Source organism: Schistocerca serialis, chromosome 6 (genome assembly GCF_023864345.2).
Source record: "Schistocerca serialis cubense isolate TAMUIC-IGC-003099 chromosome 6, iqSchSeri2.2, whole genome shotgun sequence".
Taxonomy (NCBI): Eukaryota; Metazoa; Arthropoda; class Insecta; order Orthoptera; family Acrididae; genus Schistocerca; species Schistocerca serialis.
The window spans coordinates 442,787,790-442,859,878 of NC_064643.1; the positions used below are offsets into that span (position 1 = coordinate 442,787,790).

At 40.3% G+C, this 72,089-nt stretch overlaps 2 protein-coding genes across 3 annotated transcripts; one reads left to right on the plus strand and one right to left on the minus strand.

Moving 5' to 3' along the window:
- Window positions 1–8,503: 8,503 nt before the first annotated feature.
- Window positions 8,504–14,259, minus strand: LOC126485171 (60S ribosomal protein L35). Of its 2 annotated transcripts, none has more exons than XM_050108851.1 (4): window positions 14,201–14,259; window positions 13,849–13,985; window positions 8,771–8,852; window positions 8,504–8,693 (listed from the first exon to the last, which is right to left on the minus strand). In XM_050108851.1, the coding sequence occupies exons 1-4, from the start codon at window positions 14,201–14,203 to the stop codon at window positions 8,544–8,546; spliced, it is 372 nt and encodes a 123-aa protein (XP_049964808.1). In that variant the 5' UTR covers window positions 14,204–14,259; the 3' UTR covers window positions 8,504–8,543. The 2 variants fall into 2 exon arrangements, with proteins under 2 accessions (XP_049964808.1, XP_049964809.1); XM_050108852.1 differs by having other exon boundaries at window positions 14,099–14,233.
- Window positions 14,260–14,452: 193 nt separating this feature from the next.
- Window positions 14,453–32,119, plus strand: LOC126485170 (actin-related protein 2/3 complex subunit 5-B). The gene is made up of 3 exons (XM_050108850.1): window positions 14,453–14,708; window positions 20,599–20,671; window positions 31,380–32,119. The coding sequence occupies exons 1-3, from the start codon at window positions 14,563–14,565 to the stop codon at window positions 31,617–31,619; spliced, it is 459 nt and encodes a 152-aa protein (XP_049964807.1). The 5' UTR covers window positions 14,453–14,562; the 3' UTR covers window positions 31,620–32,119.
- Window positions 32,120–72,089: the final 39,970 nt, after the last annotated feature.

Here is a 72,089-nt window from a genome sequence, read left to right on the forward strand (position 1 = left end):
TACCCCTGTAATAGTCCTAGATGCTAGACCTGTCCCATGCATCCTCCTCCATCACCACCTACTCCAGTCCGGTCACTAACATCACCTATCCCATCAAAGGCAGGGCTACCTGTCAAACTACTCTTATGGTCTACAAGCTAAGCTCGAGGCACTGTGCTGCATTCTATGTAGGCATGATAACTAACAAGTTGTGTGGCCACACGAACGGCCACCGACAAACTGTGGCCAAGAAACAAGTGGACAACCCTGTTGCTTAACACACTGCCAAACATGATATCCTCCATTTCAATGACTGCTTCACAGCCTGTGCCATACGGATCCTTCCCACAAACACCAGCATTTCTGAACTGTGCAGGTGGGAACTTTCGCTGCAATACATCCTAAACTGTCCTGGCCTCAGCCTCCGTTAGTCACTGTCCTCACCCATCCAGCCCCTTCCCTGCTCCCTTTCCAGCACTACAAAGCCATCATTTCACCACCATGTCCAGTCCTTTTTTTATTTATTTCTTTCCTTTTCTGCTACTCCCCACCTTCCCCCTGCCCACCGCCCAACCTGCAGCACTGCACAGCCCGCCATACTATCTCTTCCTCACCCAGTCACCACTCCCATCATGCACTGGTGCTGGTGCTTGCAGTGTGGTTTCAGTTGGCTGAGACTGCAGTCATGTGTGTGAGTTGTGTTTGCATGAGTGTGTCTGCGTGCGTATGTGGGTCTACTGTTGGCAAAATCCATTGGCCAAAAGCTCTAAGTGTGAAAATCTTTTTGTTGTGGTTGTCTGCAACTCAGCATCTCCACTATATGGTGAGTAGCAACTTCCCTTCTCATAATATAGTCACATTCCATTCTGCATTTTCCATTGTTTAAAATTTCTAGATATGGTGGTGAATTGCACTTGCTCTAAACACAGGAAAATGTTAGTATGTGGATGATTAGAAAAAAAAAAAAAAAACAATTTTGTTTTGTTTGAATACAGGATTAGTAGTGTGCTGGTTTACACAGCCATATTGAGTAAATATACTGGCATAACATTGCAAAGTGACATGAAATGTAACTAATATTTTGGGTTGGTAGTAAGGAACGCAAATGGTCGACTGTCTTATTGGGAGAATTTTGGGAAAGTATAGCTATTCTATAAAGACTGCATATGTAACACAAGTAACTCATTCCTGAGCGATGCTAGTGTGGTTGTGATCCACAACAGGGCAGATTAACCAAATATATCCCATCGTATGCTTTATCATATGCTTCCTCTTCTCAGGCATATTTGTTTTCAGAAGCTCTTTATCAACAACTTAAATATTTCTTTCATGTTTTATTATTAGTTTGAAAGTCCATTGTTGAAACTAACAGTATCAGTGGAGATCAGGATTGTTTATTTCCTGGTGGAAAGCATTTGTTCTAGTGCTGTTGACTCTGCTGCCACCCGTCGTGGACAGGCGGTAATAATAAAATCATAATTTTCAGGTTCATAATTTTTGCACCTATTATTATGGATTAGTAATCTGAATACCTAAATGCAATATACAAGCACAAATTGGAAGAGAGTACTTTGTTTGCTTTGTTGTGGTTCTGGCTTATATCTTTACAAATTAAATATACGGTGGGCAGTAAGGGGTCCTATTTTTTGCAGATGTAATTTGGAAAAAGAGGGATTTAGAAGAGGTTCTAAGTATGCCGTTCTTCACACAAGATGATGATGACACTGTGTGACATACTTGATTCATGTCAGGTGCCTGAATTTGTACTTGTTCCACCAAACGATGGCGAGGACACTGACAAAGATGATGCAGGTAGTGATGCAGGACAACCCACCACTGTTGCTTGTTTAGTGAAGGTGGTTCTGGGACAAATTGCAGATATAAGGTCAGTAAATACTGACGGCTTTGTTGAAAATGTTACATCTTTATTCACTTAAGGCAAAAACCCCTGCTGTTCCAAATCACCAAGCGAAAATGCCTGCTGTTCCAAATCACGATTGCTTTACAGAGTCAGGAAAACAAGACTCTGAATAACAGAAAGACTAGACTCTTCACAAAAATTTGGGATATCTCGTGATCTTACACTTGACATTATAGAACATCTCCACACATCAAACTCAACTCCAACAAATCTTTTTCGTACAGTTTCTGATGCTTATTTGGTTGAGATTCTGATGTGAGAGACTGTAAAACATACTGCTCAAAGGGGTACAGAACATACAAATATGTCATGATGACCTCTACAAATATATCACTATTTTGCTGTTATCTAAATATTTTAAGGTCATGCATAGATATACGTATTGGGAGACCAGACCTGACGAACAATGTCCTCCTTTTGAGTTCTATCTCCAGAAATACTTTTGACAAAATTTATAGATTCTTCCATGGCAATGATAATGACATCATTGAAAACAAAGAAAGTTTATAAGGCTCAGCCATAATTTCACATCTAAATAAGAAATTTCAAGACATCATAGAGCCTCTAGGGTCAAACTTCTCCTTGGATGAAGCCATGGAGCCTTATTATGGACACCACTTTATGAAACAGTTTAAAAGAGACAAACCAATTCATTATGGTTTCAAATGGTGGTGCTTAGCTAGCTCTAACATATCTCACCAAATTTGAGCCATATGTTGGGGAAAGTCAAAGAGATCCCCATAAGCCACTGGGACATTCTGTAGTTGAAAAGTTCTGTGTGGGCTACATCCCTCAGAATAGTACAGTGTACATCAATAATTACTTTAACTCTTTGCCCCTACTTGAATCTCTTACTTCAAATGAAACCAAATGCATAGGAATCCTGAGGAATAAGTGCTTGGAGAAGGCACCCATGCCAGATATAAAGCAGGCACCATGAGGTACTAGTCTTGTTACACGATACAGAGAATCCTATCACACTTGTAAGATGGAATGACAATAGTCAATTGACACTGGAGATAAATCTATTAGATGAAGGTGTATTAGGTGAAAGTACAGGCTTAAGGTGGAACAGAGAATCAAGAAAGGTTTCCATACCACAACCTTCACTTGTACAGAAATTTAATCGCCACATGGGAGGTGTAGATCTTTTTGACAATCTACGATGTCTATACCACACTTTAATAAGATCAAAGAAATGGTACTGGCCAATGAGCAGGTTCTGCGTAAGTGGTGCTGTTGTGAATCCTATACCAGCAGCTAAACAACAGTTTAAGCTTATTGGAATTGTATTGTACTTTCAGTTCTGACTTCGCCCAACACGGAAAAGCCTAGAGGTTTGAGGCCATGGTTTCTGTCACAGGTGCAAGAAGACAGATTTGATAATGCTGGACACATGATTGATGCGCAGAGCACACAAAGAATATGTGGACATTGTGGTACATGCATAAAATTTCACTGTGTAAAATACAGTGTGGGACTCCATCCAAAGGGATGTTTCATTTTGTATCTGCAGCGCTAAGACTAAGTTGTCTAATAAACTATTATTTTTGTCATTTGTTCTTTATTATTGCAATGTCTTACTTTATTCATGTAATGCAGTAGTTATTTTGTTGGTTCTACTATACGAATTTACCATGTATAAATAATGTAACCTTAAAATGTAAATAAAACGAACATCACAGTACATGTTTATTATTATTGTTGTTGTTATGAATGATGACAAAAAATTCAACATATTACTTGTGATAAAATGGTGCAAGGAATTCTACCCCTTACTGCCCATCGTAATTTAAGGCCACCATCATAATGTGATTATTAACCCATGCAGGTAGAGCATCCGAAATTTTATCAAAATCTAAAAAAATATCCTGGGATATAATGGGTTAAAGTCATCAAAGCAATTCTGAAGCATCCTCCAAGATTTGTTACTATAAGGTTTGATCATTGTGCAATTATTATGGAGATGTTCTGTGAACTCAAATAGAAATCCCTGGAGACAAGACTACATTCTTTTAGTGTGGTACTGTCGAGGAAATTTAGAGAACCAGAATTTGAGCAAGAGTGAAATGATTCTACTGCAACAAATGTAGATTTCACTTAAGGATCAAGAAGATAAGCTGAAGACTAATTAGGGTTCATGTGAAGGCTTAGAGTGTCCTTCCCTCAGCACTTAGGCGTGGAACAGAAGAGGATGGGAGGTAGATGTTGCTAGGGAGTATCTTTCACAATGCGGATGATAGTACCTTTTGTAATTTAATTTTTGCACTTTTGCAGGTTTATATTTCATATTTAAATAAACCATATTGTTCTGACAAGTTGATGCATGGAAAAGCCTTTGTAATGGACAAATTTTACTGACTCCCTCATGTGACTATGGAGATCAGCAGCCTCAATTCATACAATATCCCAATTTATTATTTAGCCACTTGCATGTGAACAGTAACATGGCATCTTTGGGGGCAAGTTGGAGGTAATTACTTCCTACTTTTCCTCCATACTAGGGATGAGGGAAATTCATTGGCTTTTTTCAAACTTGACCAGCAGAAGTGAGCTACAAAGGCAACAACACACATTCCTGCTGTTTTCAAAACCCGGTCTTTCGAATGGTGTGGGGGTGACATCACATGCAGAAGCTTCCGGAAGTCCCCCATTCACTCAGCTTTGAGGCTGTTTGCATCTTGCACAGTCACTGATTGGCACAGATGGGCATGTGTAGTGGACATTTGAGATTGGCTGAGACCACCCCTCTATAATATTTTTGTTAGGGACTCTGCATCCAGAAGAGGATGTTAGCCTCTAAGACCAGGCACTACTTATCCCAGGCTTCACATAGTATGTGGGTTCTTAGAGTAAATTCGTGTTGAAATTTACAAGTTAGATTGGGTTCAAACCTGATGGCAACAGTAACTTCATTTTGTGCATTTCAACAATTTCATGAAGTTGCAGATCGAGAACATGCTTCTTGTGTCAATGGCATAACAATCGTGCAGTCATGTCAAGAAGTCATGCAGTGTCTGATACTGACTCCCTTAGTTTCACATTCAATTAGGGAGTACAGCGCATTTCACAATATTTCTGGAATTAAAATAGAGTGAGTCTACATTCATTGTAAGATGGGAATGATCATTACATGCATGCAGGACACTATCATATCAACCATAGTTTGTGCTGCTACAGTGTACCATCTGTTGCCAGTTTAAAGAATGCCAATTTTGCCTACATCAGTTTTTCAAGATTACAAATAGACCTCAAAAATAGTAACTCCTGTAGACACTTACTGCTTACAAAGAGTACTTACACAGTAGCAATACAGTGCTTAGGATAATACAGTGTAAGGACTATCTTAAAATTCCCTGCACATTTTAAAAATAAGCCATTTTTTCAAATATTTTTGTATGTTGATACTGTCACAGAAAATCAAATCTACAAGCTTGGTAGGGTTAATTTAGAAGAACACTGGGACAGAGATGGAACAGGTTTGGAATTTTTCTACTCTACAATGACCCTACAGGTATTCAGGTTTCTGGCACAGATTTGACGGTCAATGAGGTCCGACAGGCGAAAAGAGGATAAATTGGCTTCTATACGAAATGTTTTTGAATTGCTTAACAAAAACTGCATAGCACAATATTCTCTTGGAGAATATGTCACTGTTGATGAAATGCTTCTCAAATTTCAAGCACGATGTTTTCGAATGTACATTCTTTACAAACCTGGCAAATATGGAATAAAAGTGTTCAATCTAGCCAATGCAAGAATGGTGTACACATCAAATTTGGAAGTTTATTTAGGTGAGCAGCCAGACGGACCGTATAAGCTGATGTCGACAAAAGGTAGTGTAATCATATTTCCAAAACATCAAGGAACATAACAATGGATAACTGATTTATGAGCTATGAACTGGCCCTGGCCCGGTCACTTCTGAAAGACTATAAATTAACACCTTTGGGAACAGTAGGAAAACAAGACAAATACCCCAAAATTCATGAACACAAGAGCTAGAAATGATTTTACAAGTATCTTTGGCTTTCAGAAGACATGCACATTAGTGAGTTACATACCAACGAAAAACAGGTGCCTACTTCTGATGTGTACTATACACCATGACAACAAAATAGGTGCAACAACTGGCGAAGAAATGAAGCCAGAGATGATAACTCTGTATAAGGCTACTAAGGGTGGGGTAGATTTAGTAGATCACATGTGTACTACCTATGATGTAGCAAGAACTATAAGGTGGCTGTTGGCCTTATTCTTTTGCTTACTGAATGCAGAAGGCATAAATAGTCTTGTCATCTTCAGAACTAACAACCAGGGGGAGACCATAAGGAGAGACTTTCTGAAATCGCTTGGGAAGGCTCTTGTCAGAGGCCAATTACTACACAGGGCTGGCAGTACGCATTTCACCCGACCTCTCAAAAGATCTGTCAACAGACTGGCGGAGGTCAAACAGCAAGACGATGGGATTGTGAATCAGAGTATGGTGCCTAAGAGGACAGTCCTATAGGTGTGAAGATGGCACACACAGTTTATTTGTTACAAATGCTCTAAGTTTGTGTTCTCAAAAAACACTCAAGTTTAATTTCTTAAGTCTGCATGTAGTGGACTGGTGTGGTAGAACGACATGTAGAAACAGTACGTTCAAAACACATTGTGGAGACTCTCCGTCTCCTTACAATGTCTTTGTACATGTTTTCTATTCATCTGTTCATACCTGGGGTTGTTTTTCGTAGCTTTCATTGTTCCATTGTGTGTGCTGTGACACACAACAGTCACATTGTGCAACCATTTTTGTCCTTTACAGTATATAAATGTTAGAATCACTATCCAATTTGCTTGCATAGTAATAAAAGGACAACAATTTACTCAAACCCAAAGCAAACTGTATTTGTTTACTTCATCTAGGCAACATACACGAATGTTAAGCCCTTTTGTGCTCCCTATCCTTAACAAATCAGACTGATGCGCAGGTCAAGTCTGAGAGACCCCTCGTAACAATGGCAGTACTAACACAGTAGCAACACACGGTTAAGGGACTCCCCCTTCCAACAGACTTTACTTGTGAAATGACTACTATTATTTAATAACAGGTGCCAGTAGACTCACAAATAGTGAGTGAGTGTGTGTGTGTGTGTGTGTGTGTGTGTGTGTGTGTGTGTGTGTGTGTGTGTGTGTGTGTACGCGTGCGCTGAAATTCAAAATCTCTCTACCCATTGTCATGACTGTACATTGCATGTATTCAATTAGTACTGTAAGGGATGATTTGCATATTAAATCAGATTTCCAGAAGTAAATACATAAGTATTTAATATCAACACAAAGATGCCAACTAAAAAGTAAATTAGCACTTTGCAGAAAGGGCTTTCCGCAACCTTTATTAGTGACAAGGTCAATAGCTTAGCAAACAAGCACAAACCATAAATGCTGTTACTTTACCTGGGATCATTCCACATGCCAAATTGTTCATAAAGATAAGCAGATTTAAAAGAATCCTTGATCACTCCATTACATTACTCAACTCTACCAATCTGCAATAATTCTACCAGAACAAAATAAGTACCACACCATGAAAGTGCAACTGTTGCAAGATCTGTGTCCATTAGCAGCAAGGAAAAGCCTTGTAGCTTCACACGAGAAATATTTAGATTGCTTGCAGAGGTTTCATTTGAAACAACCCTACTACTGAAGCTTGCCACTGCTATTTTACCCAGAATGACATTTTATATTACAAATATTGGCTTAAAATAATAATAATAATAATATGAAATTATAGGTGCGGTACTTTACAAATCCACTTAACTATATTGTTCCAATGATATTAAGGTAAGTTAAACAGCCAATACATCACACATGGAGCTCCGAAATAATTATTGGGGCTAGTCTCTAAAACTTTTTGAAGTCTCCAAGTCTCAGTTATGAAGTTGTGTCCACCCCACCAGATCTTTTAGATTACAGAACCCTTCATGTTGTATTCTGAGCAATTTCCACTATGGTAGCATTACAACTGTTACTGATCAGTTTCAACCAACTCTATCTCATTTGTTAAAATGCTTAGATCTTCAAAAGTTTCACCGAATAATCAATTTCCCCTGAACTTTTTGCAGGCCCAAGTTGGAAAGAGGTTAGCCATTCAGTTTTTCTCAACATTTTCAAGAAATTCATAACTAAGTCCTAATTTTAATTTTATAATGGTAGCAAAGGAACAAAAAGCAGAAGAGGCTTTTAACATCACATGGTACCAGAAACCCTTTTTCTTTATTAAAAGATAACCACTGTGAAAAAATGGACATCAAAACCTTCAAGCTTATCTACAGTATTAATATTTTATCATATGACTTCCTATAACTCATCTGACCTCTTTGACCTAATTACCACTTCACTGTAACGAAGCAAGCTTACTTCTGTAGGTACACTTTAATCTGCAATGGTACTCACTAGATGTTCAATGGGACTACTAATATCTAAGCAAAAACAAATCTCTAATTGCATTGTGCCTCCACTTTCAGTAAAGCTGACATAATGTTGAGAAAATTCTTTATGGAAAATTGACAAAAATTTATCAAAAGGAAGCAAAAAATTTTGAGTAACTGCAACAAAAAGTTTCTTTTTACTTTTAATGCATTCAGTAAAGTACAAAAATTTATGCTTTTACAGCAAACTTTCTTGGGGGGAAAACACGCTTTCTCCAGATTTCTTTCCTTGTCTTCAGTTTTGCCTCATGTTTTGTTAATGCACGGCGCATAGCACGAGTCTTCTTTGGCCTCAGATCAAGGGGCTTGTATTTCTTATCCTAAAAAATAAAATACATATTAATTTGTTGCCAGATTGCCTGTTTTCCATACTAGATATATGAACACTGTCACTCACCTTGAAAAAATTTCTTAAATTTTCCTTCTGTTTCTGATGCATTACAATGTATACTCTAGCAATAGCTTTGCGAACAACACGTCTGAAAAAAAAATTCCAAATTGTTAAGAACAGCCAAGAATACAAAGAAAATATTACAATTTCACATTACCACCTTTTTACACAAAAAAGGCCATGTCACTGACAGGAATTAAAAAATTCAGTACCTTCCAAACCAAAACAATCACATACTTAAAAACCATAAACATAAAACTGCTAATTCTTCTAAAACCAGTGGTACCTTATGATCACCAAAAGCATTAGCACAACAAACTCAGTAAAGCGATAAGAATATGAAAGGGAAAGTAGCTACAAAAATACAGTTTTAAGTAACAAGGAGAAAGCAACTGCCACAATCATGCAAGCACTTTCATAAATGATGCAAGAAACAAAGCAGTAATTATATTGATATCTGCATACATTCTTCCTCACCAACGGCCTTGCCGCAGTGGTAACACTGGTTCCCATCAGATCACCAAAGTTAAGCGTTATCTGGCTGGGCTAGCATTTGGATGAGTGACCATCCGACCTGCCAAGCACTGTTGACACGCGAGGTGCACTCACTCAGTCCTTGTGAGGTAAACTGAGGAGCTAATTGATTGAGAAGTAGCGGCCCCCGTCTCTGAAACTGTCATACAGTCAGGAGAGCAGTGCTCTGACCACATAACCCTCCATATCTGCATCCAGTGACACTTATGGGCAGAGGATGCTGTAGCAGCCAGTCAGTACCATTGGGCCTTCAAAGCCTGTTTGAGAGGAGTTTTTAATATTTATACATTCTTCCTCTGTTCAAGGGTGTTTACCTTGCACATCAGAAAAGCCATTGCCATATCTAGAAGTGACACAGCACGAGAGCTGTAAGTCACCTACATAGAAAGTAGTATGAGGCTGCTGCAACAAAATTTACTAATTAAATGGTCAAATCTATCTCTTCCATCCACAAATCAAACAATAATTAGAAGGCAGCATGGTCATCAAGAACTTACAACTCCGTGGGTTTTCCTTCTAACTATTCTCCGGTGTTTTTTAAAATCCTGGTCTCATCCCCTCTCCCCCACACAAATTGGCAGTTCCCATTATACCTCACAGCAAGCACTGACAACATTCCTGCACAGTGACAACATTCCTGCACAGAACACAGAAGTGCGCAAATGGCCCTATTCTACATTTTTACTGCCCGATTGAAATGACCTATTTCTGTTACCCTCATTTTATTTTGCTGCTATTCATCTTTCAAACTGTACGACTGCTCAAACTTCAGTATGCAAAAGGATTTTTGCAATCAGCAAACCCAAGTTTTTATTTGTTCCACCTGAACTTTACTCTTTTCCCAAATTTCTACTTTATTCCCTTCACAGCTTCCTCCCCAAATTCCTTTTCAAACTATCCTAAAAATATACTGAAATTTCCATGTTTATAATAGCCATAATTACATGTCACCACATACTTTAAAGCACAAGTATGTGTGAACATACAGAAAGAGCAGATGTTCATAAATAAGCCTTGCTGTACCTCAGTTTTCCGTACACTTGTTACTACTACTCTGACAGTAAGGAGTAACAAAATTTAACTTCTAATGTACTGCTCACCCTGACAATACATACCCTGTTCTTGGGCTCATTACTAGAAGGTTGTACAAATTACGCAAACAACAATTCACATCAGGCAGCTCCAATGGTAATTTTCAAGAAGCCTTGAGTAAGTCATCCCTCACTGTGAGCAATATATAACATACGTGTACCGAGGCACATTGAGTAAGTGGACAGGTGTAGAGTCACACGTTTGATATATTAATAAACATTGATCCACTCCAACGACTTAAAAAACTAAAAATATTATACTACATTCCCTTGTCAATGGACAAAATAATGGAAATACAGAAGCGTCCGATCCCGCCCGTCTGCTTTGACCCACGACTTCACAAATATGGCGGAAACGGCCATAAACCAAGATTCCAATATGGCGCATATAAAGTCGTTATGTACACATTATGAGGACGAAAATACAGGGTCATTCAAAAAGAATACCACAACTTTAGGAATTTAAAACTCTGCAATGACAAAAGGCAGAGCTAAGCACTATCTGTCGGCGAATTAAGGGAGCTATAAAGTTTCACTTAGTTGTACATTTGTTCGCTTGAGGCGCTGTTGACTAGGTGTCAGCGTCAGTTGATGCTAAGATGGCGACCGCTCAACAGAAAGCTTTTAGTGTTATTGAGTACGGCAGAAGTGAATCGACGACAGTTGTTCAGCGTGCATTTCGAACGAAGTATGGTGTTAAACCTCCTGATAGGTGGTGTATTAAACGTTGGTATAAACAGTTTACAGAGAATGGGTGTTTGTGCAATGGGAAAAGTTCTGGACGGCCGAGAACAAGTGATGAAAATGTAGCACGCATCCAGCAAGCATTTGTTCGCAGCCCAGGAAAATCGACTCGCAGAGCTATCAGAGCGCTGCAAATTCCACAATCAACTGTATGGAGAGTCCTACGAAGAAAGTTAGTTATGAAACCTTATCGTCTGAAATTGGATGGATCGGCCGCCAGGCAGCCCGTGACAGAGCACTTCATCACTGGCCTCCAAGAAGCCCTGATCTTACCCCCTGCGATTTTTTCTAATGTGGGTATGTTAAGGATATGGTGTTTCGGCCACCTCTCCCAGCCACCATTGATGATTTGAAACGAGAAATAACAGCAGCTATCCAAACTGTTACGCCTGATATGCTACAGAGAGTGTGGAACGAGTTGGAGTATCGGGTTGATATTGCTCGTGTGTCTGGAGGGGGCCATATTGAACATCTCTGAACTTGTTTTTGAGTGAAAAAAAAAACCTTTTTAAATACTCTTTGTAATGATGTATAACAGAAGGTTATATTATGTTTCTTTCATTAAATACAGATTTTTAAAATTGTGGTATTCTTTTTGAATCACCCTGTATATCAAAAAACAAACACACACACGTTCCACAAAAAGCCTAATTACACTAACGGGACAAGTGCAGGAAATAGGGGGGTTTTTGGGTGGAGACAAACTAAATATAAACAAATTTAGACACCCACCCCCATACAAAACCACGCAAAATGACGAAAAAAACCGACATTACAAAACTCCCTAAATACCACTAAACACAGTATCATCTGGAATCTGACACTTCCCTTGAGCTATATAGCTCAACAGCAGCTCCTGATCCCATAAATTAGGACCTAACACTTCCCTTGAGCTATATAGCTCAAAAACATCTCCCAATACCAATACCAACATTCACAGCCACACATTGGGATCAAACACTTCTCATGACCTGTTATCCTTACGACATCTCCACATACAGCCGTCCCTGGTCCGAGACGCCGGAACTTTAAGTAGGCCTCATTTCTTCACGACTTCATCCAAAAATCCGAATAGTTGAAATTTTACTAGAGACAATGCACTGTCCCCCATCATAGCCGACAACCAAAAACTGTTGACCCTGTCAGTCATATCCATACCTACCAAAGACATAAAAAAAGCAATTTACCAAAATTCACACATGACGCCACACTCTCAAACTAAACCAAAAACATCACTTAACACATCACCAGAGAGCACCACCGATTGCATCAAAACGACACCTACAAACACGCCACTCTCACAAACTAAATTCCGTGCCGTCGTGACGTCACACACCATTACAGCCTTATGTCACGGATCAAAGCCGACGGGTAGGATCGGATGCTTTGGTCGACCCAAAATAATGTTCAGGCTCCTACCTCAAATTATTTTTAAGTTCTCATTAATCCTTCCACCCAAAAGGAACCAACTGCTTGCTACTATAAGATGTTTGCATCAATTTAAAAAAACCAATGAGAGTCATGTCCCTGCTCTTACAAAATATTTTTTGATGTATATCATTTAGGACTACTACACTGATAGGGGCCTGAACTAGCCTATTACTAGGTTAGAATGTAGTATAATTTTTTCCTCTTGAAATTTGGTGACATGCTTATTTGAAGCATATCTCAAACTCTAGGTCAAGTGGGAAATTGGGTGAAGCCAATGAATATGAAGAAGTTGTGGAAACAGACTGATCTATGTTACACCAAAAGGCGAAGTTCACAACACGTTTAATGCACTTTGTTACCAACTACAAGATACATGCAGAAAAATGTAAGACAAATATAAAGAGTATTTTCATGCACATTATGCATGTATAACTATAAAAAATGTAAGCAGGCATTGTGTAATTAACCTAAACACTGTAATCCATGCTCAATATTTCTACCCCAGAAACTACAACTCGCTTCCTTGTAAGTTCTATCCATGTAAACTTGCTCCACGAACATATCCCTGAACATTTAAGAGCTGTGATGGTTTCAAGCAGTTTTTTTTTGTGAATTAAGGTAACTTCTGCAGGTCTTCCTGCAATAAGTTTTCTGGCAATACAGTGTTACTCTACAGGACAGCACTGTAGGGATTCTAACAAACCATCCGCTACACTCTGATGGCACACCACACCATGTATAGCAATGCATTTTATCTTATAGGCATATCCTAACTTGTTCTCACAGCATGTGACTGCATTAAGAAGCTTAGCCATTTTAAATACAATAATTGGCAATACAGCAGTACTGATGCTGCCAATTCTTTTCCTGCCTTTAATGCATTAAATATTTTCAGCAGGCTTGTTCCGTTGAATGGTAAAAGTTTCTGAGGTTTAGTAGCAGCAAAACCTTTTACATTGTATGGTACATTACAATTTCACACACAACATATTAGCAAACACAAAATCATGCACTTATACTCCCGGCTCATCACTAATCAAAATTTGCTCAGGTTTTCTAGCAAGACTACAACATTATATTAGCCATTATGTTATTACTGACAGATGAAAGCTCCTCTGTATCAACTTATTTGGTATACATACAGTACAACCATGCATCATTTACATCCTAACAATTCAACACAATGAGTCGAATCCTTTAGGGCTGTATTCCTGTGACAATGGGGAAAAAACTAACTTGGTTAACAGAACAACAAAGGTTCTAAATACTTTTGACCATACATACATTTTGGACAATTTCGACGCCGCTCCACCAGTAACCTTCGCAACTCGAAGATTCGTGAGTTCTGTTTTCAGCTCATCGAGCTGCTTCAGCAGCTCCTTCTTGTCTTTCGTACGAAGTTCCGAACACTTAACTTTCCCCTATACCAACAAAAAGAAAGAATTTGAAATAACGTGTACTTTTACATGGTAATCTACACATCTGTAACTGCTACTGTAAATTCTAACAAACGAGTATAACAATATTATACTACCATTTCGTTAATATTCTATGCCAAGTTTCACAATGAATTTATCGTAACTCAGGCTGCGGATTGATCGGATACAGAAACATTCAAGAACACACGTGTACTCACCATTTTCACTGCGTTGAGAGCCTGAGCGAAGCAGCGATATTTCTTACATCAGAGATACTCTGAAACATTTCGTACCAATATTGCACAACAAAATTCCGAGAAATTTTTATCATAAATTTATGTTTTTAAAAAACATTCTTGTAGTTTCATCTAAAATAAGTTCATAATATACGAATTATATTTCTGAAAGACAGCAATCACCAATGATTCATCCAGCTGGTGATAAAAGTTGCACCTGTGTTGACTCCGTAGGCGTGGTTTTCAGATCTCTGGTTGCGTGGAGTGTTGTTGTTGATGTCATGTTTAATGTTTGATTGATGGGAGATTATATGTAATATTGTTGCAATTGTAATCGAGAAGTAATGGCGAAAAATACATCAAGTTCTGCGTTCCGGAAGATAGATGTTGATCAGTACAACGAGGATAATTATAGAGAGGAAGAGCAAGTTGAGTTACAGTCAACGCCCATCGGTCCGGATGAAGCAGAAGTCGGTGGCCTCATGAATCAGTATCCTTTTCAATAAAAACGACCACTATAATCCAATAGATTGTTAATTTATATAATTTTGTCTTTGCCGTGAAGTGGAAAATTTACCAGTTGTAGCGAAACGGTCACGATGCCCCAATCTTAATTAGGGGGATCGATGTAATCAGATTGGTAGTAGTGCTGCATTTGCATTTACAAAAGTGTTGGATTCATTACCATACTGAAACCTTGTGAAGAAAATTATTTCATATAATGTAGCTGACCAGATATGTCTGTAAATGGTGGGTTACTTGACAGGCTGGATGAAACTTATTTCGACTTCAAGTTTATCACATTTTTCTGTGTAGAGACAAGGAAATAATGTAAATTGTAGTATTTTTCAACAGTGATGTAATTTCAAAGTACCACACATGACCGGAAAATGTTTCTGAGTAGCCAGCCACAGTTATGACAGCGTTTAGATTTGGTGTAAAAATTGGCAACTGACATTAAATTTTGTTATGTTTTAATGTCTTTAATCTTCCATCAGTAAGTAATAACTTATGTAACATGTATTCAAAGAAAAATCAGACAAGTTGTCACCTGTGTCTATATTAGAGATATAGAACTGATAATCACTTGATAAAGATAACTGACACCTCACAAAAAGGTATGATACTTCATTCATGAATTTTGGAGGAATGGCTTAGAAATGCAGTGGATCCTACAGTCCCTTACTGCTTTCATACAGACCATTAAAACTAGACAAAAATAATAATTGTTGCAGGGGAAGGCTTACTGAACAGAGGTTCTTCCTGCAATCTCCTGTTAACAGAACAGAAAGAACAATTTCATATATTTTGATTCAATAGAAGGACCGATCAAAATACACATTTTAATGACTCCCAGAGTTAATTGGTGATTCATGATAGGAAACAATTTCTAATAGGCCTACCTACCGAAAGTTCTGAAGGGAAAGATTTACCAACTTATTCAACTGTGGCCACTTTTGTAGTTGAAATGTTTGCTCTTTTAAATATAAATTCTTGCAGCTTGAGTATTTTACATCTGAATATGTATGATACTCCTTAGAGTAGCTTATCAGTAGGAGAAACATTTTGTAATTGTATGTAAGTGCCATGTGAAACCAGGGAATTGAAGTTTAAGTCATTCCATGTGTTGTGTTCAAAATTTTAGACACCATCCCCAACATACCACAAGAGAGTTTATTTGTATTTTGTATGTGGATATGTATACGTACTGCAGGTAATTCCACAAATGTTAAGCTCTCAGTAGGCAGTAGATGGATTTTAGGAATCCCCAAGTCAAGACTGTTGAAACTTTGAACTAAGGTGAAAAAGTTTTTTGTGATTTTTCGGGTGATGTCATTCATTGAACATTTAAGCCACATCCAATTTTACCCAACTGCTTCACCCTATCCAAGTTGTTGCTATACCGGTATGTTGGTAACATTTGTGAAGTTTAACTTCAGAAACGTGATGCACTAATTACTCTTATGCATCCTTGTGGCACTTTATTTCTTCCACTGGCCACTCAGTAGTGATATTTATTTGCTGGAACACTGATTGGCAATTTTTTTTAAAAAAGGAACTAGTTCCATAAGCATCCTCTCTGGGTAGACGTAAGAATTTTCCAGAATGCTCTTTTAAGTGACTGATGCACATTAATAAACAGGCAATTTAAGTCATGGAATTTCTGCTTGTAATCTAGTAGACACCCATCCTGAAATTTTGTAATTCTGGGTAGACAGCGTACTCTGGAGCTTCACAATCTGTGTTAAGCAAACTACCAGTGTTCTGGGGACCCTTGGAAAACTTCCACACCTGTGTCTGAACATGTCTGCCTATCAGAAATTGGTGGTTGGTTGATTTGGGGAAGGGGACCAAAGAGCAAGGTCTTCGGTCCCATTGGATTAGAGAAGGATGGGGAAAGAAATTGGCTGTGCCCTTTCAAAGAAACCATCCTGGCATTTGCCTGAAGTGATTTAGGAAAATCACAGAAAACCTAAATCAGGATGGCCAGGCACAGGTTTGAATCGTCGTCCACCTGAATGCGAGTCTAGTGTGCCAACCACTGCTCCACGTTGCTCAGTGGTGAATGGTGATGCGAATAATATTGACTTAAGGATTGTAGTGGAAAAACCCACTATGGACAAATGTAAGTTTGTACTCGAAGATAGCTTAAGCATCAGAAACAAACCATTGCTAAAATAGACGTAGCAAGTTTACCAGTTGATTCAAAATAAGCTGACAAATCTGCATGTAAAACTGTTCTTTGCAATTGTTTTTAAAAATTGCAACCTTTAACTCAGCAGGGTATTATGGGATTACTCTTGTCATCAAAATACATTTTAAAGTGTTAAGCAACAATATTACGAGAAAAATTGTCAATTATGTTTATTCATTTATGAAATTTTGAGTTGAACCTATCTTGGATAATTTTGGAACCATGCTACTTGAAACATGCTTGAATGAAATTCGGAAGTCTATGCGGCATAATGTTCTGTTCGCTTGAATACTGAATGCTTAACAAAAGAGGTGGTGTTTCTGAGATGAGATGTAAGAGTTGAAAATTGATAAACATAAAACAAAAAGAAAAGTCTGGATCAATATTTACCTTCAATTATATCAAGAAAGATCTATTACAGAAAGCTTAATTTTTGCAGAGCTCACAAAGAAAATAATATAGAACAAACTGTCAAAAGCAGAGCTTTTTACAGCAGTTACTTCAGAAAATAAACTTGTCATACATGAACTTTGAATGTCTTTCCCTACGATAAAAGTTCTTGATGACTTTTGAGTGCCCTGGTTGCAGTGAATGCTATATTAAAACTCTACAAGACTTGAGTAGCTTGTACCCTCAAAGCTGACGAACTAGCGTGCCAACTCTCACAAATGTAGTGCAACTGTGCAGTGAATGAGATCACCTTCCTAATCACAAAATGTTGACAGCTTTGACATACAGAGCTCTTACACCAATATTGGAAAGCAATAATTTGTGGAATAACCTAAAAGGCATATCTACGTACAAAATTTGAACAAAAACTGAGGTAGTGAAGTTGGGACCATGAGACCAGTAGGCAACAAATGACCCCTTTGTAACTTTTTCAGGGTCAACAGAAACATCCGATCTCACGCGTCGGCTTTGACCCGTGACGTAAGGGTGTTGTGGTGTGTGACGTCATTACAGCGCGGAGTTTGGTTTGTGAGTGTGGCGTGTTTGTAGATGTCGTGTTGTTGTTTGTTGTGCCCTCTGGTGGTGTGTTGGGCTCAGTTTGCTGTTGCTCAGTGGTGAGTGCTGCGTGCGTCTTTTTGAAGTGGAGTTTGTATCAGTGAGTTAACGGTTTTGTGTGATGGTTAATGTAATGATGATTGCTGTACATCGGGTGGGTTTGTTATTAAGTGTATTCGGTTGTGGTTTTTTGTTCAGGAATGGATATGAAAGACCAGATTAATAGTTCTCGGTTGAGGGCTATGATGGGGGACACAGCTTTAGAGCTGATTAAATTCCTTCAGCTATTTGGCTTAATTGCCGAGGTCGTGAAGTGCGGTGTGTGCCGTGAACCAATGAAATTGGTTAAAGTTCCGGCCTCTCGGACCAGGGACGGTTACATGTGGCGCTGTCGCAAAGATGACATATGGCGTTCCATACGGCGCGGTACCTGGTTCGAGAAGTCTAGATTGGGCATGCGTGAGATTGTGCTTGTTACATATTATTTTTGCTATAGATCCCCACAGAGTTTTTGCGCGCATGAGACTGGTGTGAGTGAGAGGACTGTTTTAGATTGGTATTCCTTTTGTCGTGAAGTGTGTTCAGAATTTATTAAGTACAGGGGTAAGTTGGGGGGGCATGGGGTGGTTGTGGAGGTGGACGAGTCACAGTTTGGGAAAAGGAAGTATGGGAGGGGGAAGTCTGTGGCTGGTCTTTGGGTGTGGGGGGCTGTTGTTCCGGGGGGTGGGGGTTCCGAATGTGTTTTTAGGGTTGTGGAAGGGAGGTCAAAGGCTGAATTAGTGGGGTTAATTGAGGAATATATAGAGCCGGGGTCCACAATAGTTTCTGATGCCTTTTCTTCTTATAGGGGGTTGGGTGAGGGGGGATTTAATCATTTAGTAGTGAACCATAGTTTAGATTTTAAGAATTATGAGACAGGGGCTTGTACTAATACAATAGAGGGGATGTGGGGGGCGGTTAAGTCAGTTCTTGAGAGGGGGAAGAGGCGATCTTCCAACCTTCAGTCTCATTTAGATGAGTACTGTTGGCAGAAGAGTGTCCAAGAGGGCTATTGTATTGTTCGGGTTTTCTTAAGGGCTGTGGGTAAAATGTATAGGCCGAAAGTGGTTAGTTAGGGTGGGCTGGGTAGGTGGGTGGGTGGCTGTGCTTCAGGGTGGGGTGGGTGGTTTATTTTGTTGTATAGTGTTTGTTAAGGTGGGGGGGGGGAGTGTGTGTGTTTTTTGTTTTAGTTGTGGAGGATCTATTTTGTTGAAGTTTTTGTTGAGTTGTAGTGTGTGATTGAGATGTTTTTTATGTTGCATTTGGTTTTTGTTTGTGGGTTTTTTATTTTGGGGTTGGGGGGGGGGGGGGAGGGGGTTGAGGTGTGGGTGGGTTGGGTTTTTCTTTTGGTTCAGTATTTTTTCGTTGGTTTTTTTGTGTGTGTGTGTGTGTGTGTGTGTGTGTGTGTGTGTGTGCGTGCGTGCGTGCGTGCGTGCGTGCGTGGGCGGGTGTATGTGTATGTTCGCGTGTGCATTTGTGTGTGATTGTGGTGGCCAATCTAGTCTGTGAGGCTGGAACTTTCTTGTGGTAAGTTCTCATTTTTTTTGGTTTTTGGCGTATGTGTTGTGTATTGGGGTATAGGGAAGTGTTTCATTGAAATTTGTGGCTGTGAAGGTTGGTATTGGTATTCGTATTGGGAGATGTTTTTGAGTTACGTAGGTCAAGGGTAGTGGTCGATCCTAAGTTATGGGATTTGGAGCTGCTGTTGAGCTATATAGTTGGAGGGAAGTGTTCAATCTCAATGTTTGGTAGAGTATGTTGATTTTTGTAATGGGAGATGGGATCGGGAGCTGCTGTTGAACTATATAGGTCAAGGGAAGTGTTCGAACCCAATTTATGGGATCGGGAGCTGCTGTAGATATATGTAGGTCAAGGGAAGTGTTTGTTCGTAATGTTTTGCGGTGTATTTTGATTTTTGTATTGGGAGATGGGATCGGGAGTTGCTGTTGAGCTATTTAGGTCAAGGGAAGTGTTCGATCCCAATTTATGGGATCGGGAGCTACTGTAGATCTATATAGGTCAAGGGAAGTGTCCGATTCCAGATAATAATGTGTTTTGTGGTATTTGGTGAGTATTGTGATGTCGATTTTTTTCGTCGTCTTGCGTGGTTTTGTATGGCGGTGGGTGGCTAAATTTGTTTATATTTAGTTTCTCCCCACCCAAAAACCCCCAATTTCCCACGCTTGTCCCGTTAGAGTCATTAGGCTTTTTGTGAAACCTGTGTGTGTGTTGTTTTTCTATGTATTTTTGTCTTTATGATACGTATGCAATGATTTTATATCCGCCATATTGGAATTGTCGTTTATGGTCGTTTCTGCCATATTTGTGACGTCATGGGTCAAAGCCGACGGGTGGGATCGGATGCTTCCGTATTTCCCTTTTTCATTCCAGAGTTGTAGGCATGTATTATTCTGAATCAATGGGTCACTTGTTGTTGGATCTGTGTAGTTATCTTCTGTGTTTGTTGTTATGTAAATGAAAAATGAAAATTAAGCATCTAAAATGGCTACAGCATTGACTTGTTAAGAGATATGTATAATCAACTGTTGCAATTGTTTTTAAATTGTTTCCACTGTGAGAAAAGTTATTTGTAGATAGACTAACATGGCTGCATTGGGTATTTTTCTTGACAACTTTGTAGAGGACGCTATGTGGATGCATTGAAATTAGTACTAAAGAATGCTCCATTAGGATCTAAAAGTCAGCAAGTTAAGGTATGTAGATTATATATATTATATGATTTATATATTTACATTATGTTGGCGTGATCAGAGTAGGTCAGGAAATAAATCTTGCATAGCTCCATTATAGTTCTTAATATGAGTGTGGTTTGGAAAGCTCTCAGAATCACCACAAGAGGTCAGTGCTAGCACAACGAGTTGTTCACGTGATGTTCATTTGACTGTTGCCTGTAAACACGTGCCACATCAGTGCTCTTGGAAGAGAGCTGTAGTGGTGGCATGGCTCTGTTGTTGTTCTCGCATAGTGATTTGCGAATATGGAAAAAAAATCGAGATTCGAGTAGTAGTAAGTACTTCAGAAAGAAAGGTATGAAAGCAAAGGACGTTCATGCAGATTTTGAGAATACATGTGGGGGGGGGGACTCTGCTCCTTCATGTCCAGCAGTCACCAAGTGGACAAATGAATTTAAATTTGATTGGAAGAGCTTAGATGATTATCCTCGCAGTGGTCGGCCAAAATCTGTCACTACTCCAGAAATCATTGCAAAAGTGCACAAAATCGTCATGGAGGATTGCTGATTGAAATTGTGTGAAATTGCTTATGCTTGCCAGATCTGAAAGGGTACATCACATTTTAAGGAAGAATTAGAAATGAAAAAATTATCTGCAAGATGGTTGCCGCGACTTGTGACGCTGGATCAAAAACGCATAAGAATGGACCATCGGAACAATGTTTGGCCTGTTTTAGGAGAAATGAACAAGATTTTTTGTCCTGTTTTGTGGCCACAGATGAAACTTGGGTGCTCTGCTGTACGCTAGAGACAAAACAACAGTTAAAGCTGCGGAAACATGCTGATTCTCCGCCACCAAAGAAAGCCAAGACAATTCCTTCGGCATGAAAGGTCATGGCATCAGTGCTCGGCGAGGTGAAGGGGATTCTGTTTGTAGATTATCTCCCTACTGGGCAAAAAATTACTGGAGAATACTATGCTAACCGTGGACAAATTGTAACAAAAGATATGCGAAAAACGTCAGGTTTAGCAAGGAAGAAATTAATCTTCCATCAAGACAATGCTTGCCTGCACATGTGCCATTGCCATGGAAAAATTACACGAACTATGGTATGAATTGTTGCCACACCAATCTGCTACTATTTTTGTGAAAATGATCTGTTCAATGTGGTTTACATAAATATTTCCTAAGGCTTCTGAAACTGGGGACCCCATTGGTAATCCATCTGTAATCACCTGTCATTTCTGACTGCTAGTGGTCAGCACAGCTACTGATTAGAAGATTGGAGAACTGAGTGAAGGGCGGTGGTTTTAAATTTTCTGTAGCCGTATGTCGGTGTTTGTTTTAACTGTATCATGATGCTTTTAAGTTTACTTGAGTTATGGATGTGAGGCAGTTTCTCAGCTTAATTGAGTGAGATTCCTGAGCATAATTTTCAATGAAAATCTTAATTGTCTGCCACAACCAAAGGTTTTCAAAAGAATGAATGACCAAGTTGGTTGGTATCTTCAAGCATTTTGGGTGAGAAAAAAGTAAAAAATCATGGGGAGGAAAAGTGCATAGTTTAGAAATATTCCACACATGCCAAATCCCAATTTTGTGCACCAAGACTCAAAAGATCCAAGGGTCTATGAAGAGTCTGGTGAACTTTCACTTCCCATACAGCACCGGTGAACTTTCACTTTCCATACAGCAGCAGTCTCATATTTCCAATATACTGTTGAATTTTTTTCTGTCCCACAGCCACCTTCTTCCTTCACCATTGCCCAGATGCCACGGGAATGATTATTCTTATCTGTTTAGGAGGAACACAGCCATTAGAATCAGAATGAAGATCCATCTATCTGCTCTAGTGTGGGTCAAAGTCATGTTGCTTGGAAAAAGGTCAGCAAGTAAAGCTTGCGTCATCTGAGGTTCCCATTTCGCATTTGAAGCCTAACATGATCAAGTATTATTGTCTTTGACCTGTTGCATCAGCATACGGGTGTTTGTCTGCTATCTTCAAACTCACATTTCAGTGGAGAAATATTTGAATGTTTGTGTGTTCATAACCTCACAAAATGCTCATGCTAACCAGAATGGTTGATTGAGTACAGCTTGATTGCATGTTGTTGTACAGCTACAATGTGGTTGCAACACATTCGTCTTTCATGGGAGAGATTGGTTTTTCCACATAATTGTTTTATTTATTATTTTTTTTATTTTGGAATGATTGTTGAACAGGTAATATTTGTGAGGTATGGGGTGCAATCAATCATCCAGGCATCCTGAATTAAGTTTTCAGTGGTATTCCCAAGTAACTTCAGTACATCTACTGGTAAACCCACTGATGATTCCTGCCATTTTCATGTGAAATTTTTCTCTGATTTTATCTTGATGATATTGGCAGACCTTTAAATTGTAACCTGTCCTATGGTTTAGGAAGAGATTAACTTTTGGGGTTGTGTGATTGTATGGGGAATAGAGGCAATGAACTGCTTAAACTGCACACAGCAGTGTCCAAAATAGGACTTTTACTCCAGAACTGAACCTCAGTTTTATGTGGAGACTCACAGTAGCCAGAAAGTGGAACAGTGGTTTATTGTGTTATACCACACCTCCATCGACTGCAACATAGCACACAACTTTTAGTTTTGCACTTTTAATGTGGCAATATACATTATTATTTTTCGTTTTACATCTTTTGTACTAGATTAAGTGCTCGCTTGAGTAAAATATTTCTTGATTGCACTGATGAATGATGAAAAATTAAATGAGAAGAGGAGGAGCACTTGCTATCTCATTCTGTGACAGTCTTCTAAAGTGGATGCAAATCTAATAGGCAATTTTAAAACTTCCTCCAATGATACAAATTTATTTACCGTGATACGGAAGTTAGACCTCACATTTTGCAGGACTGGCACTGGAATTTGATTAACTTCTTTGTGAATGTGATCATTCCATTCCTGGATAGTGTGTGGTGTGTCAGTCCAGGTCATCACATATTTCAGATGATTCCAAATGAAGAAATTACACGCTGAAATGTCAGAGGTTCTTGGAAGCCAGGAAAAGCCCCCATCCTTGGAAATGGAATGACCAGAAAAGATATTCTGTAGCATGTTAATAGAAAGCTATGAGGTATGGTATGGGCCCCTGTTTTGTTAGAAGAATGTATTTACATTACAGGAATATCAGCAAGCTGTTGAACTAGTAAATGGTGCAACATGTGAACATAACATTCTGTATTCACAATAACAGCATTACCACGAAAGAAAAAAGGCCTTATGATTCCAAACAGTGGTATGCTGCACCACGCTAGCACTTTCTGATCATACTCACTGTAAAGTGGTGTTTGATGAAGTATTGCAGGATTTTCATGTGACCAGTATCTAAAGTTTAGTTTGTTAACAAAGCCTGCCATAAAAATTTACATCATCACTCATGATCAAATTGTTGAAAAGGCCTGGTGATCAAATTGTTGAAGAGGCCTGGGTTGTAATTCCAACAATTTCCAGCAAAAACATAGTCTGTTTAGGATGTCATCCACAATCAGTTTTTGCGCTACTTGTATTTCGTATGGGTGGTACTGCAGTTCCTTGTGCAATATTCGCCATATACTGTGATCCAATATTTGATGCTCGCATGTGGAATGTCTGGCACTTTGGCTGCAGGCTTCTTCCACTCTTGCAACATTCTCTGTGTGCACATGTGTTTTGTACTGCCACTCCTCTTTCGCACTGTACCATCCATTTCATCAAAGTTTTGTATGCACACTTTGACACTCGGTGCAGACGGTACTGGGGTGGGATGCACGAGATTTTAATGAGCACAAAATACTTTCTGCGCAGCCACATAGTTGTCATCGTTTTTGTAAAATGTCTTCATGGCAACAGCGTGTTGTTCATCAGTCCGTGATGTCGTCTGGACTGAAAATTTATATCAGGATCAATGGCAAAGGTTTGTTATCCACACAGCACTACTCTTGTTTGCTGATTCCTGACATAACATGCTATTTCGGGATTGCCATATCACCTGTTTCACTGCCACACGTGTTAAGAGCTTGCTAGATTTAAGGTATATGTGGTGAGTTTTATCATATTTGTGTAGGATACTTCATTTAAAAAGTCATTCTGAAATTTTTGTTTCTAATACAGCATCGTAAAAGCAGACTGTCAGCCTGCAAAACCATGGAAGGCAATATATTATAACAGGAAATATTGCATACCTAAACGTATAATCAAAGTTGCATTTTCCTTATGCAGCGGGCTGCTCTTAGCGTTCTCCTGCAGCATTGGAGGTTAGAAAAGTCTCACAGTAACTCCTGCCTGTTGTAAAAGTAGACCTACCCTAATTGAGCTGCTGCATTGACAACATGGTTACTGTCTGGACAACCCTTAGAATTAGCTTTGTTTGTGAACTCATTCTGATACTATTCAGTTTAATTACTGAACAGTCCCATTCACGGTCTGTTCTCCATAACTTTTACAAATTTTACAGAAGTGTGGACTACCTGCAGCAGACGAATAACCCTTCCACTTTTTGTGAAGATCCTATGCAGTATTCATTTGTGTAGTTTTATGAATGCATCCAAAAACCAGCATGATAGTGAATCCATCTTGGCTGGGTTATCATGTCACCTCACGGGCATTGACAGGACAGTGATCACATTACTGAAGCCTGAGCTACAAAGTCCTACTCTGTGCCAAAGAGTAGGTACCTTTTTAGTCTGAGACAGCAGGACCCTAAGCAGTGGCAATTATGCAATGTAGCTATTGCCACAGCAGTATAATGCTAATTTGGAGAGCTTCTGATTGGAGGGAATGTCATGAGGGCTGATGGCTATGAAGTGGAACAGACTTTCCCGAACCAGTGACCATACTGACATCTGATTTGATAGGGGAAAAAAAAAATGTTTTAATGCAGAGAACGGTAATTTAATATTACTTCCATCTTGTCCAATGCCATGGGACACTAGTCAGGTATGAATAAATGTAGTCTTGCAATTCATGCAATTCTTGTTATGTGCCAGAAATTGTAGAGAATACTTTACAACAGTAAAGCCACTGTTCTTCATAGAACATATGATGAATAGGGAAAGACGAGGAATTGATCTCTACTCATCAAAATGTTGGACACTAATTCATCACTTGCTGTTCAGACCTGCGAAAAACTTGGGGAAATGCTAGTGACCACCATTTGTCATTATATGCTTAATTAGTATAGTTCTTGTTCTAATCTTTAAGATATCATGTTACAAGCTGAGGCAGAAATGTGACCAAACATGGAGTGATATAAGTCCATTCATCTGTCTCATTCAGAAGATAATAACTTGGATGTTGATGCTTTTATCCTTGCTGTTGAAAGATACATTTTACCCCAGAAGTTTAAGGTTGAGGTGTTTAGGTGCAACATCAAACCGGTTTTGTTCTCCTATCTGTGAGATGCTTTAAGTGTCAGGTTTGGATTTTGCCCTCCCTCTTGCTCTAATGAACCAGCTTACATCCACTGCTACAGTGACAAGCCTCTGTAAGACTCCAACTCTCGGCTCCCATCCTGTATCTAATCCAATTGTGTGGCCAAGGGGAAGGACACCAACCTCCTCAGCGCACACACCCATTGCACTGATGGTAACCATACCACTGGTGTAGCTTGAGATGCCTTGTTTCCTCCAAACATCACCAGAGAGGAGGACACCTGCCAAGGTGCCATCTTATTATAATGAAGCAGATTAGTAAGGTGCCATCTTATTATAACGGAACAGATTAGTGGCCTCACAGTAACTGGGTTGAAAGAGCCATAGACTGCATGTCACAGAGCAACATGAACACCTCCTCTTTCAGAAAGAATCATGAAAAAAACTTCCACAGGAAACTAAGCCTCCATTGGGACAAAAGAAAAAAATCAAAAGCAAAACCCAGTCTGGCCACTTAACATGGGGTTAAGCTTACGAACACACTTTCCCCACCACTGCTTTCCCAAAATCTGATTTGACATTCCTGCAATTGAATTATAACGATAACAACTGCTGCCTGACTAATCTTAGCCAACTGAAAGACACTTACCGTGATATATATGTGTGGCACAACAGGTGACAAGGGTTTTTAGAAGATTAACACCGTGTTATCTATCAAGTCTATTGTAAAAGCTGCACTGAAGCTAAAAGGTCACCTATAATTGTTTGCAGACTAATATGATCAGATACATTAAGCAAGCAGATGCTCCTAAACAGCACACCAGGCACAGGAAGCAGCCTATATTCATGTGTCCATTGGGGCAACAATATGCAACACGTTTCTCCAGGCAGAGAAAGAACATGTCATAAGATAGTGAAGGTAATGGAACATTTGCCTCCCACCTTTCTGTTGCTGGAGTTCTTCATAACTCAGAATCTTCTGTGATGCATTATAAACACATCCAGTGGAGCCCAATTAATTGAGCAAGTAACTGTGAAGTTTGAACTTTTCCATCTGCCCCAATAAACTTTAGTATAGCTCACAATATATACATAATTAACTATAGCTTGTACAATCTGTAGCTGGTGCCTTTCCCTCTTGATCTTGTGGATCATCCACAGTGGCCTCTGTGATTGTTGCCACATTCCAATCATTATCTACCTCTTGAACTACTGACCAACAGAATACTTACTGTGTTTGTTACTTAGAAAATCCAACTGGCAAGCCTTCAGCTGAAGCACAATATTTGAAACCAGTCAACAGAAGGAAATTGATGGAGTGATACAGGAAACTATTAAGAAAATTTTACATGTTACAGAAACAAAACCCTGCATTTTTAAGGCCCTACACTGAAAACATCTGTACCATGTTGGTTAAAGGGAATAGTTGCAGCTATCAGAGAGCATAGACAAGTGCTCCAACAACACACATTCCACACTTTCATTGACAGTTTAATTGCATTTAAAAGGTGTAGTGTTTGACAACAAAAAGGGAGGAGGAGAAGTGCTAGGAACTCGAGTTCACTATCCATCCTCCCAGTTATGGAAGTTCTGCTGCATTTGCAGCCATCATCTGTCTCCAACAGCTTCAGGAAATATTATCAGCAGCAACATTGGCAATGACCTGTTGGTCAGTGCAGTAAGCTACGTCGAACTACCCACATCCAGCAATTACTACCTTCTTTCCTGACTTGTAAACACTTTGCAGAGGGAGCAACTTATGATTATCTACACAATGTCGAGAGCCATGCAATATTCTCATTCAGTGAATGGTAGTTCCACCATTATTTAGCAGTATTCCAAGATACAGCTTCTCTACCTGACAATATTCACAATCATGCGTGATTTTTTGTCATATTTGGCAAGAAGGAGAATTTTCCTTCCCATAATTGGAGAGTATTATCATCCATATCCCGAGACCACAAAAAAGATCCACATATTTTAGATAACAATAGACCAGTCTGTTTAATGAATGGATTGTGTAAATTGTTTGAAAGGGTAATCCCCTGAAAGTCAGGGGACATCTCCCAGCTTCAGAGCGGTTATTGAAGAATTCAGAACCATCACAGGGTGTCTGATATGATTGGAATTCACAGTTGAAATGCTTTCCTGCATGCCTGACACCTGTTCTTTAATGTACAAAACACTTGTGATACCATCTTGTATCATCATATCCTGTTTGCACGGCACAGGTGGTGTTTCTGGGATTGCATACTGTTATATAGCATGTGTTATCCTTCCACTTGTTTCAGGTACAGTTAAATATGACCCTCAGCAACCATATGCAGAGGAGAACAGATTCCTTTAGGGGTCAGTTTTAAATGTCACCCTATTGACCACAACAATCAATGATATAAGAATTGCCATGGAATCTACAATTTCACAATAACTGTATGAATTTTGTTTTTATTTTTATTTTTTACAGGTTCAGGTATGTGTTTTAACTTACAGAGCTTTATCTAAGTAACCATTTACTTGAACAATCAAAAATCCAGGATGGAATGTAACAATATCCGAGAAGGAAAGTGGCTACTCACCATATAGCAGAGATGCTGAGTCGCGATAGGCACAATAAAAAGATTCACACACTCGTAGCTTTCGGCCATTAAGGCCTTTGTCAGCAGTAGACACACACACACACACACACACACACACACACACACACACACACACACACACACAAACGCAACTTGCACACACGTCTGCAGTCTAAGATAGCTGAAACTACACTGCGAGCAGCAGCACCAGTGCATGATGGGAGTGGTGACTGGGTGGGGGTAAGGAGGAGGCTGGGGAGGGGAGGGGAGGGATAGTATGGTGGGAGTGGCAGACAGTGAAGTGTTGCAGTTTAGACGAAGGGTAAGAGAGAAGGTGCGGAGGGGAGAGGGGGTAAGTAGCGGAAATGAGAGAAATAATAATAATAATAATAATAATAATAAAATAAAAATAAATTAAAAGACTGGGTGTGGCGATGAAATGAACAGCTATGTAGTGCTGGAATGGGAACAGGGAGGGGGATGGATGGGTGAGGACAGTGACTAACGAAGGTTGAGGCCAGGAGGGTTACGGGAACATAGGATGTATTGCAGGGAAAGTTGCCACCTGCGCAATTCAGAAAAGCTGGTGTTGGTGGGAAGGATCCATATGGCACATACCAATTGATACAAAATGTCAGACAGACATCAAAGTTAAATTTGAAATCAAACTGAAAAAGTTTCAGCATGGCAACATCTTCTATTCTGTAAAAGAATTATCCAGTTACATTATATTTGTGTAATGTGTAGTTGGTGATTACTAATTCACATTGGGTGGAGGGGTGACCCTTGTCAGCATGTATCCATACCTATTTATGAGTGTGTTATATGAATGTAAAATAACTCGTCCCATATCATTATGGTTAGTCTTATAAATGATCCACTGAGCATAAAACTAAGTTCACAACTGAGAGAACTGTTGATTTCTGCAAGGAGTAGTCACATGAAAATGAGACACACGCAAAAAAGTAAGTAAACTGCTCATTATTTAAAAAATAATCGCCATAACTATTGATATACTATTCCCACTGTTAGACAAAATGGTCAGTTGCTTCATGGAAAAATGTTTGTGGTTGCCTGTGGAACCATGACTGTACCCAGGTGTGTACCTTTCATCCAAAGCAAATCAGCAGCCACAAAAGTCTTTCTTCAGCATTCCAAAAATATGGAAGTCACATGGAAAGAGATCGGGTCTCTATGGAGGATGTGTAAGGGCTTCCCAACGAAAATTCTACAGCTTACTCAAAGTAACCTTGGCAGCATGTGGGTGGGTGTCTTATAAAAATGCACTGACTATTTTTCTCGTATATGTGTGTGAGGGGAGGGAGTCTTATTTGCATTTTTGTTTTAAGAAAAAGCTCTATTTTTATTTTAGTGATTGTTAAAAAGAATGTATTGGTTTTCATCGTATAGTATTGCATGTAAACTGACGTTTCATTATACTACAGCACTCTGGCAAAAGAATGGTCCAAGTACTAAAATATTATTTGTCAAGAAATTAAGATTAACTTGGTACTTACCATTTGACTGAAGACACTGTAATCATTGTGCAGTTATACTCACTGCCATTGTCACTATATTCATGCTCAGTGATACGGGAGCAGACTTGTGTTTGGGAGGAGCTCTATTCACAGCGTTATCAATGCATTCTGAGTAATGTTTCAGCCTTTTTTCCTCCCAATTGTAGTCGTAGTTTAAAGGTGCAATGATCTATGCTTCCTTCATTATTTGTGGAAAGCTGAACTAATCGTGAATCACCTAACAAGCTCAGCTGGTTAAAAACAATATACAGGGAATTACAAAAGGTACTCCAATGTTATCATAACTTTATTTATCTCAACATGTTTACTTAGGTAAAAAAAGTAAAGTTTGGGTTGTCTGGTGCATCAACTAAAAAAAAAAATTTCTGGTTCTTTAATAAAGTTAGTGTGCTCTTCTTGCAGCATGTACATCATCTAGTTGATATTCCAACTTTGTCCAAGCCCATTCTAACATATGAAGTCATCTGTTTCAGTAGCTGCCATTATTCTTGCCTTCAAATGAGCAACACTGTGCATGGGTGTGCAGTACATTAGGTCCTTTGACATGGTGAAGATGCTTTCGGAGCACCCAGTGTACTATTGTATGAAGGACTTGCAGTTCTTTTAATGCCTTGCAAACAGATTTCTGTGGTGAACACAGGAAAGCCTGTCAAATTCTATTCTATGTTCCTCACTTCTTGCTGGCCTACCTAAATGGTGCGTCAGATCCAGACTTCCTGTTTCCAAGAATTTCACATGCCATTTTCTTTAGGACGGCCAAGGGGATGTTGGTTTCCTGTATCATATTTTGAAATTCTTCTGAACTTGGGTGTCTGACTTCATTTCAATAAACCAGCCACAAACTGTGTCTTATATCGTGTGGACCCCATTCTTTGATTCATTTATGCAACAACAAAGAAAAAACTTTTATCAGTTATGTTGCTCTTGTTTCTTGGAAAGGCAAACATTTATTCATTATCTTACACATAAAAAAAAAGTTTTTGTTGGTACATCAGACAGTCTTAATCTTTTTTTCATTAATTTAATTACAAGTTTAGTTATACAGCATTGAAGTTGTAAAGTACCTTTAGGGACTACCTGTATTTTCCCCTCCTCTCTGTAAAAGGAAAGGCAAACTTTGCAAAATCCAAAATAGACTGTAACTTTCATACATGTCTCCATCTCTCCTTCCTTTTCTGAATTTTCTGGTGTATTAGCGATTACAAGTTATTGTTATTTTACAGGACAATGCATTAAATTTGACATTGAGGGTATTATTGTCCATCAAGTCATCTCAAATAGAAGAAGCAGTTGCAGCCCTTGACAGAGACCTTATTGATGTCCTTATGAAGTACGTCTACAGAGGCTTCGAGATGCCATCAGAAGGGAGCAGTGGTCACTTACTGCTTTGGCATGAAAAGGCGTACGCTGTTGGAGGTGTTGGAAGCATTATGAGGGTGCTGTCTGACACAAAGAGAGCATAAATATGTTTCACGTGTATAGTTTTTGTGCATTGTTAAGAAACAAGGAGACTTGCAGTCTAACAAAGCTCAGTGTGAATGTGAATACAGTATACAATGTGTAAAATTATTGATCAAATTCAGTGATTATGTTTTAATATTTTGTGTTTGTTGTTGGAAACTACGTAATTATTTTGGTGAGTATAATTTGTTCAAGCATTGTATCACTGCTGAAAAATGCTGTCTGATTATTGCATCAGTGTTTGTACAATTCACTTTGACAGAAAATCTACACCTACATAGTTTACTAGGAAATGCACATTTGTGTTTCAATATAGAAATTATCATATAGAAGAGAAAAAACACTTTTCTCTATGAAAGTTTGATCAGTATTAGGCCATTAGATGCCACGACAATGGGCATCGCGTATGCATGCTTTTTGATTAATATATTTTCATGTCGGATATGAGATAACTGGAACAACTATAACATAGTTTCCATCCTTTTTTTTTTTTTTTTTTTTTTTTTTTTTTTTTTTTTTTTTTAAGGACTGTGTGAAATACTATCCTTGTGAGTATTGTTTTTGATACATTCACAGTTAACTTATTAGTAAAGTAAAATAAAAGCTTTGGTAAAGATGTGTTTCTAGATAACTTGTGCTTATGGATTCTCTGTTGACAGTTTTGTGTGGATATTTGATGAACATTGTGTAAAATCTGGGTTCCAGTATATGATTTATTCAGAGTGATTCATTCTGTTTAGTTTAATGCAAGGAACTCAAATATATACAGAAAATTATAATTTTCCACTTTCTAAACATTTTGCTGTGAATCTGGATGGATATAATTCATGTGATTTGTGTATATGATTCTATGGTTCAATGAATGTTCTGTATGGATGTACTGTTTGTGTCTTTCAAGTAAAAACATTTATTGATGATAATACTGTGGAATATCCACATTTTTGTGCTTTTCATTTATAAATATAAAGTTATTAAGCCAAGCAGCAATGAAAGAATCACTTTGCTGTAATGGTAATATACAATAAAAGCTGACTTTACTGCAACATCAGAGATAATCAATAATGAAATGTTATCATTTTAATAACTGATGACAGGGACTTTTTTTGTTTTGTTAGTCTATATATAAAGTGACATAGGGTTGAAAATGGTGGTTCTCAGTAAATTGTGCTGTACCACAGCAATATCAGTTGCCTTGTAAGACAACTAATACAGATATGATAATACATTGCAACCTAAGAGAATATGCACAATCTGTGAGGAGTAAGAAAACTAACAGAAATACAGGAAAAGCGGAATAACAACAACTGTTACACTATATCAGTGAAACTGGAGGAGGCCATAGGAGGGTAAGAAGAGATAAAAACCAGATACTTCAACATGTTGTTGCACTTCTGTTAGGTACCACTTCATGTCTTTGTGATAACATGTACATTTTATTCCACACCCAGTTGTATTTTCTAAGAGTGTTGTAACAAAGAGTAGACTTAGGATGAATAAAATACAAATGCATCAGTACAGTAATAGACAAACCTTGGATAGAACACAATGGTATCATAAAAGTAAGTGCCTACTGTGTGGAGAAAAAAATTGAGGGTTTAATAGGTACAGGAAGAAGAAGTTGAACATTGTGATCATAACACAGAAGCAAGATAGAAACACACATGTTGACTGATGAATACTTCCTCTACACAGAATTAGTATTTCTCAGCTAAGTAAGAAACATCAGTTGATGTTCTGTGTGGACAGAGCTACTGTCATACAATACATGTTTGACTCAATGTAGGCTGACAATATGCCCAGGTATAATTCACATGTACTCGCACAACTGGAAAAGCAGCTTCACTGCATTGTTACTACTTGTTTCCCATCCCATTATTGAAGCATTTGGCCATTGTGATTTATAACAGTGTAGTCATACTATGATTTGTTCAGCTTATGACCAAACAATAAAGATTTTTGTTTTCTGTTGTTTCCTTAATCATTATTATGTAAATACAGGGATAATTCCATCTCAGGACTACAGCAAATCCTTTGGTCGTCCTACATCCAATTGGAGATAATATTACATTAATAATGACCTTAATGTCAGTGGGATGTTAAAATAGCTCAGCTGTGATAAAAGTGCTTTATTAACACACATCATGTTTAATGCAATTTGTGCAACAGTAACATGTTTGCTTTGTAAGAAGAATTGAAATACATAAATATGTTTTTCAGTATACAGGGTGTATCAAAAAGAATCATCCAATTTAAAAAAAAAAATCATAACTATTATGTTATTTGAGATACGTGTGTAAAAAATATGCTGTTGGAAAGAGCAAACTCTTTGAGTTTTACATGGTTCCCACTAGGTAGCAGCAGTGTGGGCCCACTCCAGTTCTAGTAAAAACGGTGTCAGGACAACAGAAAGCATTTTATATTCTACGTTTTTCGCAGTGCGGGTCAGTAATAATTGTTCAGAGTGACTTTCATACTAGGTATGGTATGGATCCTCCTACAGCACAGAGCATTAGATGATGGTATGAACAATTTCGAGAAACTGGTTGTTTGTGTAAAGGCAATCCCTGAGCATCTGACACAGATGTCGAACGCATCTGCCAAAGTTTCACAAGGAGTCCACAGAAATCCATTCATCGTGCAGTTTGACAGCTCAACATAGCCCCAGTGTCCATCTGGCATGTGTTTTGTCGATGTTTATACATGAAACCATACAAAATTCAGCTATTGCAAGCTCTTCATGAAGGTGACAAACAACATGTGGAGTTCTGTAATTTCTTCTTGCCAAGATGGAGGATGACAGTTTTCTTCCATGCTTAGTGTTTGCGATGAGGCAACATTCCATTTAAATGGAAAGGTGAACTGCCATAATGTGAGAATATGGAGTACTGAACAACCACATGAAATTGTACAACGTGAGAGGGACTCTCCAAAATTTAATGTGTTTATGCAGTTTCATGGGGAAAGGTGTACTGTCCATTGTTCATTGCCAAGAACACTGTTACAGGAAGCACAGATCTCGATTTGCTTGAGAAATTTCTTTTACCACAGTTTGAGACTGATTTGAACGAATTCATTTACCAATAGGGAGGCCACACTGGCATCTGGAAGTGCGGGAATTTTTAAATCCAAGGATTACTGAATGATGGACCGATCACACTGGACCAAATGTTTCAGCCTTACAGTACTGGTCTCCAAGGTGACCGGGTCTGGCTACGTGTGATTATTTTTATAAAAGACTCTGTTTATATGCCTCTGTTACCAACAACAGTGAATGGACTGAGACATCGCATAAAAGCAGCTGTAGAAGCTGTAACTCAAGACATGCTCACTGCAGTGTGGGAACAATTTGAATACCGCATTGACATATGCCATGTATCTCAAAGGGGGGCATATTGAACACCTATGAAAAGGTATTTGGGGGGGGGGGGGGGGGGGGGGGGGAGAAGAGAGAGTTTCCCATTCACCAAGAACAAAATTCATGCTGTAGTTTTCAAGAAATTCAGCAACTGTTACATTCACTGTTGATGTCTGTTTCAGTTCCCCCAACACGTCTTCTCTCCTGATCACCGTACTGCTTCATTCTCTGATAATCCTTGCCATACCTTTGTGTCTGGCTTATTCTCAACTGCCTGTGTAATACAAATATGAAGTTCCCCAAATTTGAGAAATGTAACAATGTGTGAAATATTACAACTTTCACATCAGTGCAGAAGAGAGACACTAGTAAATATATTTGAAAATGGATTACCTCTCTATAGATCATGTTACACATGTACTGTGTCATGTCTTAATGCAGCAGATAATATACTTCTTGCAAGGTTAATTGCTTACTGCATTTGATCTTATGGTTCATTTCAGAAATTTACATCTACACCTATACTCTGCAAGCCATCTTATGATGTGTGGTGAAAGATACTTCAAGTTCCCTTGTCTTTTCCACTCTGCTGTCTCCCATTCATTAACAATGTGCTGGAAGGAACCACTGTTGGCAGGGTAGAATGACTCTCATTAAGGCTCTGCGTGTGTTCCAATTTCTCTCATTTAGCCACAGTGCTCATTATACAAGGTGTTTGTAAAATGAAGTAATGTGTTCTGAATTTTCCAGGAAACTGCATAACAGATTTCAACAGTACACATTCTCCAATATACACTGGTCTTTTGAAATATCTGTCACTGGAGACTGATTAGCATCTTTGTACCACTTTCACACTTCCTAAACAAACTCACAACAAAACCCACTTCTCATTTTTGAATCCTCTCAACATTCTTTATAAATCCTGACCTTTAACCGTAGCAATATCAACATGGACTATGAGGGGGGGTTACTTTATGCCAAAAGAAATCATTAACTGTTAACTTTTATGAACTTCAGTTTTAAATAGTTATTGGTGTATAAGTAGGGTCCAGAACCTGAAAACAACTTTAAGCAAAATCTTACCTAAACCAGCGCATTTTCTGTAATGTTTACACCTCTGAGGGGTACTATGTGACTACTACAACAATTTTTTTAAAAAAAATATAGATTTTGTTAATTGCCATTGAGTTTTTCACAACATGCCTTTTAAATATCCATAAATGTGTAAGAAGAGTCCTCAACTTGAAAATGTGCATATGACATTTGTTGCAAAAAGTCACATTCACTTAAATTTTTGGGTTACTTTTTACTGAAAAGTTCAAAACAATTGTGCAGTCTGTTACAAGGAATCATTAAAAACAATAAATTTTTTTTGAAAATTTTGAAGTTGTTGTTGTTGTTTGTTGTTGTTGTTGTGGTGGTGGTGGTGGTGGTGGTGGTCCAGAGACTGATTTGATGCAGCTCTCCATACTACTCTATATCCTGTGCAAGCTTCATCATCTCCCAGTACCTACTGCAACCTACATCCTTCTGAATCTGCTTAGTATATTCATCTCTTGGTCTCCCTCTACAATTTTTACCCTCCACACTGCTCTCCAATACTACATTGGTGATCCCTTGATGCCTCAGAACATGTTATACCAACCGATCCCTTCTTCTAGTCAAGTTGTGCCACAAATTTCTCTTCTCCCCAATTCTAGTCATTACCTCCTCATTAGTTATGTGATCTACACATCTAATCTTCAGCATTCTTCTGTAGCACCAAATTTCGAAAGCTTTTATTCTCTTCTTGTCCAAACTATTTATCATCCATGTTTCACTTCCACACATGGCTACACTCCATACAAATACTTTCAGAAACGACTTCCTAACACTTAAATATATACTCGATGTTAACAACGTTCTTTACTTCAGAAATGCTTTCCTTGCCATTGCCGGTCTACATTTTATACCCTCTCTACTTCGACCATCATCAGTTATTTTGCTCCCCAAATAGCAAAACTCCTATACTACTACAGATTGAACAACACTGGGGATATCCGATAGTGCTCACAGCCATTTGAACACTGGGGATAGGCTACAACCCTGCCTTACTCCCTTCTCAACCACTGCTTCCCTTTCATGACCCTTGACTCTTGTAACTTCTGTCTGGTTTCTGTACAAATTGTAAATAGCCTTTCACTCCCCGTATTTTACACCTTCCACCTTCAGAATTTGAATGGGAGTATTCCAGTCAACATTGCCAAAAGCTTTCTCTAAGTCTACAAATGCTAGATACGTAGGTTTGCCTTTCCTTAATCTATCTTCTAAGATAAGTTGTAGCGTCAGTATTGCCTCACGTGTTCCAATATTTTTACAGAATCCAAACTGATCTTCCCTGAGGTCGGCTTCTACCAGTTTTTCCATTCGTCTGTAAAGAATTTGTGTTAGTATTTTGCAGCAGTGACATATTAAACTGATAGTTCAGTAATTTTCACATCTGTCAACACCTGCTTTCTTTGGGATTGGAATTATTATATTCTTCTTGAAGTCTGAGGGTATTTCGCCTGTCTCATACATTTTGCTCAACACATGGTAGAGTTTTTTCAGGACTGGCTCTCCCAAGGCTGTCAGTAGTTCTAATGGAATGTTGTCTACTCCCGGGCCTTGTTTCGACTTAGGCCTTTCAGTGCTCTGTCAAACTCTTCACGCAGTATCGTAACTCCCATTTCATCATCATCATCATCATCATCATCATCATCATCATCATCATCTACATCCTCTTCCATTTCCATAATATTGTCCTCAAGTACATCGCCCTTGTATAGCCCCTCTATATACTCCTTCCACCCTTCTGCTTTCCCCTCTTTGCTTAGAACTGGGTTTCCATCTGAGCTCTTGATATTCATACAAGTGGTTCTCTTTTCTCCAAAGGTCTCTTTAATTTTCCTGTAGGCAGTATCTATCTTACCCCTAGTGAGATAAGCCTCCACATCCTTACATTTGTCCTCTAGCCATCCCTGCTTAGCCATTTTGCACTTCCTGTCAGTCTCATTTTTGAGACGTTTGTATTCCTTTTTGCCTGCTTCATTAATTGCATTTTTATATTTTCTCCATTCATGAATTAAGTTCAATATTTCTTCTGTTACCCAAGGATTTTTACTAGCCCTCGTCTTTTTTCCTACTTGATCCTCTGCTGCCTTCACTCCTTCATCCCTCATTCTTCTTCTGCTGCATTTCTTTCCCCCATTTCTGTCAATCATTCACTTATGCTCTCCCTGAAACACTATACACCCTCTGGTTTAGTCAGTTTATCCAGGTCCCATCTTCTTAAATTCCCACCTTTTTGCAGTTTCTTCAGTTTTAATCTACAGTTCATAACCAATAGATTGTGGTCAGAGTCCACATCTGCCCCTGGAAATGTCTCACAATTTAAAACCTGGTTCCTAAATCTCTGTCTTACCATTATATAATCTATCTGGCTCCTTCCAGTATCTCCGGGCTTCTTCCATGTATACAACCTTCTTTTATGACTCTTGAACCAAGTGTTAGCTATGATTAAGTTATTCTCTGTGCAAAATTCTACCAGGTGGTTTCCTCTTTCATTTCTTACTCCCAATCCATATTCACCTACTACATATCCTTCTCTTCCTTTTCCTACTGTCCAATTACAGTCACCCATGACTATTAAATTTTCGTCTCCCTTCACTATTTGAATAATTTCTTTTATGTCACCATCATTTCATCAATCTGTTCATCATCTAGAGATGTTAGTTGGCATATAAACTTTTACTACTGTAGTAGGCATGGGCTTTGTGTCCATCTTGGCCGCAATAATGCGTTCATTATGCTGTTTGTAGTAGCTTACCTGCACTCCTATTTTTTTATTCATTTTAAACGTACTCCTGCATTTCCTCTATTTGATTTTGTATTTATAACCCTGTATTCACATGACCAGAAGTCTTGTTCCTCCTGCCACCGAACTTCACTAATTCCCACTATATCCAACATTATCCTATCCATTTCCCTTTTTAAATTTTCTAACCTAACTGCTGGATTAAGGGATCTGACATTCCACACTCCGATCTGTAGAACGCCAGTTTTCTTTCTCCTGATAATGATGTCCTCTTGAGTAGGACCTGCCCGGAGATCCAAGTGGGGGATTATTTTACCTCCGGAATATTTTACCCAAGAGGACGCTGTCATCGTGTAACCATATAATAAAGCTGCATGCCCTCGGGAAAAGTTACGGTTGTAGTTTCCCCTTGCTTTCAGCCGTTCACAGTACCAGCACACAAGGCTGTTTTGGTTAATGTTACAAGGCTAGATCAGTCAGTCATCCAGACTGTTGCCCCTGCAACTACTGAAAAGGCTGTTGCCCCTCTTCAGGAACCACACGTTTGTCTGGCCTCTCAACAGATACCCCTCCATTGTGGTTGTACCTATGGACGGCTATCTGTATCGCTGAGGCATGCAAGCCTCCCCACCAACAGCAAGGTCCATGGTTCATGACTCAATTACAGTATTTTTAAATGATGGACATAAAATGCTTCTTCCCTCTCCCCATTGGTATTGTAAGGGTTAAGGCCCCCAGCCTGATAAGCAATACACAATTACCTGATGGATGATAATGTTTTACGCCACCTCTTTCTGGTGTGCATTAAATGAACATAATATTCTCCCAATTAATCTCTCTGGTATTTGCTTTTACTATAAATAGTACTATATAGTCAAGCATAAAAGATGAACCATAATTATACAACAGACGAACATCACTGAATAAGCCTATATGTCAGTGCATCTTTCCTGATTTCTGGATCTATCTGTATACCTCTGTATGAGCTATAATCTTATTTTTGTGGTCCTTATGCTAAATGTTCATTGGCAGCAATAGAATCAGTCTGCAGGCAGCCTCAAATGCTCATTCTCTAAACTTTCTCAATAGTACTCCTCAAAAATAATGTCGTCTTCCCTTCAGCGAATCCCGTTCGAGTTCCCAAAGAATCTCCACATTACTTGCTTGTTGTTCAGACCTGTCGGTACCAATCCTAGCAGCCCACCTATGAATTGCATTCATGTCTTCCTTTAATCTGACCTGGTGCAAATCCCAAACCCTCAATTGATCAATCTAGGCTCCTGTATATGGTCTCCTTTATAGATGAACCACATTTTCCCAAAAATTCTGCCAAAAAATTGAAGTTGACCATTTGCCTTCCCTACTATAATCTGTCCCATTCATTCCATTTCACATTGTTTTGCAACATTATGCCTAGACATGAGTGTGTCAAGCAGCACACTACTAACACTTTATTCAAACATTATGAGTCAGTTTCTCCTGCTCATCCTCATTAATTTACACTTTTCTACATTTAGAGCTAGCTGCCATCCATCACACCAACCAGAAATTTTGTATCCTCCTACAATCACTCAGCAGGGAACCTTCCCATACACCATAGCATCATCAGCAAACAGCCACAGACTGTTGCTTACTCTGTCCATCAGGTCATTCATGTATATAAAAAATTACAGCAGGCCTATCACACTTCCCTTGGGGCACACCTGGCGATAGCAATTAACCCTTGTCTGTGATGAACTCTCACTGTCACGGACAACATACTGGGTTCTAGTACTAACAAAGTCTTCAAGCCACCCACACATCTGGGAACCAATTCCATATGCTTGTATATTCATTAATAGTGGGCAGTGTGGTGCCGTCTCAAATGCTTTACAGAAATCTAGCAATATGGAATCTGTCTGTTGCCCTTCACCCATAGTTCACACCATATCATGTGAGAAAAGGCAAGCTGAGTTTTGCATGATTAATGGTTTCTAAAACTGTGCTGATTTGTGGACAGAAGCCCTCACAAGGAAATTTATTGTATTTGAATGTAGAGTATGTTCATGGGTTCTGCAGCAACCAATGTTAAGGATATCAGTCTGTAATTTCGCAGGTCCAATTTTTTACCCTTCTTATATACAAGGATCATCTGTGCTTTTTTTCCAGTCACTTGGGACTTTGCACTGGGTAAGAGTTTCATGATAAATGCAAGTTAAGTAAGGGGCAATGCTGTAGAGCTCTTTTTATAAAGCCAAATTGGGATTCCATCTGGACCTGTTGACTTATTCACTTTCAACTCTTTCAGGTGTTTCTCTACATCAGAAAGTCTTATTATGTTCTCCATAAATGGGTCTGTACGATGGTCAAATGATGGTATGATTGTACAATTCTCCTGCATGAACAATTTCATAAATGTGAAATTTGAAACTTCTGCTTTACCTTTGCCATCTTTTACTGCCATACCAGACTGGTCAGTGAGTTACTGGACAGAAGCCTTAGACCCACATAGCAATTTCACATAGGGCCAGAATTTTATTGTGTTCTCAGCAAGATCTTTTGATAAGGTATGGCAGTGGTAGTTGTAAGGTTCACTCATGAATTTCTATTACATTTTGCCTATCAAAATGTACATTTTCTCTTTTGAACCAAGAATGCATCAGCCTCTGATTCCTCAGCATTTTACAAATTTTGTTGTTAAACCAGTCATCTAGCAAAAGATCTGCCTCACATTACTCTCCTATCCCTTCTTTCCTTGTGAGTCCTTCCCTACCACCTCCCCAGCTCCTTCTACCCTGGCAGCTGCATTCAGTAATCAATATTCACTAATCAGTCTCACCACTACTGTGGGCATGCAAGTTTGGGTGTGTGTGTGAATGTGTGAACTCTTATTAGAAAAAGAGCAAGAGCTCAAAAGCTGGTATAAAGTACATCTATACCATTACTCCCTAAGCTACCGTGTTGTGCATGGGGGTGTGTACCTCGTACCACTTCTAGTTATTTCCTTTCCGGTTCCACTCGCAAATAGAGCAATAGGAAAATGACTGTCTACCTGCCGCCATATGAACTCTAATTTCTAATTTAGAATCATTCAGCAGTCAACTTCAAATGCCAGTTCTCTACATTTTCTCAATAGTATTTCGCAAAAAGAATGTCTTCTTCCCTCTGGGGATTCCCACTTGAATTCATGAAGCATCCACATAGTATTTGTGTGCTGATCGAACCTGTTGGTAACAAGTCTTGCAGCCCATCTCTGAATTGCTTTGATGTCTTCCTTCAGTCCTTCCCAGTGGGGGTCCCAGACACTTTGAGCAGTGTTCTGTGTGCAGTGAACTGATGACTCTCATTTTCTTAAAATTCTGTGTATTAATACTATTGTACCTACACCCAAGTTCTGTTTCGAACTACTTTGCAATGCTATGTTTAGATATTTAATTGGTGTGACTGTATACATGATCAATGCTTTCTACAACTGTGGTGATTTGTAAACAGAAGTTTTTCCCTCTCAAGGAAATTATTATATTCAAACTGAGAGTATGTTTAAGGATTCTTGAGCAAACCGATGTTAAGGATATTGATCTGTAATTTTGTGGGTCCATTCTTTTACACTTCTTATATAAGGAGTTACCTGCACTTTTTGCCAGTGGCTTGGGACTTTGTGCTGAATGAGAGATTCATGACAAATGGAAGTGTGCTACACACACCAGCCATCTATAGGTAAGTTATTGTCCTTCCCTTATATTACATATTTTTCCATCCAGGAGTTTCCATTATTTTTGTAAATTGCTGATTTGGTTCTCTTATCCAGCTTTGTGATATTCAGATACATGTCCTCCCGGTCTTCTGACTTAGGTCTTCAGGCTTTCTCAGCGAGGCATCATCATCTTGGAAAATTGAATATCAGAAAGCTGGATAATCTGTGACAAAGGAAAGGGATGGTGTTCTTTACTCTCAGTTTTCTGCTGAGATGCTGAAAGAGTAGTTATTTCAGTATTCACTTGGGTGAAACATCACATAAATTCCACAGCAGCCAACAGGATTTAACACTGGGCAAGCTGAGCAGTAGTAAGGAGGTGAATATGTGATATGCACCAATATATAGACGTCATGCTCAGGGAGCTACTATTTCTAACCTGTCTATTGCCATTGCTTTAACCAGCCAAGACTGGAACTGAGTAGATGACATTTCATGCTCTCTAGCAGGATGCATCAAGAAGAAACTAATATCCTGTCGACTAGCCAAGTTTAATAGTCTCAACAACAAGGTGAGAATATTCATATGGTTGTTTAGAAGCAACTTAACAAGACCACATTGGAGGAACTTGGCAAGGGCTTCAACTTTAAAGTGACCCCCAGAAATGTCCCAGTTGCGGCTTTCATCAGTACGGTTGAGGAAGTGGCTCTCAAACTACCTACAGGTGAAGCCAAAGAAGTCCGACAAGAGACATGTATGGCGCACACCAAGACAAAGCTGCCTAATCACAGGTGATGAGAGGCTGGCTCTAAAGCAACTCCAAGAAGATGACAGCACTGAGGTGTTACTAGCAGATAAGAGGAATGCTACTGTCATCCTACAGAAACTAGGCTACTATGGCAAAGTTTGACAACTTTTGTATGACCCAGCATAAAGACCAATAGAAAGGAACCCCACAAATAAGGTGGACAGGAAGACAATGGCCCTTGTAAGTGAAACGGCATACCAAAAAGTTGTGAAGCAGTTGAGGCTAAAAGCTCCAGTACCACCTAGGCTTTATAGTGCCCAAGGTGCACAAAGAAATGGTTCCTCTATGTCCAGTTGTTAGCAACATTGTTGTGGCCAACTACCCCACTGCTCAGCACCTGAAGAAGATGCTCTCACCAAATGTGCACAACACATTCCCAATTGTGATTAGCTTTTACGCCGTTTCCTTGTTCATTTGGGCACCACTGAATGAATCGTTAGAGTTGATTGGAGAAAAGTTTGACAGTGCTGTCCTGGACTTGTTTGGGCACATTTTAAGTTCAACATTACTTCCTACATGGGGGTAAATTCTATGAGCAAACAGAAGAGGTGGCAGTGGGCAGTCTGGTCCCGCCAATGATGCCAATCCTCTTTATGAAGAGATTTGAAGACGTACTTACATCAGCCCCAGATCAAGATAAGTGTTTCTTCAGATACGTGTATGATACCTTTGTTATTTGGCCCCAAGGCAGGGAAAAGCTCCTCGTTTTCCTAGAACATCTGAACTCGCGCCACATTAACATAAAATTCACAATGGAAATGGAGAAAAATGAACGACTCCCATTCTTAGATGTTATTGTCCAGAGTAAGGCAGGTGGCACTTTTAATCATAATATTTATCAAAAACCAGCTCTCATTGATCTGTACCAGCGAGGTCAGTAGGTGCCACCATCCAGTGCAGAAGAATGGTGTACTCAAAACTCTGGTTCAACAGACACGAATTCTTTTGGATCCAGATAACTTGACAACAGAGACAGAACATCTGCAGTCTGTGTTTTACAGAAATAGATTTTCTCCCAGAGATAGTCAGAAGACACCGCACCCTGCTTCTCCACCAAGTACAAGAAGAAGCAAAGAGAGTTGTTTTTTACCATATGCCAGACCAATACTTGCCAAAATCAGCAGAATTCCTTATCAAATATAATTTCAAGAGGGTTTTCTGCCCACCAACCAAGGTTAAGATTCTGTTTGGGAATGTAAAGGGTCGTCTGGGCCTACAGAAACTGGGCATTTCCCACATACCATTACCATGTCAGTGTGGTATGTCATTTATTGGCCAGTCCACCAGGACTGTTGACATCAAGTGTGAGGTGCACCAACGGCCTGCCAGACTCGGGCTTCCAAATGAGAACACTGTTCGGAATTCAATCATTCGATAAATTATGATGGTGTCAAGATTCTGACAAAGAAACCCAGGTACTGGGATAGCATTATTAAAGACTCCACTGAAATACAGGTCACATACAATCTTATCATCTGTGACACAGGATATCAGCTTAGCACCCAGTCTCCTAAAGATGCAATGGAGGCAACATCCAAACTCTGGGGCAATAACTTTGGAAATGGTGACTCAGCAAATAACCTAACACAACCAACATAGGGCACAGGGTCAGTGGTACTTCAGAAGGCAAATCAAATACCTGAGGACAGTCATTTTGAGAACAAATGGCAATTTGAATGCTAGCAGCCAGAAAATTAGGTGACAGCCACCCTAGCAGACACGTATCTCGGACAGATCACTTGAAATGATGGTAATAGAACAGCACAGACAGGAAAGCTTAAATGATGGCAATCAGAAGATTGAATGCACAGTACAATTTTGACATGGAACAGAATGTCAGATGACAAAATTATTATCCGATAGCAGTCGAAAAGTAAACACACAGCTATGGCTAGGAAATAATATGGTTGCTGCTACTGACTGGTGCGTATCTCGAACAGAACTTCTGGCACGGTGTGGACCGATGACGGAGCACCTAGCCATACATAGGCATAAATGATGGACCAGGTCCACACTGGATTCAGCCTCAGGGAGCACTTGATGAAGATTGGGAGTTATGCGATCAAAATGTTGTACAAGTACAATGCAGATTTCCTGCAGAAAACACAGTTGTCCACAAAGGCGTTTTATTCCAGTGCTTTTTTAAGAGTTTTTCTGAGCTACCAACTCTTGCAGCTCTACTTGACTGTTAGCCAATTGTACTTGTTCATTTATGACTGCGTTGTACCATCACCCGTGTTTGTTGTTTTAGTGTCATGCATGTCAATTTGTGATCAGGCATATCTATTCATGAACACTACTACTACCTCCCACTTCTTTAAAACATTTCTCCGCTTACTTATAACTCCATATAGCTCTATATATAGTACGTACCATTTATTCCTATTGTGACAGTTTGAGGGTAAGTGTTCTTCTTCTTATTTTCAACTTTCTGAAACTGTCTGGCACATGGTATCCCACCAAATGGGCTATCAATGAAACTGGCATCTCAGGGTGTGCACTCATTCCAGTGCAAGAACCTTGACATTTACCAGTTCCTTCAATCCCTCACCCTTACCAGAATGATCCTTCAAACTCATACAACTGGAGCTCAAACTATATTTGATAGCCTCTACTCCTTTTACAAAATCCTTTTAGGTCACAACTTCTTTACTTCTATTACTGCAATAGAGTCTTTTGCCTTTCAACAGTTAAAACAGCATTCCCGGCATCATCTGGGGAAGTTGTCCCAGCTACTCCTGCCCTATGCCAACTTGGGATTACCTATAGCCAAGCAATAACATACCATTCTTATCCAATGTCCTATGTCCATCAGTCCCTCATAGCTCTTCGACCGTGCCTTGCTGATATGCTCCACTTTTCATGTCTCCCAAAAACTTCCTCTAGCCTCCACAAAACACGTTATTCCTAAACACCCAACCTGTAACGCTGTTGTAAACCTTTCTGCCAAAATTCTGACCCCTGCAGAAATCTCAGTACTTCTAAAGGACTCACCTCTAGCACAAAACCTAAACGCAACCATGCTGGATTTGTAAAGAATCTTCTTTCTTTTACCGGTTTTCTACAATAGAAACATTTCTTCATCACTTCTTCCACTGACAACAGCCAACTAAAATCCCACATAGAACCTTGTTTAAAACAGATCCAACATTTCTCCAGCTGTGATCCTCCTCCCCTACTGCCTGGTCATCCCTTGGTTATCTTCCAGGAATTCCTCAGTTCTAACAATGACCTCACCTTCCTTTCCTAAATCCCTCCCCAGTGAGTCCAACATCCTTCTGCAGTGGTCATGAATCATAGTGATTATGTAGCTGAAGGACCCCACCAATTTTCTGGCATATCTGCACACAAACTTTATGACCATGATCCCATTCCAAAAGTCCAACAGGACCTCCAGCAGCTCCTCAAGGCTTTAGGTGCATCCCAAAATATGACACCTGAATTCATCTCCCTCCTCACACCAGCAACCCCCTACAGTCCTACCCTTGACCTACGCCCCAAACTCCACAAACCAAACCACACAGACCTCCCCATTGTGGTTGGATACAGTGCTATCTCTGCCTTGGTTAACCAACACCTTGAAACCATTTTGCAGAGCCTCCCATCCTACATTCAAGACACTGCTCCCTTCCTTTCCACAGTCCCTGTCTCATTATCCCCATCTCCTTGTTGGTCACTGTGTACACTACATCGTTATACACTAACATCCCCTATGCCATGGGGCCATGGAACACTATGTTTCCTGACGTCCTCCTGATACCAAACCCAACATCTTTTTCCCAATCTTCCAAGCCAAACCCATCCTGATCCACAATTATTTCATTTTTGATCGGAAAATCTATAAAGGAATCTGTGGTACTGCTGTGGGTACTCATATGGCACCACATGCCAAGTAATTTATGGGCCGTCTGGAAGGATTCCTACCCATTCAACACCTAAAACTCTTCATTGGTTCAGATCCAATGATGACATTTTCATGATCTGGACTCAGGGCAGGGACAATGTTTTCTCCTTGCTCCATAACTTTGACATCTATCCCCGAATCCATGTCATCTGGCCATTCTCAACTAAATGAGCCACCTTCCTAGATGTAGATATCCAGCTCAGATGGCTCCATAAATTCGTCTATTTGTATCAAGTGCACCAACCACCAGTAGTATCACTTTGACAGCGGTCACCCTCTCCATGTCAGGAAGTTTCTTTCGTACACCCTGACCATGTGTGGCAACTGCTATGGAAAACAAGAATTGTTGAAATATACCAATAACCTTACCAGAGCCTTTAGCAGGTGCTATTGCAATGTTATTAACAGACCAAAATTTAAACACATCATTGTTTGACCCTGCAGGAGGGGGAGACCCAATTCTATATCAATTCTTATTCTCTTAATTTGGGCATCTAGAGGTTTACATTTTAATTCTGCCAGGATTTGGTATTATCTCACTTAATGTACATCAAGAAAGAGGGAAAATTGAATCATTTGGAACATTAAGTATAATTTATGCCAAATTATCAATTGGATTAATAGACAATGATTATTGCTATTCCAACAGGAATTAAGATGTTCAGATGATTACCTACATTTTATGGAACTAAGTTCAAGTTTAACCCACTGTTACTATGAGCTCTAGGATTTATTTTCCTATTTACAATTGGTGGGTTAACAGGCCTAGCATTAACAAACTCATCTCTTGTTATTGTACTTCATGATGCTTATTATGTAGTAGCACTCTTCCATTATGCATTATCTGTAGGAGCAGTATTTGCAATTATAGGAGGTGTCATTTAATGATATCTGTTATTTACAGGTCTAACTATAAACAATACATAATCAAAAATCCAATTCACAGTTATATTTATTGGAGTAAATTTAACCTTTTTCCCTCAACACTTCTTAGGTCTAGCAGGAATACCATGACGATATACTCACACTATCCAGACGCATATACATCATGATACTTAGTATCAAGTATTGGGTCAACAATTCCTATTGTAGGAATCATCATATTCATTGTAATTATATGAGAAAGAATGGTTACAAATTGAGGAATTATATTCAGAGCTAATATAAGCAGCTCAACCGAATGATTACAAAATAGCTCTCCTGCAGAACACAGTTATTGAGAATCACCACTAATTTCTAGAATCTAATATGGCAAATTAGTGCAGTAGATTTAAACTCTACAAATAAAGGTTTGACCTTTTATTAGAAAATTTATAATGGCAACATGATCAAATTTATCACTTCAAGATGGAGTTTTCCTGTTAATGGACCAATTGTCATTCTTCCTTAGTTGTTATTACTAATCACAGTAATTGTAGGTTATGCCTTAAGTTATATACTATTTATTGCCCATACAAACAGAAATACACTTCACGGAAATTTAATTGAAACCATCTGAACAGCATTGCCAACCGTTACTCTAATTTTTATTGCACTACCCTCGTTACACCTACTATATTACTTGATGACTCAGTAGATGCAATAATCACAATGAAAACAATTGGGCAGCAATGGTGCTGAAGATGTGAATATCCACACTTTATGGATGTAGAATTTCCACCGATATAACCCCAAAGTAATATCTAGAAAATGACGTGTTTCGACTACTAGATGTAGGTAATCGAGCAATTTTACCCCTAAATACAGAATTATAAGTATTTACAAGAGCTTCAGATGTTTTACATTCATGAGCAGTATGTGCATTAGGAGTTTAAATTGATGCCACACCTGGGCAATTGAACCAAGGAACATTCACAATAAATTGACCTGGACTGTTCTTCAGTCAATGCTTAGAAATTTGTGGAGCAAATCATAGATTTATACCAACTGTAATTGACAGAACTTTTAAACTTATTCATCAAGTGATTATCTAAGACAATCTAAGGAGATACTTAAATATATAACATTAGTGTGACAATCTAAAATAACTAAATAATTAGCACAGCTTGAAACACTGAAAGTTAGTAAGGGTCCCTTAAACCAAATAATAATAAACTAACACCTACTTCTGGTGGGGAATTATTAATCTAACTCCCTCAAATATCACCGCTCATATGATTCTCTCTAGTCATTATATTTTCAGCCACTTTAATTTTATTCAACCAAATAAACTTTTTTTCTTTTAAACCTAATCTTATTAAAAGAGCAGAAAAAAGAGCAATTGAAATAAAGAACCTAACCAGAAAATGATAACAAATTTATTCTCAACATTTGACTCATCTACTAACATCTTTAACGTATCATTAAATTGAACTAGAACATTTCTAGGACTATTATTATTCCAACCACTGTTTTGACTTACACCATCATGGATTAATATTATCTGAAACAAATTAAATTGAACTCTAAACAATGAATTTCAAACCTTATTAGGATCAAAATCCTTTAATGGAACAACATTCATCTTTATTCCAATCTTTATTATAATATTATTTAATGATTTCATAGGATTATTCCATTATATCTCCACTAGAACAAGACATCTAGCAACCACTTCAGTCTCGTAACAAATAAGTACCCCACTCATATGGTTATAGTTGGTGGGGACTTCAACCTTCCCTCAATATGTTGGCAAAAATACTTGTTCAAAACTGGTGGTAGACAGAAAACATCTTCCGAGATTGTCCTAAATGCTTTCTCCGAAAATTATTTCGAGCAGTTAGTCCACGAACCCACGCGAATTGTAAATGGTTGCGAAAACACACTTGACCTCTTAGCCACAAACAATCCAAGCTAATAGAGAGCATCATAACCGATACAGGGATTAGTGATCACAAGGTTGTTATAGTTAAGCTCAATACCGTTTCTTCCAAATCCACCAGAAACAAACGCAAAATAATTTTATTTAAAAAAGCAGATAAAGTGTCACTAGAAGCCTTCCTAAGACACAATCTCCATTCCTTCCGAACTGACTATGCAAATGTAGACGAGATGTGGCTCAAATTCAAAGATACAGTAGCAACAGTAATTGAGAGATTCATTCCTCATAAATTGGTATGAGATGGAACTGATCCCCCATGGTACACAAAACAGGTCCGAACGCTGTTGCAGAGGCAACAGAAAAAGCATGCAAAGGTCAGAAGAACGCAAAATCCCGAAGATTGGCTAAAATTTACAGATGCGTGAAATTTGGCACGGACTTCAATGCGAGATGCCTTTAATAGGTTCCACAACAAAACACTGTCTCGAAATTTGGTTGAAAATCCGAAGAAATTCTCGTCGTATGTAAAGTACACAAGCGGCAAGACGCAGTCAATACCTTCGCTGCACAGTGCCAATGGTACTGTTACCGACGACTGTGCCGTTAAAGCGGAGTTATTGAATGCAGTTTTCGGAAATTCCTTCACAAGGCAAGACAAATGGAATATTCAGAATTTGAAACACGAACAGCTGCTAGGATGAGTTTCTTAGAAGTAGATACCTTAGGGGTTGCCAAGCAACTCAAATCACTTGATACGGGCAAGTCTTCAGGTCTAGATTGTATACCGATTAGGTTCCTTTCACATTACGCTGATACAATAGCTCCCTACTTAGCAATCATATACAACCGCTCGCTCACTGATAGATCTGTACCTACAGATTGGAAAATTGCGCAGGTCGCACCAGTGTTTAAGAAGGGTAGTAGGAGTAATCCATCGAACTACAGACTTATATCATTGATGTCGGTTTGCAGTAGGGTTTTGAAGCATATACTGTATTCAAACATTATGAATCACCTGGAAGGGAACGATCTATTGATACGTAATCAGCATGGTTTTAGAAAACATCGTTCTTGTGCAACGCAGCTAGCTCTTTATTAGCACGAAGTAATGGCCGTTATCGACAGGGGATCTCAGGTAGATTCCATATTTCTGGAAAGCTTTTGACACCTTTCCTCACAAGCGACTTCTAATCAAGTTGCGGGCCTATGGGGTATCGTCTCAGTTGTGCGACTTGATTCATGATTTCCTGTCAGGAAGGTAGCAGTTCGTAGTAATAGACGGCAAATCATCGAGTAAAACTGAAGTGATATCAGGTGTTCCCCAGGGAAGCGTCCTGGGACCTCTGCTGTTTCTAATCTACACTCCTGGAAATTGAAATAAGAACACCGTGAATTCATTGTCCCAGGAAGGGGAAACTTTATTGACACATTCCTGGGGTCAGATACATCACATGATCACACTGACAGAACCACAGGCACATAGACACAGGCAACAGAGCATGCACAATGTCGGCACTAGTACAGTGTATATCCACCTTTCGCAGCAATGCAGGCTGCTATTCTCCCATGGAGACGATCGTAGAGATGCTGGATGTAGTCCTGTGGAACGGTTTGCCATGCCATTTCCACCTGGCGCCTCAGTTGGACCAGCGTTCGTGCTGGACGTGCAGACCGCGTGAGACGACGCTTCATCCAGTCCCAAACATGCTCAATAGGGGACAGATCTGGAGATCTTGCTGGCCAGGGTAGTTGACTTACACCTTCTAGAGCACGTTGGGTGGCACGGGTTACATGCGGACGTGCATTGTCCTGTTGGAACAGCAAGTTCCCTTGCCGGTCTAGGAATGGTAGAACGATGGGTTCGATGACGGTTTGGATGTACCGTGCACTATTCAGTGTCCCCTCGACGATCACCAGTGGTGTACGGCCAGTGTAGGAGATCGCTCCCCACACCATGATGCCGGGTGTTGGCCCTGTGTGCCTCGGTCGTATGCAGTCCTGATTGTGGCGCTCACCTGCACGGCGCCAAACACGCATACGACCATCATTGGCACCAAGGCAGAAGCGACTCTCATCGCTGAAGACGACACGTCTCCATTCGTCCCTCCATTCACGCCTGTCGCGACATCACTGGAGGCGGGCTGCGCGATGTTGGGGCGTGAGCGGAAGACGGCCTAACGGTGTGCGGGACCGTAGCCCAGCTTCATGGAGACGGTTGCGAATGGTCCTCGCCGATACCCCAGGAGCAACAGTGTCCCTAATTTGCTGGGAAGTGGCGGTGCAGTCCCCTACGGCACTGCGTAGGATCCTACGGTCTTGGCGTGCATCCGTGCGTCGCTGCGGTCCGGTCCCAGGTCGACGGGCACGTGCACCTTCCGCCGACCACTGGCGACAACATCGGTGTACTGTGGAGACCTCACGCCCCACGTGTTGAGCAATTCGGCGGTACGTCGACCCGGCCTCCCGCATGCCCACTATACGCCCTCGCTCAAAGTCCGTCAACTGCACATACGGTTCACGTCCACGCTGTCGCGGCATGCTACCAGTGTTAAAGACTGCGATGGAGCTCCATATGCCACGGCAAACTGGCTGACACTGACGGCGGCGGTGCACAAATGCTGCGCAGCTAGCGCCATTCGACGGCCAACACCCCAGTTCCTGGTGTGTCCGCTGTGCCGTGCGTGTGATCATTGCTTGTACAGCCCTCTCGCAGTGTCCGGAGCAAGTATGGTGGGTCTGACACACCGGTGTAAATGTGTTCTTTTTTCCATTTCCAGGAGTGTATATAAATGACCTGGGTGACAATCTGAGCAGTTCTCTTAGGTTGTTCACAGATGATGCTGTAATTAACTGTCTAGTAAGGTCATCCGAAGTTGCAAAGCGATTTAGAAAAGATTGCTGTATGGTGTGGCAGGTGGCAGTTGACGCCAAATAACGAAAAGTGTGAGGTGATCCACCTGGGCTCCAAAAGAAATCCGTTGGAATTCGATTACTCAATAAATAGTACAATTCTCAAGGCCGTCAATTCAACTAAGTACCTGGGTGTTAAAATTAGGAACAACTTCAGTTGGAAAGACCACATAGATAATATTGTGGGAAAGGCAAGCCAAAGGTTGCATTTCATTGGCAGGACACTTAGAAGATGCAACAAGTCCACTAAAGAGACAGCTTACACTACACTCGTTCGTCCTCTGTTAGAATATTGCTGCACGGTGTGGGATCCTTACCAGGTGGGATTGATGGAGGACATCGAAAGGGTGCTAAAAAGGACAGCTCGTTTTGTAATATCATGTAATAGACGAGAGAGTGTGGCAGATATGATACGCGAGTTGGGATGGAAGTCATTAAAGCAAAGACGTTTTTCGTCACGGCGAGATCTATTTACGAAATTTCAGTCACCAACTTTCTCTTCCGAATGCGAAAATATTTTGTTGAGCCCAACCTACATAGGTGGGAATGATCGTCAAAATAAAATAAGAGAAATCAGAGCTCAAACAGAAAGGTTTAGGTGTTTGTTTTGCCCGCGTGCTGTTTGAGAGTGGAATGGTAGAGAGATAGTATGATTGTGGTTCGATGAACCCTCTGCCAAGCACTTAAATGTTAATTGCAGAGCAGTCGTGCAGATGTAGATGTAGATATATGATTAACATTTATGTTATTTGAATGAATTAATCATACCAACCACATATTTACGTATCTTGTACCCCAAGATATACGGCCTGCACTATCGTTTATAGTATTAATTGAAACAATTAGAAATGTTATTTGACCAGGCACACTAGCAGTACAACTAGCAACAAATATAATTGCTGGGCATTTATTACTAACCTTATTAGGAAATTCAGGAACATCCATAGCAATAAATGTAATCTCATTGCTAATTATTGGACAAATACTTCTATTAATTCTAGAATCAGCAGTAGCTATAATCCAAGCTTACATTTTCTCAGTCTTAAGAGCTTTATATTCTATAGAAGTATATTAAACTTTTGTTAACAAGGGGACTGATGACCTCAGAAGTTAAGTCCCATAGTGCTCAGAGCCATTTGAACCATTTTTTTGTTAACAGCATGATACTGACACTTCGTAGTTGTAGCTTATTAGTCCTATGCATGTCAATTTATTGATGAGGTAGATAATTGTTTTTCTAGTATAAATAGTACATTTGACTTCCAATCAGAAAGCTTGAAATAAATTGAGAGAAACAATCCTAGTATTATCTACAAGAATTTTCATTAATATTATTATTCCAATAATTGTCATAATCCTTGCAATAGTTCTACTGAAAAACTAATTAATGATGTAGAAAAAAGATCACCATTTGTATGTGGGTTCGATCCAAAAAGGTCAGCATGAATACCTTTTTCCCTTCAATTCTTCCTAATTGCCATAATTTTTCTAATTTTTGATGTAGAAATTGCATTCATTCTGCCAATTGTAATTATCGTTAAAACATTATATATTATAATCTGAACAGTATCAACAATATTCTACATCCTAGTACTTTTAGGGGATTAAATCATGAATGGAATCAAGGAGCTCTGCAATGAGCAGATTAAAAGGGTTGTAGTTAAGTGTAACATTTGGCTTGCATTCAAAAAGTATTGATAGTATCAATCAACCTTACACAGAATAAAAAGCAATGTATTACAGACAGTTTTGACCTGGAAGCTTGGTAAATATTTATCCTCATTCTGTTTTAATTCAAGTCAAAAAGAGGTGTATTACTGTTAATAATATAATTTAACTACAAAGTTCCAATTAAGGAAATGTAAAGCCAATATGAAAGTTGCTAACTTGTTATATTAGCAGTTAAACTCTGTTAACATTTCTTTTATATAGACCTAGTTTAAATAAAACATTACATTTTCACTGTAAAAATAATATAATCTATATTTCTAAATACTTAAAAATAAAAATATCTCCTTAACATCATCAGTGTCGCACACTAATTATAAGCTATTTAGGTATAAGAAAAATAATACTACTACAATAAATCTTCAAAAAATAAAAGTGAAAAGATAAATCTTAAAATTTGAGTCATATCATCCATGAATATAACTAATCAAATAAACGAATAAGCTATATAAACCTTGACCATCTAATAATGTACCCCAACCATAATCAAAAGACTTTGATGAATAAGAACCTAACTTTAAAGGTATATATCTCTAGTAAATTTAGTTGAAAGAAAAGGTATAAATTGCATATAAACTGAAAATCTAACAAAAGATTATACATGCAAAGAAAATAAGTTGTGGGAGAAATGAAACTTAGAAATATGAGAACCCAAATAAGAACCTAAAACAACGACACTAATTGTTAAAAGTATCAAATAATAAGGTAAAGCAATTACATGAGGAATAGGAAAAATAAATCAAGATAAAAGGCTACAACCAAAAACAGCAGCAAACAATAAACCAACTATACCAAAGGAAATATAATAACCCATGTTATGAAAAGAAAATCTTCAATAAAAATTGTCTCCCAACATTGAATAATAAAATAAATGAAAAGAATAAGAAGCAGTTAAACCTCTAGAAAAATAAATAAAGGAAATAACTAAATAATTAATCCATCTTAAACAAACCATCTCAAACATTAAATCCTTCGAATAAAATCCAGCTAAAAAGGGCACCGTAAAGTGGGGTGACTTCGAACATTTTAAATTCATTTTTATAAATTGAACAGAAAATTCTTAAGATATTGACATGAAATCTTTTGGGAAGTTGCAAGAGGGGTTGCTGACTATGGTAAAGCACATTATACATTTTTATCCCCCATGCTTAGTTTATTTTCTTTTAATTCTTCACTGTTCAATTTCACCCCATGTTTTGGGGTCACTTTGAATATGGAAACATTTCCCTTTTCTTTGGGAGTCATGTCAATTACCATTAAATGACACGCCTATCATATGAAACAGCATGGTGTATAAACGTAGTTTTGAAAGTAACTTATTTAGAAAAATTTGGGTATTTTTCATGAGTTTTCTTTAATGACCTAAAACTTTTCATATGATTACTGCTTAATTTTGCTAATAATGGAAATGGGTGCTGAGCTACTTATGAAAGAAGAAAATTATTTAAAAACAGATCATTTCAAAGTAATGAAAAAAAGGTTGTCATATTTTAAAGAAATACACCTGTAAACACTAACGGAAAGGAAGTCATCAGGAAAGAGTGTCTACTGTTGCAGATGTCATAGACATCAAATTTAAACACAAAATGAAGCCTTCCCCTTCCATCTACCATAGGATTAGGTAGAATCCCACAAGTATCATCTTTCTCAAAACCTGACACATCGCCGGCCGGTGTGGCCGTGCGGTTCTAGGCGCTTCAGTCTGGAACCGCGTGACCGCTACGGTCACAGGTTCGAATCCTGCCAAGGGCATGGATGTGTGTGATGTCCTTAAGTTAGTTAGGTTTAAGTAGTTCTAGGAGACTGATGACCATAGATGTTAAGTCCCATAGTGCTCAGAGCCATTTGAATCATTTTTTGAACCTGACACATCAGGAACATTAGGCCACACAAAAAACTTCATCTGATTCCACCTTGGAACGCCATTGCCTCAGAAATGTAATTTCATCATCAGTGATAATATGTCCAACATAATATTTCCCATGAAGGTGATGTGTCAAAGAATATGGAAGGCACTGTTCAAAGTCACCCCTTGGAAGACAACCATTCACATTTTACTTTTAACATCGCCAAAGAATAAATACAACATTTTATGCTTACTGTAAATGTCCACAAAATGTCGTTTCAAATTCTAAACTCAAAAATGCTTCTAATAATAGACAAATGTTTTTGCAGTTACGAAGAAGTGAAAGGCATAACATTCACAATAGAACCTATAAAATGAATATCCTGAGAATCCTTAAAATTATGAATTATTGAACCTGCTCACATAAATGACAACACCTTAAATAAAGCATGAACCAATAAATGGAAAAAAGCAAGTTTTGAATAATCCATTGCCAGAATTCTCATTATTAAATGAAATTGTCCTAAAGTAGAAGGAGCAATAATCTTTCTCACATCAAACTCAAAATAAGCCCCTAAACCAGCCATAAACATAGTCATACAACCAATTAATAATAAAAACCAACCACAATTATAAGTCTCTAATATTGGTCTAAAACAAATTAATAAATAAACCCCAGCAGTAACAAATGTAGAAGAATGAACTAAAGCAGACACAGGAGTAGGAATAGCCATAGCAGCCGGAAGTCAAGAAAAAAAGGGACTGAGCTTTCTTAGGTGTAGCTGCTAAAACAATTAATATAGTAATAACCTTTATCTCAAAAGAACTTCAGATAAAATCGTAGTAATAAAAAAATTACAACAACCAGAATTTAACATTCAGCCAATAGAAAGTAAAATAGCAACACTACCATTTCGTTTAGACAAAGCAGCAACATACCCACACTATAAGGCTTTACATTTTGATAATAAATAACCAAATAATAAGAAACCATACCCAAACTGTCCCAACCTAATAAAATTCTAACCAAATTCAGACTAATAATGAAAAACCCTATTGAAAGAATAAGAATTAAAACAATAATAATAAAACAATTAATATTCTTTTCACTGGATATGTAATCCTCTCTTTAATAAATTACCAAGGAAGGAATATATATAACAAAAGACACAAATAAGACATACTGAAACCAAAATTAAAGTTATTACAACTGTGGCGTCGATCCATGGATCAATAGGCCAAAACATTATATGTGTATTATGTCTTTGAGTTGATCTTTGTTTTTGTATACTTCTGGGACCTGAGTTCCCGCCTAGTCTTCGACCTGTATGTTTGTCATTGATTGATGATTGATGATTAGAAGAGAGAACTGTGATCATTACCTCACCACCTTGATATCTCCTTCAGTGGTGACCCCGAAGTTCGAATAATCTGTTGAACCGAGTACAAAGTAACTACCACGCCGGCTTCCGCGTTCCGCATGGATATTTGTCCGCTACACAATGGCCTTCTACAACATGTTGTCACCGCCCGGTTTTCACCAGCAACAGCAGCTAAGTTCAAGCATGCCAGCTGTAGTCGGTGCCAGACATTAATTTCCGCAGTCCTATAGCCTTGAGAACCCAGGGACCTCATCAGGTGCAGTGGTTTTGAACATGACGCCAGCGATCTCCGACTCTGGCTTTGTTAGCCCTGAAGTGCTTCAGTTTTCGCCGCACAGCAGTACAAGAAACCACTACACACTGATACCGAACCTTAATGTAAGTACTGTAAATAGTGGGGAGCATAGTTTTCATAATGTGCCACAACAGGACGCCTTTTTGAATGTGCAAGCTCCACGTGTGTATCACTCCGTGCCAGTTGCAAACTACGTGAATGACATTTGCCAGCCTGTTGCTCCAAGTGTTCATCAGTGCAGTAATTTGAGCGTGTCAGGTTCCACCAAGCTCATCAGTGACTCTGTGAAGGACAATTTCGCTGCAGATGTGGAAGACCAATTGCATAATAACCTGTCGAGCAACCACCGTAACCACTTTGCCTTTCCACCGCAACAAATGGTCCCGCTTCGCTCCACACTGGGCTTCCTGCTAACGGATTTCACTTCCCCTCCAGCTACTATGAACACAGCTGGCACATCTGCTTCCTCTCTACCGCTCTCACGACGCAGAGTTAACTTTGACTTGCCTATTCCTGCGTCTGCGAGCGGCTGCCCGCATTCTTCGACTGCCAGTTCATCAAATCTACTGAAACTTCTGGTATTCAAACCTGCCCATCCGTTATTCTGGTTCAACCTGGTCGAGCAAACTTTCAGTGTCTGTGCACTTGATGACAACGCCCATTTCACATGCCTCATGAACCACCTCCACGACCGTGTCGACTTAATTTATGGCCTGGTTAAGTCACCTCCTCCGAACGAGAAGTACGCTACAGCTAAACAAACAATACTGGAACGTGTCTCCAAGACAAGAAGAGAGAATGTTTGACAGCTCATCTATGAAGAACGCCTCGGCGACAGATCTCCGTCCCAGCTGTGGCGATGCCTTCGACTTCTCGTCGGTGAATGCGACATGCCGGACGCTACGCTCACCGAGATTTGGATGGAAAAGCTGCCTCTGTCTGTCCAAACAGCCATCTCTGCCTATGAAGATAGGCCAAATTGCAAACGCTTGCGAGCCGCCGACCGAGCTTACTCTGCTCTACTAAATGAACGCCGTTCCCAGCAGTCCGGCAGCTCGCCAGTTTCCAACCACAACCAGGGGCCCAAGGTGGATGCCCCACTAAACCTAAGTCTGTCAAGCTCGCCGCACTACCGACACCTTCACGTCTGCACAACAACAGCACATCTGACTTCGCGGAAGATCCTGGGCCGCCGCCGTCTGACCACTCGCAGGAGCAGATGTCCGCCTATAAATACTGTTTCTTCCATGCAAAATTCAGGGAACAGCCTTGCCTATCCACTTCATCACAAAAAGCGACGACACCTGGTGTATGGTTGGCGACTATACTAAGTTGAACTCTCGTACTATCATAGACAAGTACCCGGTTCCTAACGTCTCGGATTTTAACCATGCTCTTGCAGGCACCAAATATTTCTCGGTAGTGGCACCAGAGGATATTGAAAAGACAGCTGTTACAACACCTTTTGGCCTTTTCCAGTACCGGTTTGTGCCCTTTGGCCTTCGCAACACTGCACAAACTTGGCAGAGATTCATAAACAAGGTGTTGTTTCATATGGATTTTTGTTTCGTTTACTTGGACGACATTCTTATTTTCAGTCCTACTTTGCAAAAGAACAAGGAACATTTGCAGATTGTTAAAGACACTCTTACCGGTGTTGAACTGAATAATAAGAAGCTCCAGTTGCACCAGACTTCTGTAAGATTCTTAGGCTACATCGTGTCAGCTAAGGGCCTCACTCCTCCCAAGGATAAAATCAAACCTGTTTTGGATTTGCCATGCCCTCACTCATTTAAGGAGCTGTGCAGGTTCATCGGAACAGTTAACTATTATAGGAAGCACTTGCCTGCCGCAGCCGAGGTTCAGGCTACCCTAACAGATGCCCTCGCTGGCAAAAATACGACCGGTATCCGCCCGGTCCCCTGGACCTCTGCCATGGAACAAGATTTTGACAAACTGAAGCACCTACTAGGAAATGCAGTGACTTTTGCCCACTCGCATCCGGACGCTACATTTTTTATTACCGTGGATGCCAGTGATACCGCAGTAGGTGCTGTCCTCAGCCAAACTGTCAGAGATACTACCTCTCCTTTGCAGTTCTTTTCTAAGAACCTCAATGGTGCTCAAAAAAGTACTCAGCCTTTGATAGGGAGCTCTTGGCAGTTTACGAGGCTGTGAAACACTTTCATGCCGAGGTTGAGGGTAGGGATTTCTACATTTTAACTGACCATAAACCTTTGGTTGCTGCTATAAAGACCCTCCACCTAGATGCTTCCATCATTTGGACTTTATATTGCAATTTACCTCTGACATACGATACATCAAAGGTGCAGATAATGTGGTCACAGATTTTTTGTCTCGTGTCAGCGCTCTCACAACTCTGATAGACCTCTCTAACTTGCCTCAGCTGCAGTCTGCTGACACGGACACTATGGACCTTATTTCCGATCACAGCTCGTCACTCAAACCTGTGCGATCCACCTTTCCCAGTGTCATAGGTGAGGTTTGGTGTGACGAATCAACTGGTATGCTGCGTCCCTTCATACTCAAACCTCTACAGAGACAAGTGTTCGACAAATTACACAACCTAGCTCATCCAGGTGTGAGAGCCTCTACCACACTTATTTCAGAGCGCTTCGTCTGGCGCGACATGCGTCGCGACTGCCTAGCCTGGGCCCGTGTCTGCATTCTGTGCCAACAAAATAAAGTTTCGCGGCACACATCACCCTCACTAGGCAGCTTCACCGCTCCTCCCAGTCGCTTCCAGCATGTTCACATCGACTTGGTGGGCCCCCTCACCCCCTCCGAGGGTTACAGATATGTGCTATCTATTATAGACAGAACCTCTCATTGGGTGGAAGCTGCCCCGCTACCCAATATTACATCCAAATCAGTGGCATGATCCTTCATAGACACATGGATTTCATGCTTTGGCTGCCCTGTTTACTTGACAACCGACCAAGGCCATCAATTTCAGTCTGCCTTGTTTTCTGAACTATGTAGGCTGTGTGGCATCAAGAAAATTCATTCAACAGCATACCACCCCCAAAGCAACGGCCTTGTGGAACGTTGACATAGGACGCTTAAGACAGCCCTACATTGCCATGGCCTCCTTTGGACGGAATTCCTGCCACTCGTCTTACTCAGTTTGCAGACCACTTTCAAGGAAGACCTTAAAGGCTCAGTGGCCAAGTTCGTCTGCAGCCAGTCCCAGGCAAACTTGTTGAACTGCTGTCCTTGGTAGAACGGATGAGGTTACACTGTAACAAGCTTCAACCCCCACCCCCTTCCAGCCACACTCCGCCGCACACATATGTTCCCAAGGCGCTCGACACCTGCGAATTTGTGTTCCTCCATGATGACACTGTAAAAGCCCCATTACAGCCCCCTTACACAGGCCCGTACAGAGTTGTCAAATGAACCATTAACACAATGGACATCGTAATTAAGGGCTCAGTAACTACTGTCTCCCTCAACAGGGTAAAAACCTGCTCACATTGAGTTTTCCCCTACCTCACCCACCGCTGAAGAGACCACACTCTCTGGCCACCCTCGGCCTTCTTCCTCTGCTCATTATTCGAGTACACTCATGCCTACACTGGCCCCATCAACGAGCCCAAACTCATTCCGGGGTTTTCCGCCTCCCAGCTCCCATAGCAGAGGTCCCAGCTCCCAGGACTCTAATATAACAGTTCCATCTTTGTGCGACAGCACAGTGCGCAGCTCTTCTAACTGGTGCAGCCCGCAGGTTCCTGCCACGCCCACTCAGACCTCACCATCTGACACTCACCCCTCTAATCGCAGCACACCGCCCTCACTATGCTACGGTTTACCCACCCCACCGGATCAACATACCTCTACGCTAGCAGGTGCCACTTACAAGCTCTCTACCCATGTTCATCCTAATGACATTTGTGGTTTATCTGTCGTCGTTAGTGGTGATACCGCATTAGTGCTGCTGGCGTGTGACGATTCGTGTGACGTGTTAGGTGGTGTGTCACAATGTGTAGTGAAGCTTTTCAAAATTTCTCGAAGTGCTAAGTGTGGCAACCTACGTGCTTACGTTAGGCCAAGTGGAAAGATGATCATTAGGTTCCCTGCCGACGACACCCTTCCACACCAGTGCTCCCGCACCGGCCGATGACTGCGATCGCCGACGTTGCTTCAAGACTTCAGAATCAGCAATCCAGGATTTGCTCCATGTTCTCCTCCAACACGACCCATGCTGTTAGACGCAGAGGAACTCACTGTAATGCACTTACACTCTCGCCAACTCCTCCCTCCCCTCCCTCCCCCCACCTTCAGGTACGTACTCCATACTGCAGGGGGAGGGGGGGGGGGGGTATGTGGGGTCGATCCACAGATTGATAGGCCAAAACATCATATGTGTATTATGTCTTCAAGTTGATCTTTGTTTTTGTAACTTCTGGGACCTGAGTTCCTGCCTAGTCTTCGACCTCTACGTTTGTCGTGTAATAAAAGTATTGATGATTAGAAGAGAGAACCGCAGTTATTACCTTACCACCTTGATATCTCCTTCACAACCATAGAACCATTTAAATTAAAAAGCTCCCACTCAACAAAAACTCTGTAATAAATTATTAAATAATAAATACTCAAAATAAAGATAATAAGTTCTTGAAAAAAATAAAGAAAGAAACTCAATGAAAAAATAGAAAACAAATACACAACCCTACAGGAAAAACTTCATATCACATATTCCACAAAACAATATTTTAATTAAAATGCTTGAGCAATTTTAAAAGAAGAAATACTCACTCTTTAAACAAAGAATATTTAAAGGTGATCAATGTAAAAGTAAAAGATGATACTCTCGAAAATAACCAAGAGAACAAGTATAAACACCAGAATAATAATTACCATGTTGAGAGTAAGAATATATGTACTAAGTACAAAAAAAAATCATCTAAAACAAGATCAAGATATAATTCTATTTAACAATCTCATCTCACCTACCAAATTCAATGAAGGAGGAGCAACATTATTTGATGATCTCTAAAGGAATCACCATAAAGCCATTCTATGCATCAATTTAATTATACCAATATCAGTTAATAATCTTTGTCTACCTAATGCTCATAAAATATTGTGAAAAGGAAAGTTGCTATTCACCATATAGCAGAGATGCTGAGTTGCAGATAGGCACAACAAAAAGACTGTCACACATATAGCTTTTGGCCAGTAAAGCCTTCATCAGAATTAGACAGCAAACACACACATACACACTCACACAAATGCAACCTCACACACACATGACTGCAGTCTCAGGCAACTGAGGTCACATAAATAATATTAAATAAACAAAATAATACTAGATAAACAAAATAATCCAGAAGAACATAAACCATGACCAACCATTAAAGAAAGTGAACCAATAAACCCCATCAATTCATAGTCATTAAACCTCCAATAACCATGCTCATATGAGCAACAGAAGAATAGGCAATCAAAGACTTTAAATCAACCTGATGAAAACAAATATAACAATAACACCCCCAAACAAGCCTATAGACAATAAAAATAATTGAACTTTAAATCTAAATAAGAAATAACCTTTATCACACAAAAAATACCATAACCACCTAACTTTAATAAAACACCTGCAAGAATAATTCCACCAGAAATAGGGGCCTTTACATGAGCCTCAGGAAGTCAAAGGTGAACTAAAAACATAGGTATTTTAACCAAAAAAGCCAAAATTATAAAAACATAAAATAATAAGAGCCAAAATGAAACAATAAAGGAAAATATAAAGTATTAACAAAACCAAACACAAAGGTAATCTAGCAACTAGGGTATAAAAAAATCAAGTAAACACCAGCCTGCAAACGCTCAGGTTGATAACCCAACCTAAAATTAAAAGTAAAGAAGGAACCAATCTAACCTAAAAAAATATATATAAGAAAGAAGACTCAATCTAGTAAACGAGCAGTAAAGCATAATTATTAAAATTAAAACCATAAAAATAAAAAATTAGAATGATAGGAAGTTAAATAAACTGTACCTCTAGCAGTAATTGTTAAATAACTAATCCAAAAACTTAATAAAATTAAACTAAAAGAGAAATAATTGACACCAAAATAATATCTAATTATATTCAAATCAGCTTATGAATATACACAAATCATAAAAACAAAACTTGACAGAAACACCAAAGAATGAACCAACCATCAGCAATTGTTTAATAAAGAAAGAGGGATTAAAAAATAATCATAAATAAATACCTTAACATGAAGATAAAACAAAAGAATAAAAAAAATCGTTACTATGAGATTGAATTATTGGAACTAAAATAGAAAGACCCAAAGCACCCTCACAAACAGAAAAAAGTAACGGGAAAAAAGTAATCACAATCAAATTCAATAACAATAATAATAATTAACATAAATAAAGAAAGGACAATATCCTCTAATCTCAACAAAACCATCAACAAATGTTTATGTTTTGAAGAAACCCAGCTCATCCATACAAATATCTCCCATGCCAACTTCTCTTCCAATACCATCAGCCCTGTTAACCAGCCACTGACCAGCACTCCTCTAAATACCCTAGCCTTGAAAAGCTAAACCAGACCCTTCACCAGACATTTGACTGCCTCTCATCATGTTCTGAGGTGAAGGATATGCCATCCGCAATCCTACCTGCATCACCCAAACTAGTGTTGCACCACCCACACAACCTACAGAATATCCTTGTCCATCCCTACTCCAATCCCTTGCGGTCAGCCCAAGTCCCATCCATCCATCCATCCATCCATCCATCAACTCCTACTGCAGTCCAGTCATAGGCATCTCCTACCAATCAAACACATGGCCACATTTGAAAGCAGCCATGTAATATTTCAACTACACTGCAATTACTGCACAGTATTCTATGTGGGCGAGACAAGTAACAACTGTCCACCCACATAAATTGCTACTGTCAAGCTACTGCAAACAAAAAAACTTGACCATCCAGTTGCTGAACATGCTGAGCACAACAACAATGACTTCAACAGTTACTTAACTAGATGGGTCCTATGGATATTCCCGTCCAGCACAAATTTTTCTGACCTATACAGGTGGGAATTGGCCCTGCAGCACATCTTGTGTTCTCACAATCCCTCTGGTCTACACCTCTGCTAACTTGTTTCCCACTGCCTGTTCCCTTCTGTCTTCTGCCCACAACACTTCTTCCCCTTCCCAATCATGTACTGCCTTCTCCCCCCCCCCCAATCCATCCCCCCCTCCAATGGGGACACATTCTCTTTCTCTCTCCTTCCCCTCCTCTTGTCCATCCTTCTCCCTTACTCTCTACCCACACTGTCTCTCTCAACAGCTTCACTTCCTCTCCATTCCTCCCATGCTTCCTTTCACAATGACCCATGTGCCGTTGCTGTCATCTGGTGAATGACACCTCACACTACTCTGCTAACCCTCCTTGCCTTGTGTGTGCTTCCCTACCCCTCACCAGGTGACTGCTTTCAGTAATCAATATCCAATAATCAGTCACACCACATCCACAGGTGTGTACAATTTGATGTCTGTGTGATTGTTTGTGTGGATGTGTATAGTCTTACTAAAAAGAGACCAAGACACACACCAAAACACTCCAATCCTCTCAAGAGAAAGTGGTTGCCTTTTTCTTATTTTATATAAATGCATTGAGAAGTTAGGTTCAAGTTACAAACAAAAGATAGTGTGCTACAGAAATATAATAATTGTCTTGGCTATGCTGTTTGAAGATTGTTTATGGGAAGAGCATCGACAAGAGATTTGCAAAGCAGACAGTCTTCTTCGTCTTCCTCTTCTTCTTCTTCTTATGGCATTACAACCTTGTGTGAGCCTTAGACCAATGAATATGGTTTTTGTTTTCAGCCCTGCCAGTGACAGTTTTCAGTTCTCTGACTTACATAGTTTTAATGTTTCCCTCCACTTATTGATAACTTCCATGGTCTTTCGCTCTCTTTTTCTCTCAGCTGGTCTTCATTCCAGTTCCCTTTTTGTCGTTCTTCTTGCATACACTGATAGGACATGTCCCAACCACTTATTCACCTGTTTTTTTGTTAACTTCCTTGTGAAAACAGCTCCCTGTAGCAGATACCTGAATACAGTGTGGGAGTGACAAGTCGATAGTCGACAAGACACTGAGAGATTCTCTTTACAAACGGGGTTCTTTGGAGGACACAACCAGTGTTCGTTTCCCGCGTATGTATCTATTGTGTTTGTGTGGTACAATAAAGGTGGTCATTCACAGTATAAATTCCACACAAATGTTTTCCTTTATGTAGTGAAATTACCCCTACATAAGTGGTGACCCCATAACTAACCAGTGTGACAGTAGGCAAGTTTCTTTAGATATTTTCCGCGAAGTGTCGTATCGACATGTCGTCTGCACAGAACCTCTTCCGCGACATCGACGGCGTCATCCAAAATATCAAGAAGGAGCTCGACACGATGCAGGAAAACCCTCAGTTCACAGTGCCACGGACGCCTACATCTCAAACTGACTTGCCCACGACGTTACGTTTCCAACCGCGCCGTATGTGCCGGCGGGTCCCATGCTGCCGCCACAGGATATTGCCTTGCACAACCAGCACGCAGGACACGCCGATATCAGACCAAAAGTGCTCCCATTTTCATCACCCGCGTCGGTACTGCTCCCACGAGTTTCGCTTTTTCCGTTCGCCAGTGATCGTGGCCCACCTGCGTCGCGGTTACAAATTCGGCCCCCACCTTTCGTTCCCGAGCGTCCGAAAATTTGGTTCACTATTATGGAGAACATTTTCATGCAGCAACAAATAGTCGATGATTTTGAACAGTTCACGCTAGTGATATGCAACCTGGACCAACGTGCGTCGTCAGTGGTATTGGATATAATTATGCAACCCCCCACCACAACAAGCCTACGCCACTCTCAAGAAGGCTTTAATTTCGCGTTGTACAAAACCTGCGGACCAGCGGATAACACAGCTCCTGTACCATGAGAAACGTGGTGACAGGTCGCCTTCAGACTTTTACCGGAATTTACGTGCTATGGTGGACCCTTCCGTGCTCTCAGACACATTACTTTTGCACATATGGCAACAGCAGTTACCTCCGCAGGTGGGCTTAACCTTAATTGCTTACGAGGGCCGGTCATTAAGTGAGTTGCTGCAAGTGGCCAATAGAGCGCACTCCCTGTTCGACTCGCGCGCCACAGTGGCCGCCGCCACAACCACCTCGGCCAACGACACGAGCCGAGCACGGCCGGAGCCGGTCGACGTGGCGCCTCCAGCTTGTGCTGCCACGACCGCGCGACGAGCGCCGGACGTGACCGAAGATTTCCGATCTCTCCGCGCTGCCATCGATCAGCTGACCGCCCAGCTGCAGGGGCTAGAGCCACCCGACATTGCGGCAGCTGACACACACACGCGTCGTCGCCAGCTGACGCGACTGCCACGTCATGCAAACAATGGCACCGGTTATTGCTGGTTCCACCAGCGCTTCGGCGCACAAGCTACGAAGTGTAAGGCACTGTGCTTGCACCCAAACGCATCCCACAGCCTGCTTTAGGCGCAGCCGACAGTGACGACAAGCAACTGCGCCTAAACTCACAGACGCATGGAAGGAGAACAGCCCCATTTCAGCACGAGCCTACGTTATGTGGATCGACTTCTCCCACGGCTATAAGGTACACTGCTTCACAAAGACTTTTCGTTCCTGATCGCTCTACAGGATGGATGTTCTTGGTTGACACCGGCTCAGATGTCAGCACTCTGCCCGTAAATTTCTTCCCCTCAGACAAACACACTGAAGAGACCACTTTGAAAGCAGTCAACGATTCAGTCATCCACACATATGGACGGAAAACACTGCCAGTGGACATTGGGCTACCAGAAAAATGCAACTGGACCTTCGTTATGGCTGATATCGACCAGCCTATACTAGGTGCTGATTTCCTGGCAAAACATGCATTGTCCGTGGATTTACACAAGTCACAACTCGTACATTCTGCCAATGGATTTGTTATTCCGGGAATACAAGAACGTCTGACCTCTCATGCATGCCAAAGGGTAGATAACCTCAGTGCACCCACCTGGGAGGACACCATAGCAATGAAGGAATCTGACCGGCAGATGGCTCAAACGACATCAAAACAGTTGACGACACAACAACAGGCTCCTGCTGTTTCAACCACAGAGGCGACACCCAAACCACAACAGGGAACAAGAAAGAGCAGGGCGAAGCATGAGACGGTGCACCTCATCCGTACAACTCCAGGCCCACCAGTCTCCTCACGTGTTTGCAGACTTGCACCTGATCGCTTGCGGGAAACCAAGGCCATTTTCAATGAGATGCTGCAGGAAGGAACTATACAGCCATCCAACAGTCCGTGGTCTTCTCCTCTGCATCTCGCCCATCAAAAAAATGGGTCATGGCGCCCGTGTGGTGATTATCAAGCTTTGAACGCCCGAACTGTTCCAGACAGATACTCTGTGCCACACATACAGGATTTCACCCATTCACTGGCCGGGGCAACCATATTCAGTGCTTTGGATTGCCATAACGCTTATAATCAGATCCCAATGGCAGAGCAGGACATACCAAAGACTGCAGTGACGACCCCATTCGGGCTGTTTGAATTTTTGGTGATGCCATTTGGGCTGAAAAATGCTGCCCAGACATGGCAACAGTTCCTAGACAGCGTGCTAAGAGGACTACCATATTGTTTCGCCTATTTAAACAATATTCTGGTGTTTTTGGGGAATGTTTCTGACCATCAGAAACACATAAGCGAGGTGCAAAGCAGGCTTAATGCTCATGGAATAACACTTAACAATTGGGAACCCGTGGTAACCTTCCTGGGTTATAAAGTGTCAGCTCAGGGCATTTTCCCATTGCCAGAGAAGCTGGAATTGTTGCATACCCTACCACGGCCTCAAACCTACCACGATCTCCGACGATTCCTAGGGATGATAAATTTCTATCGTCGCCACCTCCCCAGAACAGCAGCAATCCAGACGCCACTGAACAATGCCTTGGCTGCACACAACAAAATTGGCAAGCGCCCACTCCCATGGACACCCGAGATGGACTCGGCTTTCAAGGCACTGCAAAACAGCCTTCACAACGCAGTGGGGCTTGCACATCCTGCACCAGGAGCTCAGCTAGCCCTAGTAGTGGATGCAAGCCAAGTTTCAATCGGGGCAGCACTGCACCAGAGAGTGAAGGGTCATTGGCAGCCACTAAGTCTTTTCTCACAAAAACTACAGATGAGTCAAACTCGTTGGAGTGCATATGACAGGGAACTCCTCGCAATGTATGAAAGTGTCAGGCACTTCTGGCCCTTCATTGAGGGCAGGCAATTCACCATATACACTGACCACAAACCTCTTGAGGCAGCTTTCTACAAAGTCAGCGATTCATGTTCCCCCCGCCAGGCCTGCCATATAGAGTTTATATACCAGTTTTCGACAGATGTGCGTCACATCCATGGTGCCGACAACATTGTGGCAGACTATTTCTCACGTATTAATGGGATAAGTCCAATGTTGGATTATTCAGAATTGGCAAGGGCTCAGGCTTCAGATGCGCAGCTGCAGTCCTTGTTGGTGGACCCGTCCACTGGCCTATGTTTACAATTTGTGGACATCCCCTGCAGCCCATGTAAGGTATGGTGCGACACCTCCACGGTTAGACCACGCCCATACATCACCCCCCAGTTCCGACGAAAGCTGTTCGACAGAATTCACAACCTGGCACACCCGGGAACCAATGCCTCAGTGAAATTAGTGATGGACCATTTTGTGTGGCCTTCAATCAAGAAAGATACACGGGAGTGGGCCCGCAGCTGCTATCAGTGTCAACGTAGTAAAGTGGGACACCATGTTCACGCTCCAGTAGGACAATTCCCAAACCCAACAGCACGTTTTGGGCATGTACACATTGACTTGGTTGGACCCCTCCCCCCTTCAGAAGGTTACAGGTACTTGTTTACAGCAGTGGATCGTTGCACACGGTGGGCAAAGGCTACACCAATCAGGGATATTTCTGCAGAGACTACTGCACGGGCATTCTTGGAAACTTGGGTGGCTCATTTTGGGTGCCCATTTTTTGTTACCACTGACCAAGGACGCCAGTTCGAGTCGACACTGTTCCAACAACTGTCAAAACTTTGCGGCTTCCAAAGAAACCATACTACTAGCTACCACCCAGCCAGCAACGGTTTGGTGGAAAGGTGGCACCGGACCTTAAAGGCTGCCCTGATGTGCCACGAGGACTCATGGACTCAAGCGTTGCCATTGGTTTTGTTGGGGTTACGGACCGCATTAAAAACAGACATCAATTGTTCCTCGGCAGAGTTGGTATATGGAGAACCACTCCGTGTTCCAGCAGAATTCCTTGCACCAGTTCCTCTCCCAGATGACACACAACTACCCCACCTCTTGCAACAAATGAGGAAGCAGGCAGAGACGCTACGTGCAGCCCCGACGTCTCAGCACGGCACGCATCCAGTGTTCATACACAAGTCCCTCGATACTTGTTCCCACATCATGCTCCGCACAGACCTGGTACATCATTCGTTACAGCCACCGTACACTGGACCATACCAAGTGCTAGGATGGGATACACATACAATGGATATCCTCCTCCAAGGAAAGTCGACCAAGGTTTCCATTGAGTGAGTAAAACCCTCTTGGACAATGACAGCACCGACTATAGTCTCACAGACAACTTCAGACACAACTTGCAATGAACCCACACCTTCCACAGAACCAGACAGCTGTGACCCACAGGAGCCCCACACCAGGGGACCTAATGCAGCAACAGAATCATCAAGCAGCACCCACACCCGCACTATCCACACTCGGGCAGGCCGAGAGGTGAAGGTTAAGTACCCCCCCCATACCAGGTGCTCCGCACTTCAGGGGGGGGGGGGGGGGCTGTGTGGGAGTGACAAGTCGATAGTCGACAAGACACTGAGAGATTCTCTTTATGAACGGGGTTCTTTGGAGGACACAACCAGTGTTCGTTTCCCGCATTAACGTATGTATCTATTGTGTTTGTGCAGTGCAATAAAGGTGGTCGTTCACAGTATAAATTCCACACAAGTGTTTTCCTTTATGTAGTGAAATTACCCCTATAACAGCATCTTTTCTAATTTTTCATGTGCCTTTACTCTGAACAATTCCAAAGATTTCTGACAGGGTTTGCATTTCAAAAATTGTAAAATGTTGTTCATGAGCTTTGGTTAGTACACAAGGTGAGCACAAATGGACTTTGCATTTTCAAAAATTCATGCAAATGAAATGGTACAGTTTACACACTTCAGATCTTAACCTGATTATGGGATATCTCTGTGCTAGTGCAGAGAATGGCAACTACACTAAAACACAAGAGCTGGTGTGTCCTTCAGTTAGCAAAGTGGGAATTAGTAACTACTATTCAATGAGTATTCAGAACACAATTTTACCATAAGCAACCCAGCAGTGTCCATTCATGCGTAGTACAAACAATTTGAAGATAAGGGCTGTATTTCCAAAGGTAAAAGTCCTGGCCAGCCTCATACGTCAGAGCAAGCACATTCAAACAGCATTCCAGTGATGCCCATGGAAATCAACATGTCAAATAAGACATGAGCTTCATATCTCACAAATCCTGTGTAAACACTTGCACATGAGACCATACACATTGCAGTTGACCCACACATTCACTACAGGAGATCACGCTGCATCATCTGCCTTCTGCACCAATATGTTGGCAAGGATTCGGGCGATGAAAACAATTCAAAGAGGTTAAGTTTAGTGACAAAGCAAAATTTCACACTAATGGTGAAGTTAATTGGCACAATGTTCATTTTTGGGGAACAGAAAACTTTCATTTCTCATCAGACATGAATGAGATTTGCCGAAGGTCATTGTGTTCTGCACAACGTAATGGGAGAAAATTTATGG

Coding starts and splice junctions, on each gene's coding strand:
- LOC126485171 (XM_050108851.1), bottom strand. Junction 8,853..13,848: donor GCGTCGAAATTGTCCAAAAT/GTATGTATGGTC, acceptor TTTTTTTTTCAG/ACGTGTTGTTCGCAAAGCTA. Junction 8,694..8,770: donor ATTTAAGAAATTTTTTCAAG/GTGAGTGACAGT, acceptor TTTATTTTTTAG/GATAAGAAATACAAGCCCCT.
- LOC126485170 (XM_050108850.1), top strand. CDS start 14,563: ATGGCGAAAAATACATCAAGTTCTGCGTTCCGGAAGATAGATGTTGAT. Junction 14,709..20,598: donor GTCGGTGGCCTCATGAATCA/GTATCCTTTTCA, acceptor ACAACTTTGTAG/AGGACGCTATGTGGATGCAT. Junction 20,672..31,379: donor CTAAAAGTCAGCAAGTTAAG/GTATGTAGATTA, acceptor GTTATTTTACAG/GACAATGCATTAAATTTGAC.